The sequence below is a fragment of the Equus przewalskii genome, chromosome 9, assembly GCF_037783145.1.
Source record: "Equus przewalskii isolate Varuska chromosome 9, EquPr2, whole genome shotgun sequence".
Taxonomy (NCBI): Eukaryota; Metazoa; Chordata; class Mammalia; order Perissodactyla; family Equidae; genus Equus; species Equus przewalskii.
The window spans coordinates 11,726,836-11,779,391 of record NC_091839.1 but is presented as its reverse complement, the minus strand read 5'-3'; the positions used below and the strand labels follow the sequence as shown (position 1 = coordinate 11,779,391).

Genomic DNA, 52,556 nt, shown 5'->3' with positions numbered 1-52,556 from the left:
TACACCAATGGATAGATCATCCAAACAGAAGATCAATAAGGAAACATTTGCCTTAATGACTCATTAGACCAGTTGGCTTAGCAGACATATACAGAAGATTCCACACAAAATCCACAGAATACACATTCTTTTCAAATGCACATGGAGCACCCTCAAGGATAGATCACATATTAGGCCACAAAACAAGCCTCAATAAATTTAAGAAGATTGAAATACTATCAAGCATCTTTCCTGACCACGATGGTATGAAGCTAGAAATCAACTACAGGAAGAAAATCGGAAAAGCCACAAAAACGTGCAGATTATACAAAGTGCTCTGAAAAACGTTTCAATGAAGAAATAAAAAAAATACCTGGAAACAATTGAAAATGAAAATACAACATGCCAAAATTTATTGGCGATAGCAAAAGTGGTTCTAAGAGAGAAGTTTATAGCAATGTAGTGCTACCTCAACAAATAAGAAAAATCTCAAATAAACAATCAACCATGCAACTAAAAGAACTGGAAAAAGAAGAACAAGAAAGGTGAAAAATCAATAGAAGGAAAGAAATAATAAAATTCAGAGCAGAAATAAATGAAATACACACTAAAATAACAACAGACAAAAATCATTGAAACTAAATGCTGTTTCTTTGGAAAGATAAAACAATTGACAAGTCTTTAGCTAGACTAAGCAAAAGCAAAAGAGAGGAGGCTCAAATAAATAAAATCAGAAGTGAAAGAGGAGAAATTACACCGAATACCTCAGATATACAAAAGATTATAACAGAATTCTATGAACAACTATATAACAACAAACTTCATAATCTAGAAGATATGGAAAAAGTCTTAGAATCACACAATCTTCCAAAGCAGAATAAAGATGAAATAGACAATTAGAATAGAATAATTACCTGTAAGGAGACCAACACAAATCAAAAACCTCCCCATGGATCTTGTCAAGATAGCAGCAGAAGCAGACTCTGAACTCATCTCCTCCCACAGACACAACCAGGTTACAACTATTCTTGGAAAAATTACCCCAGATAGAAAACTGAAAACTAGATTAAAAGAACGCCCACAACAAGGGACAGTGCTGACTAAGGCAGAAGAGGCAGAAATTCCTTCTGAAGAGAAAATAAAACCACCTTCAGGAGCAGTGGAGTTTCTCAGCTGGTCAGGCAGGAGCCACCCTAAGGTACACAGTCATCCCTGGAGAAGTGGGGACCTGAGCAGGGGTACCGTACTGCTATAAGCATCCTTCATACTCAGCACAACTGAGACGACGGTCTTACTATCTGGCTTCCCTGACTATTAACTGCAGCAGGGATACTCCCAGAAAAGCAATCAGGTGAAAGCCAAAAAGACCCAGGTCTTACAGGGCCCACACATGAACTCGCCCATCTCAGCAATCTAAAATCACCAGAGAGAAGGCTGACAGTCCTTTGGTGAAAAGACACTCCCCTGGTGGGCTCTGGGTGAATCTTGGTGAGAGGAGGGACCTCTCCAGTGACAGAGACATGGGTGGTCATTGTTCTGACCTGGTCCAGGCGTGTTGACACAGACCCTGGCATATGCAATTGAGGTTCTTCCCCTGGCCTGTTAGCCCAGGGGTCTGCCACACCCGCTACAGACAGATTTAATTCAATTCAGCCAGGGTAGGCAGCCTACCCTAGGGACCAGCCCCGACCAACAGCAATCCCTCAGGCTACTTTTTCGCCTGCATTGACTGGGTGCCTTAATCCTCTACAGGCAGGTGAGTGTGTTCACCTCTGTGGGGCAGGGCCTGTGTGAGGACCAGGTGAACTGTGGGGGTGTGTTAGTAGAGAGGTGGGGGCCTCTGCAGTGGGGTATCAGAGTACGCTCCAGGGGGTTGGGATGTGTGCACAGAAAAAGACTGTGTTGACAGTGTGTGTGGTCCTGTGGGGCAGTGAGGCTTATCAGTGGCAGAAGACTGTGCTTCACAAATTGCCATAAAAAGGATCAGCCTCACCTTTCAAAACCTGAAACAATTGAGTGCTCCCATGCCTAGGGCCAGCCCCACTCAGCTGCACTCCTAGGAGAACTGACAACAGCATTGTAGGCCTGAAGCCTATAGCAATTGTAAGCCCCTGAGCCTAGCAACCAGCTACATGGGTACCTACCCAATTAACAGGAAAACTGCAACAGGAGTGTGCTGTTAGACATTGTAGCCAATGGTGCTGAGCATCCCCAAGCCAGATTTACAAACAGCTGGCCAGGGAAGGAAAGACTAAACTCCCCGGATACCCGCATTAAGAGCAACCCTGCCACAGCAGAAGGACACAAGTAGCCCACACAGGGCTCAATCCTGGATCATTTGGACTGTGAATGAGAGGGAAGCACACTGCTGGCCCTCAAAACCGTCTCTTACATAAGGCCACTTCTCCAAGATTAGGAGACACAGTCGACTCACCTAATACATAGAAATAAGCATACAGAAAGAGGCATAATGAGGAGACAAAGGAATATATTCCAAGCAAGGGAACAGGACAAAACCCCAGAAATAGGACTAAATGAAACAGAAATAAGCAACCAACAAGACAAGGAGTTCAAACAAAAACTTATAAGGATGCTCAGAGATATTGGGAGAAGACTGGATGAGCACAGTGAGTGCATCAGTAAAGAACTACAAAAATATAAAAAATAACAAACGAGAAATGAAGACTACAACACTGGAAATTAAAAATTCACTACAGGCACTCAATAGCAGTGTAAAGGATGCAGAAGAACAGATTAGTGAGCTAGACGAAAGACTTGAGGAAATCACCCAAGCTGAACACATAAAAGAAAAAAGAATTAGACAGAATGGGAACAGTCTAAGGGAACTCTGGGACAGCATCAAGTGTACTAACAGTCGTATTATACATGTCCCAGAAGGAGAAGAGAGAGATAAAGGGCATAAGGGCAGAAGATTTATTCGATGAAATAATGCATGAAATTTTTCCTTACCTAAGGAAGGAAACAGACATCCAAGTACAGGAAGCATAGAGCGGTCCAAACAAGATAAGCCCAAAGAGGCCCACACCAGGACACATTATAATTAAAATGTCCAAACCTAAAGATAATGAGAGAATACTAAAAGCAGCAAGAGAAATGCAACAAGTGGTATGCAAAGGAAAGCCCATAAGGCTATCAGCAGACTTCTCAGCCGAAATCCTATAGGCGAGAAGAGAATGGTATGACATATTTAAAGTGCTAAAAGGAAATAACCTACAGCCAAGAATACTCTATCCATCAAGGTTGTCATTCAGAGTGGAAGGAGAGATAAAGAGCTTCCCAGACAAGCAAAAGTTAAAGCACTTTATCACCAAGAAACCAGTTATACAAGAAATGTTGAAGGGACTTATTCAAGTGGGAAAGCAATGGCCACAAATAGGAGTAAAAAATTATTAAAAAAAAAAAACGCCCCCAAAAAAACCAGGCAATGAAATCATCAGTACAGGTGAAAATTAGTAAAGGTAGCAGATCAATCGCCTGTGAAGATAATATGAAGGTTAAAAGACAAAAGTACGAAAATTACCTATTTCAATGATAAGAGGGCAATGGCTGGACAAACACAAAACAAGAGATTAGATATGATTTCAAAAACATAAAATGTGGGAGAAGGGGAGTATAAAAGTAGAGCTTTTAGAAAGAGGTCAAACTCAAAAGTCTATCAACTTAATATAGACTATTATATACATAGAATATTATATAGGATCATCATGGTAATCACTCATCAAAAACCTATAATAAGGAGGCAAATAAGGAAGACAAAAGAAATGAAACTTATTACTAAAGAAAACCATTAAACTACAAGGGAAGCTAGCAAGAGAAAAAGAAAGGAACAGAGAACTACTAAAACTCCCCCCAAAAAGTAACAAAATGTCAATAAATTCATATTTATCAATACCTACTTTAAATGTCAATGGACTAAACGCTGCCATCTAAAGGGATAGGGTGTCCATTTCGATAAAAACAAGAGCCTTATATATGCTGCATACAAGAGACACGCTTCAGACCTAAAGACACTCACAAACTGAAAGTGAAAGGATGGAAAAAGATATTCCATTCAAATGGCAAAGAAAAGAAAGCGGAGGAAGAAATACTTATATCAGACAAAATAGACTTTAAAACAAAAACTGGAACAAGAGACAAAGAAGGGCACTACAAAATGATAAAGAGAACAATCCAACAAGAAGATATAACACTTGTAAATATCTATGCACCCAACATAGGAACAGCTAAATATATAAAGCAACTATTAAAAGACTTAATAGGAGAAATAGTAACACAATAATAGTACGTAACTTTAACACCCCACTTACACCAATGGACAGATCCTCCAAATAGATCAATAAGGAAACATTGGCCTTAAATGACACATTTGACCAGATGGACTTCGTAGATATATATAGAACATTCCATCCAAAAACCACAGAATATACATTCTTTTCAAATGCACATGGAACATTCTCCAGGATTGATCACATATTAGGCCACAAAACAAGTCTCAATAAATTTAAGAAGATTGAAATAATACGATGCATCTTTTCTGTCTACAAAAGTATGAAAGTAGAAGTAAACTACAGGAACAAAACCAGAAAATCCGTAAAAATGTGGAGATTAAAGAAAATGCCACTGAACAACGTTTGGGTCAAGGAGGAAATCAATGGAGAAATGAAAAAATTCCTGGAGACAAATTAACATGAAAATACCATGTGCCAAAATTATGGGATATGGCGAAAGCAGTTCTAAGAGGGAAGTTTGTAGCAATTCAGGTCTACCTCAACGAAGAAGAAAAATCCCAAATAAACAATCTAACAGTGCATCTAATCGTACTGGAAAAGGAAGAACAAACAAAGCCTCAAATCAGCAGAAGGAAGGAAATAATAAAAATCAGAGCAGAAATAAACAAAATAGAGATAAAAAAACAGCAGAGAAAATTACTGAAACCAAGAGCTGGTGCTTTGAAAAGATAAACAAAGTTGACAAACCCTTCCTAGACGCACCAAGAAAAAAAGAGAGAAGGCTCAAATAAATAAAATCAGAAATGAAGGAGGAGTAATTACAACGGACACCTCAGAATACAGAAGATAATAAGAGAATACTATGAAAAGCTATACCCCAACAAATTTGATAATGTAGAAGAAATGGATAAATTCTTAGAAACATACTACCTTCCAAAACTGGACCCAGAAGGAGTAGAGAATTTGAATAAACCAATCACCAGTAAGGAGATTGAAACAGCAATCATAAACCTCCCAAAAAATAAAAGTCCAGGACCAGACGGCTTCCCTGGTGAATTCTACCAAACATTCAATGAAGACTTAATACATATCCTTCTGAAACTCTTCCAAAAAACTGAAGACGAGGGGAAGCCTCCTAACTCATTCTACAAAGCCAAACTTACCCTGATACCAAAACCAGAGAAGGACAACACAAAAAAAGAAAATTACAGGCCACTATCACTGATGAACTTCAATTAAAAAAATCCTCAACATTGTACTAGCAAACAGAATACAACAAATTAAAAACATCATACACCATGATCAACTGGTATTTATTCCAGAGATGCAGGGATGGTTCAACATCTGCACATCAATCAATGTGATAGACCACATTAGCAAAATGAAGAACAAAAATCACATGATCATCTCAATAGATGTAGAGAATGCATTTGACAAGCTACAGCATCTATTTATGATAAAAACCCTGAATAAAATGGGTATAGATGGAACGTACTGGAACATAACAAAGGCCATGTATGACAAACCCACAGCTAGTATCATTCTCAATGGAGAAAAACTGAAAGCTATCCCTCTAAGAAGAGGAACCAGACAAGGATGCCCACTGTCACCACTCATTTAACAAAGTATTGGAAGTCCTAGCCCGAGCAATCAGGCCAGAAAAAGAAATAAAAGGGATCCAAATTGGAAAGGAAGAAATGAGACTGTCACTATTTGCAGATGACATGCTTTTATAAATAGAAAACCTTAAAGAATCCACGAAAAGAACTTTTCAAAATAACGAATGAATACGGTAAAGTTGCAGGATACAAAATCAACATAGAGAAATCACTTGCGTTTCTATACACTAACAAGGAAGTAGCAGAAAGAGATATTAAGAATACAATCCCATTTACAATTGCAACAAAAAATTAAAATACTTAGGAATAAACTTAACCAAAGAGGTGAAAGATCTGTACACTGGATTGGAAGAATTATGATAGCTAAAATGCCCATACTCCCTAAAGCAATCTACAGAATAGATACAATTCCTACCAAAGTTCCAATGACGTTTTTCACAGAAATAGTAAAAAGAATCCTAAAATTCTTATGGAACAATAAAAGACGCCAAATAGTCAAAGGAATCCTGAGAAAAAAGAGCAAAGCTGGAGGTATCACACTCCCTGACTTCAAAATATGCTAAAAACCTATCATGATCAAAGCAGCATGGTACTGGCACTAAAACAGACAGAGATCAGTGGAACAGAATCAGGAACCCAGAAATAAGCCTACACATCTATGGACAGCTAATTTTTTTTACAAAGGAGCCAAGAACATACAATGGAGAAAGGAAAGAGTCTTCAAAAATTGTTTTGGGAAAACTGGACAGCCACATACCAAAGAATTAAAGTAGACTGTTATCTTATACAATACACAAAAATTAACTCAAAATGGATTAAACACTTGAATGTAAGGCATGAAACCATGAAAACTCCAGAGGAAAATCCAAGCAGTATTGTCTTTGACATTGGTCTTAGCAGCATATATTCAAGTACCATGTCTGACCAGGGAAGGGAAAAAATACAAAAACATACGGGACTACATCAAAGTAAAAAGCTTCTGCACACTAAAGGAAACCATCAACAAAATGAAACGACAACATTACAATTGGCAGAAGATATTTACAAATCATATACCTCATAAGGGGTTAATATCCAAAATATACAAAGATCTCATACATCTCAACAACAACCAGATAACAACGTAATTAAAAAATGGGCCAAAGATCTGAATAGATATTTCTCCAAAGAAGACAGACAGATGGCCAACAGGCACACGAAAAGATGTTCAACATCATTAATTATCTGGGAAATGCAAAAAAAGTATAATGTGATATCACCTCACTCATATCAGAATGGCTCTAATTAACAAGATAGGAAATAATAAGTGTTGGAGTGGATGTAGAGAAAGTGGAACTCTCATACTCTGCTTGTGGGAGTGCTATCTTTTGCAGTCACTGTGGAAAACAGTATGGAGATTCCTCAAAAAATTAAGAGTTGAACTACCATAAGATCCAGCTGTTCCACTGCTGAGTGTTTATCCAAAGAATGTGAAAAACACGAATGCATAAGCATGCATGCACCCCTACGCTCATTGCAGCATTATTCACAATAGCTAAGACTTGGAAGCAACCTAGTTGCACATCAAAGGATGAATGCATAAAGAGGATATGGTATATATACACAAAGGGATACTACTCAACCATAAAAAAAGGACGAGATCTGGCCATTTGTGACAACGTGGAAGGACCTTGAGGGTATTATGCTAAGCGAAGTCAGTCAAATACCGTATGATCTCACTCATAAATAGAAGATAAAAACAGCAACAAACAAACACACAGCAACAAAGATTGGGTTGGTGGTTACTGGAGGGGAAGTGGAGAGGGGAAGGTTCTTAGGCAAATGTATGTGGTGATGGATGGTAATTATTCTTTGGCTGGTGAGCATGATGTTATTTACAGAGAAATCAAAATAGACTGATGTATACACAAAATGCATATGATGTTATAAACCAATAGTACCACAATAAATTAAAAAATTTAAAAAAATAAATTTAATTTCATGCTAATGAAAGTTTCCATCCCAGGCCATCACAGTCCTGTAGAGATGGGGACTTTCAGAGACTCTATCCTGACACAGGCAGAAACAGGGTAAACAGTGTGGTAGACATCAATTTAACGCTCACGTCATTGGCCAAAGCAAGTGTCTCCCAAGTTCAATGTGGCAGAGATGTTTAAGCACCCAGGGACTTTTGAACAACATTTGTGAACAATAATGGACTTTACCACACTCAGTGGGGCAGCTCTCTGGGCCCCTCCCTTTCCCACTGAGGCTGCAGGTCCACACTATGGCCCAGCTCAGGGACATGTTTGCTGCCCATCCTTAGTTATGCCAGTGACACGAGCCTGTGCTGAAGGCAACAGTGGATCCTGAGGTCTCCATCTAGATGGCACACTTTTGTGATGGTGGATCCCGTTTTGCAGGAAGATATGAGTGGGGCATATGAGAGGAAGAAACTTAAGGTCGAAGGTGGGAGGGTGGTGCTATTCAAAATGCTTATCAGCTGTGATGGGGCCACTGACCAAGGAGAACTGCCCCTGGTGGCTTACCCATTAGCTGCTGATTGTAGGCACGTCTGGGGTCCCGAGGGAGGGCCAAGTTGATCAGACAATTGGGGCACTCAGAAGCTTAGAGAAGTGGCTGTGCATCATCCATGCAGAAGTAGTTCAATATTTTAACAGCCAGTGCAGATACTGGTGCCCACCTACTGCATATGAATCCAGGATGGGGGCCCCTGAGGTTTCAGCTCCCCTCTACCTCTCTCTCATGGCTTCTCATACCCAGGGAACACCAGCAGGGACTTTTCCAGTCTTTTCACACTGTCTCATAAATTGGCTTAGTTGAGAATATACTTAACTAGAGAGACAAAGGAAATAGAAATTGTGAGACAGGCAAAGACACGGACCAAGAGAGACAGAGAGCATGGTATGGGATAGGCTGAGAAGAGGTGCGAGAGACACAAACACACACACACACACACTTGAGTTGTTGGTATCGAGGACAAGAATAGGAGCAGAGACAGCTCACATGTAAATCTACATAAATGAGCACGCAAATGTTATGGGAGAGAGGGTGTGGGGCAACCAAATTCTTTCCTAGGGCTCCCCTCAATGATCCCCTCCCCACCACTTATGCTTGCAGGAAAACTTATCTGTCTGGGGGAGAGCTTGGCCTACTTAGGGATCCTCCTCTTCTTGAACTCAATGCTGCAGAACTTCTCCTTGGGCTCTCCCAAGGCCCCAGAAGACATTGACCTCACACCAAGGATAAACGGGTTGGCAAAACCACCCCATGTGTTCCAACTGTGCTTCCTGCCGTGCCGGGGAGGGGTACAAGGGACGCAGATCCCCACAGAGTCTTTGCATCCAGCAGCCGCCTCTGCCCACGGTGAATCTGTGGAGGTCTCCTGACTCCTCGCTGCTCACTCACCCTTGTGGAAAGTACTTTCTCTAGTTTTTCCTTCATCCGGATTGTTGTAGTCACCATTTATCCCAGATGGCCTGCACTGTTGATGGAGAGTAAAATCTCAGGGTTTCAGGGCCAAGAAATACTCAATAACTTAGTGTTACCACCAGCCCTCGCAGAGTTAGGAAAACTGAAGCCCCAAAGAGGGAAAGATTTAGATCCAAGTTTACCCAAGACAGCAGCAGCAGGTGCCCTGCTCCTGTCCCTTGTCCCCATTTACACTCCCACCCTCACCCTCCTGTTAACTCCTTGAGTTGAAAGGGCCAGTTCAGCCCTCGACTTCTGTGCTGTGTCACTCAAAAACATCTCCCTTATCTCTCTGGTTTCATCCTCTAAAACCAGTGAGATCAAAATAAAGTTCTACTATTTCTGGGCAAAATGACTATCTGTGCTGTCTTGCTATTATTATACATTTTTTGGAGGTAAAATTCACAGAACATAAAATTAACCATTAACAATTTTAAACTGTCCCATTCAATGGCATTTAGTGCAGAGTGGTGTGCAACCATCGTTTCTACGTATTCCCAAACATTTTCATCACTCCAAAAGGAAACTCTGTACCCATTAAGAAGTTGGCTCCCATTCCTCTCTCCCTCCAGGCCCTCGCCACCACTAACATGCTTCTGTCTCTGTGACCTTATCTATTCTGGAAGTTTCATATGAATGTGATCAGACAGTAAGTGACCTGTGTCTGGCTTCTTTCATTTAGCGTGTTTTCAAGGTTCATGCACATGGTAGCACGCATCAGTACTTCATTCCATTTATGGCCAAATAATATTCCATTGTCTGGAAATACCACATTTGTTTATCCCTGAAGCAGTTGATTGGCATGTGGGTCATTTCCACCACTGTCTCTTGTGAATAGTGCTGCTGTGAACATTTGTGCACAGGGTGGCCCTGCATTTGTTTTACTCTTCACGGGGAAAATGGGAGGAAGGTGATCTTCAGTCTCTGCCTTCAGACCTGGGCTCTGGAAGGATAGGGCCAGACCTCTCCTCTCAGATGGTTTTGAAGACTAAATGAGGCATTACTGATAAGGTGGCTAGAACAGTGCTTGCCAGCAAATAAGCATTATTTAAGTGACTGATCAGTGAACAAATCCTCATCTTTGAGTTGAAGCTGAGAGAAGTGAAGTCACTGGACTGAGATCATAGCCTGAACAACACCCTAGCCTGATGACTGCCGTGAGTGAGCCTTAAATATGGATGACATTAGAGGATCAGGTGGGAAAGTTGGGTGCCATGGAGAGAGGTGGCCTTCCCATCAGCCCTGTGCCTGGGTTTTCCTCCTGTCCCATCATAAGGGGCCCAGTCAAGGCCTGTCTGGAGTGAGGCTGTTTCATGGAGAAGGGTGAGAGGGATAGCTGCTCCCTATATTGGGGAGGATGGATGTAGGTATGGGAATCACAACCGGCCAAAGTAAGCCCCTCCCCTCCCTTGTTCCATGTTTCTCTGCCTCAACCTCAGGCAGGCACAGTACAAGCTAGGGCCCAGCGCTGTGGGGGAAAGAGGCTGGGGGATGTGGTGGGGTGAGGGGCTTACTACATCTCAGATTACAGGTCCTTAGACAGCCTAAGATACATCTTAACAGCTGAGGGAATGAGATGTGCTTGAGGTCACACGTGGAGCCAAAGAATATTCCTCTCTTAGTTCGGACCACAAACAGTAGGCTTCAGGCTCAACTGGAGGTAGTGGCCAGAAAGAGAGTTGTGCAAGTTACTCTATAACTTCAGGAGGAAAACTTGGCACTGGTTCTTCTGCCAAGTGCTCTGGCTCATAGTTGTGCTGTGCGGAATTGAGGTTGTTCAGGAGATGGTGATGGAATAATACAGCATTCTCCAGCGGGAGTGAGATTAGGTTGCTGGAACCGGTCCCATGGGGAATCAACAAGTGGAGGGCAGAGGGAAATGTCCGGAGAGAAAGCCAGGTGGAAACTACTACCTTTTATGACCTTGCATTGGAAGTCATGCGGCAGCACTCCCACTGCATTTCTTGGTCAAAGCTGTTATAAATTACCCCCAGATTCAAGTGAGGGGGAAAAGAGGACATCTTTGAGGCATGTCAGTGTCACATTGGAAGAAGAGTGCAGAGGACTGAAGGTATATATCTATATAGATATATATATAGTGGAAACTAATAAAAGAAACCTAAACTAAATTGGATTCGCGTAGGCCTGTAGGGGGAGCTCTCATATCCTATCACATATCGTCAATTGCACCAAACAGGAAGAGACAGATAAATGCTTGCATCTCTGACAGGAAGTCAAACTACTTTACGACTGAACACAGATTTCTCTCCTCACTCAGCAACCACTCAGCCAATGAGATACCCTCCAGATCAGCCAATGAGAAGCCATTACTCTCCTGAACTGTTACTTTCCTCGAATGGACTTTTGGTTTAGAACAGTCCCTCCATATTCTCACTTTTTCTCTATAAAAGCAGCTCCCCTCCTTTGTTTTCTGCATTTGCCTGTGGTTTGCCAAAGCATGCACATTCCAAATTGAAATTATTTTGGCTATTCGTGAATAAACTCATTATGACATAAAATAGCAGATGAATTTTCCTTTTTAGTTGCCATATATGGTGTCAGAAAAGTGGATCCAAAGAGGCAATCTCCTAGAGACAGCGACCTCCAGTATGGAGTGAGGTACCCACATGAAACCACGTGTGCTCACCGCTTATGTGTGTTGCCACCTGCTTTTGGTTTAGAGAGTCTCCTCTCAGACAATGAACTCTGCTCTCCTTGTGTTTTAAGCTCTTGGACGTTATTCAGAAATGAGGCTTTGTCCTCTCAGGGGAGGGAATTTATCCTCCTGGTTCAAGACATCATCTTTGGTGAGTACTTAGTTGTTTTCTGAAGGCATCATAATTCCTTTGGGGGCTCAGACTTGCTGACAATCCAGGAGTTTTCCCTTTGTTTTCAGATTCCTTTTGGAATCAGGGCTAGGAATCGAGCAACTTTTCTTTTCTTTCTAGATTCCTTGGGAGATATGGCTAGGTCTTTTGCGACTTTCTTGCACTTTCAGAGGAAATTTCAGAAATGAGATCCTAGTCACCTAAATGTTCTGAGGGAAACCTTCCTTCAGGGACCCCGGCCTGGTTTATGTTTAAGAACTTTGGGATACCTACATGTGCATTTTCAAGTAAGTGGGCTAAACAGATCATAAGCAGCACAGAATTTCAATGGCCATTACAGGGAATTTTTTTTTTTTTTTTGGTGAGGAGGATTGTTGCTGAGCTAATATCTGTGCCAATCTTCCTCCATTTTTGTTCTATGTGTGATGCAGCCGCAGCACAGCTTTGTGAGCATTGTGTGGGTTCATGCCCAGGATCCTAATCTATGAGCCCTTGGCTGCTGACGTGGAGTGTACAAACTTTATCACTATGCCACTGGGCCAGCCCTTTCATGAGGGACTATTGATCTTCCCAAACTAGTTTTTCTTAAAACCAAATTGGAAGAGTGAGGTTCTAAAATTGAGCAAAACAAATGGTCTATTTTCATTGGTACCGGTAGGCTTCTGGATACACACTGTTGATGCAAATAATCAATAACAAACCTATAAGTTAGGAATATATTTAAACAGCTGGTGTGAGGACTAGCCCAGAAGTGCTCTCTTCCCCAGAGAAGAAATAACTCTGGGGAAGTGTGGTTTACAGCATGTTTATATACTGTTTCAGAACAAAGAAGATAGAGCAAGTATGACAGAAATATAATATTTTCCACAAAGTCACAAGGAGATGTTTTCCCACAGTTTAGCACATAATCAGCAGGTCAATTTGACCTTAGTTCTCCGGGAAGAAAAGCTTACCTTCAAAGAAACACTGGTATCAGGGTCAGATAAAGGGAGATACTCGCCCCTATCTTTAAAGACTGCATTCTTTGCTTTGGGAAAATGTTTGAAGCAGAGGTACAATGCATGTTTGGTGGACCATAAGTCAGGCTGCTCTTGGATAAACAAGATTTAGGCTGAATCAGATTTAAACCAGAATGGCTTCCCTCTATATCTTGATATGTGAGAATTTCTTATTATTTTCATTTTCCCCCTTGTGATAGATAATATTTCCATAGACAGTATTGATGATGAAGTTATTGTCCCTTGGTGCCTGGGTGGTTGCTGCCTGCTCTGGGTCCATCATGTCCCTTGGAGCTGGTATTTTATTTTATTAATTTACCCGGTTATCCATGTTGGGGGGAAAAGAGCTGAGCTTAGTGAGCAGACATAGAGGTACATGCTGCTAGGGGAAGCATTCCATAGGTCAATAATTTTGGATTGTTGCAGAAATATTGTGCATGCATTTCAACAAGATTTTGTAGTCACTATTTACAACAGAAGTAATGATAATAATGTGTTTAGCTCAGAAGAATAAGTCTTAAGTATAATCCTTATCAGAGAAGGATGCTTATTCAAAATTAGAAGAATGATCGACCATCTCAAGTTGTTGAGCAATCATTACCCTAGCTCACGTATCAATGTTACAACACTGAGTAAAGAAAAATATAAATAGCTTGAATATTAAGATTAATACAAGAATTCCAAGAAGTAAGAAAAATAAATCGTAATCTGAATCGCAGGAGGGAACCAATACCTGCAAGGAGGCAACTAAATCAATCAAGACTGAGTGAGGGGTCGTATAGGGCATTCACCTGTCTTTTCACATGTTTCCACAAAGATGACACATTGGAAGATTCCCCAGGTATAAAGACACAACATTCAGTTTGCATTATAGCACATGTACCACCTTGAGATACAGTTCAAATATCTAAGGCCATTCTATTTTGAAGGACAGCCTTTCTCATTAAGCACATCTCAGTATTCAATAAAGCTATTCCTGTTTGACTATCCTTAAGAGCCTGCTGAGTAAATTTCATCAGGGCTTCTACATGTGGTATGAACTCTTCTAATCCTGTGGAGAACAAATATAACTGTCAGGTGGTAAAACCAATGGAACACTGACTGAGTCCATGTGGCCTTAAGGAGAGGAAGATTGGCAACAGTTGTTAATTTAGGGTGAGTCCTTCGTGACTCTAAGGGAGCCCTAGGGGTCAGTGTCCTAGCCATCCAAAGCCAAGGCCAAAGATTTGTTCCAGAAGATCATTGAGTTCCAATGGGTGCCACCCAATAAGTGTCTGGCCTTCAAGACCAGCCTGTTCCAAACCAATCACTTCTCTTGAAGAATGACAGTACTTTGACATGGCTCCAGGGATATTAATCCCACGTTTCTGGTACAGTTAGGTAAGTTTTGTTTGGAATAGTTTCTCTCTTCCAGAATAAAGGTGCTGATGTACTTAAAGACCCATAACTAGAAGTGAATCAAACAAATCCATGTCAGATTAGGGTGAAACATCCCACAATTCTTGTTGTAGAATCCAATTTCGTTTGTTTAGTGGCAAAGTGTTGGGATAATTGAATAGTTTGAGCAACAGGAAAGAAAGAACCCTGTCCTGTACCACTAATAGCATTGGCTCTTAGCAAGGTTTCAGGGTCATAATTAGTGATATCAGATGAACTGTGAACGTTGGAAGTCGACTTCTCTATCATAATAAATTATTTTAGAGATTTGGAATCTGTAATTTGATAGGGAGAAGCCCACCAAGGTAACCCAGATGTACTAGAAAGGGGAAGTTGGCCACATAGCCTACAATTGGATTGATTAATATGTGAAGCAAAGGAATGAGCCCATTGTAAGAAGATATTGCCATCAGAGGCCCATTCAGATATGGATTGAATAAACAAACATGGTATCAGAAAAACCTTAAATGACATTCTGGTAATCAACTAACAGGTTTTGCACTTCAAACATGCTGAGTGAAAGAGGCCAGACACAAAAGATTGTGTGATTCCATTTATATGAAATATCCAGAATAGGCAAGTCCACAGAGATAGAAAGCAGACTGGTGTTTGCCAGGGACTGAGGGGAAGGAGGGATGAGGAGTGACTGCTAATTGGAATGGGGTTTTATCCTGGGTGATGAAAATGTTTGGAACTAGATAGTGGTGGTGCCTGCACAACATTGTGAATGAACCAAGTGCCACTGAATTATACACTTTAAAATGGTTAATTTTATGCTATGTCAATTTCATTTTAATTTAAAAAAACATATTTAGGGAGAAGGAGCTGTGGGGAAGAGTTTGAATTCTAGAGCCAGGCAGATAGAATGTGAATTGTGCTCCTCCAGTCACTAGCCATGTGACCTGAGAAAGACCTCAGACAACTGATGCCATGTTCCACCCTCTGTTGACTCATCTGTAAAATGGGCATGGTCATTGTACCCACCAAAGGGGCTAAAGGGAAGAGGATTTTAGTGTGGGCAGGTAGGTACGGGTCGTGGAACACAAGGAGTTGATTAGTGGAGGATTAGCTGTCCTGAGGAAGGGAGAAGTCACTGAGCCAGGTTTCCTGAGCCAGGTTTCCCCTTTTAGCTCCCATCTCTATATACACACTACTTCTGGCATTCTATTAAAGAGGAAAGGAAAACATCTCCTTGATTCTTTAGAAGAGGTATGGCATGATGGGAAGAGGTAAGACTAAAGAGGAGAGTTGCCCGTTGAGGTGGCAACTAAGAAGGGGGAAGGATACAGGCTTGCAGTCAGTCTCTCAGAGGGAAGAAGACATGAAGAAAGTCTTGGGCCACTCTCTGCAGAGGTGAGGATACTTCATGACCTTGGAATTCTTCAATCCCCTTCCTTAGCCCCCGTGGCGGGGCAGGAAGCTGATCTGGTATATTGGGGGTATTCTGCCCACACCACTTTCCCGGGGTGTGAGGTCAATGTCTTCAGGGGCAACGGGGCTGGCCACAGAGAAGTTCTGAAGGATGGTGGTGAAGAAGAGGAATAATTCGGTGCGGGCGATGCCTTCACCAAGACAAGTGCGTTTCCCTGTGGGCACAGAGGATCAGCAATGTGGGAACGCAGCAGCTGCAAATTCTTTTCCCTGTCACATCCCAAAGCCCAGAAAACTGTGTCCATTGCTACAGATTAGTATGAGATTAGCCTTTAATCTGCAGTTCAGAATGGATTTTTAGGGAGTTCCCAAACCCTGTGAAGCCAGATGCAAATCTTTGGTGGATGTGCCTTGCACATTTTTCCAGAAGAGAGTTTGTAGCTTCTGTTAGCTTTCCAAAGGGTTCAGTGGCCTTACAGAGCATAGGAACCCACTTCTGGTTGGATATGTGCGTGTGTGTGCCTGTGTTTGTGTGTGCCTGTCTGTGTGCCTCCACACATAGCTGTGTGCATATTTCTGACATAACATTTTTAATGTCCTTCATTTCTAATATGGGGGAGAATGGTACCTATCTCATGGGGCTGCTATGAGGTTAAAGAAGTTAATATTTGTATGAATCCTTAGAATTCTATTCTGGCCCCTATTTGGGATCCTATGAATGTAGTTGGTGCTTTGTGTTTCTTTCTGGGTGTGTCTGGTGGGGAGTGTGTGTGTCTCTGGCACAGCATGAGTTGATCTATCTCTGGGATGTCTTCTTGTCTCAGCCTGAGAACCATGCCCTTCACGAGTTCTGAAAAATCCCCAGAGTGCACATAAAATGGTGAATGAGACTGATGCACTTGAGAGGGGAGTCAATGGCTCCCATCAGACTCTCAGAGGTGTATGGACCACCCTCCCAATAAGTTATAAACCATGGGCTTTTAGAGAAATGAGGACAAAGGGCCCCAAAAACTCAAGCAGAGGCACTGAGAGCCTCCTTCTTGATCTCTGTGGGTCATCATCTGCAAGCTGACAACCTTGGAAGGTCATGTCAATGATGGGTTTCTAGGGGTTTGCTAGACCTTTCAGATAGATAGATGTTGTGCCTATGTGGAACTATCTGAGGAAGCTCCGCATATTTCTGGCGTACCCAGATGTTAGGAGACATGAACTCAGAGATGCTTGGGCCAGGGGTGTGGGCTGGTTCTTCTCCTGTAACAGGTTCTGTAACCCAACTCTTTCCAGAACAGCATGATGCCTGTTATCTCCCTCCCACCCCATCCTCCCCATCCCTGGGGCCGTCCATTTGGACACACATTGGTATCCCTTTGTCTCTAATAGCTTTTTGGCTGAGCTCGTCTCTTTTTCTGGCTATGGCAGTCTGCCTGCTTCTTTTTCTCTCTGTAAACCTCCTGTCAGTTGCTGTTTGTCTGTCTCACTTCTCTTTGTCTCCTCTTTTTCTGCTCTCTTCTGCTTGTTTACCTCTCTGTCTCTGTCTATTTGGGTCTGATTCTGTTTGCAACTCTCTCTGTCTCACTTGTCATCTCCCTCTACAGATCCCTTTCCTCTCCTATTTCTTCTTCTTTGCTTATGTCACTCTTTTTTCTCTCTTCTGTTTTTCTCCCTCTCATTCCCCCTTTCCTTCCTCCTATCTCATCATCCTCCCTCCTTCTTCTCCTTCTCTCTTTCTCCTCTCCTCCCTTTCTTGTCTCATGTTCACTCTTGTCTTTATCCACCACTGTCTCCCCTGTCTCTATATCCCTCTGCAATTCTTTCTGTTCTCACTCACTCTATCCTTCTCCGTCTGTCTCTGTCCTTATTTCTCCACCTCTCTGTCTCTCTCTAAACATAGGGCAGGACTATTAAACGGAGGAATTGACCCTCATCCCAGCACATAGCCCCCATCTCTCACTACAGATGAAATGAAGGGGGAGGCAATTGCACTGGACAGATCCAGGGCCCTGGGTCACTGAAATCACTGATGGAAGTCAAGACTAGGGGCCATTTTCTGGGGTCTTCCTTTCTACTAAATGAAGAGGACTCTGAGACTAGAGGTTTTCTCTGGATGGGGCTAACGTGCGGAGAAAAGGGATGAAGACACTTTAGAGCATGTCTAGATCCTCCCTGGCTCCCCATTGCCAGCAGGATAAATCCAAACTCCCCGAAACACTCAAGTCCTTCCAGCTGAGCTCTTCATCCTTATCCCCTTCTTGAATCTACACCCCAGGCTACTCCGGTTCTTCTAGTTTCTCAATGCAGCATGCTGCCTCCATCTTCAGGCTCTGCCCTTGCTGTTTCCTCTACATGTAACACTCTCCAGTGGGTGGTTGATGCTCACTCATGAAGTCTTCACGTAGAAACCAGTGCTTCAGGTAAACTTTTCCTCACCAGCCTACCGAGAGTCGTCAGGACTCCCTATTTTCTGCTCCCAAAGATGCTTTAGAGCACTTATCACAATTACGATTAATTATAAGAATAGTAATTGCGCCTGTGAGCTCTTACTTTTTGTCAAGCCATTATAATCACATTCCAAGCATCAATTCATTGAGTTAGTTATTATTTTGTGACCACATGATGAATGCCCATCTCCGCAGCTGGACCATAAGTTTCTAGAGGCTGGCACTCTGTCTCTATGTGACTTGTCCAGTGTATTATCTTTGGCCCCCAACAGAGCACTGAGCTCAGAGTAATTCTCAACAGATGTTTTATACCTGAAGATGTGGAGATGTTATCATACTTGCCCAGGGTTCAGCTTGCCAAGATGTGCCTTTGGGACATGATATCACTTCTCAAGCCCCCTCGAGTAGTGAAGATGGAGTGGATTAATGTAGGTAAAGAAACTGGTATATACTCACTGCTCAATAAATAAAGGCTTTTCCTTGATAGTCTCAAAGAGGGGATGGCACCTGTTCTCTGGTGTCTGGGAAAGGAAGTGTGGCTCCAGCTTACCTGTGGAGAAGGGGATAAAAGCTTCATTCTTCTTCAGTGCCCCACTGGCATCCAGAAAGTGGTCAGGGTTGAAGGCGTCTGGTTTCTCAAAGTAACGTGGGTCATGGAGAGCAGAGCTCAGGATGGGATATACTTCAGTGCCCTGAGGGAGGGTCACAAGGTCAAAGATACTGCTGTTCCCTTCCCCACTCCACCCCTAAAGACAAAACAGGAGGGCTCGAGTGATAAAACCAACGGGAGGTCAAGTTTGCAGATCAAGAGAACCCAGGATGCCCACCCAGAACAGATGTGGGGGACACACTGGCCTCACCTTGGGGATGATGTACCCTCGGAAGTGAGTGTCGTTGGTGACAACGTGGGGCACCCCAAGGGGGAGGAGGTCTGAGAATCTCTGAATTTCATGGATGACTGCATCAGTGTATGGCATTTTGGTGCGGTCATCAAGGGCTGGAGGGCGTTGTGAGCCAATCACCAGATCAATCTCCTTGTGGACTCTCTCTGCACAGAAGAGTGGGACCAGTGAACTTCCTTTCAAAGAGGCATTTCCTCAGGGTCACTGCTCTATGGGCCAACGAACCAGGATATGCCTCTAGTAAAGGGTTAGATATTAGATTTTGACACTCATTGGAGCAACCAGCTTATAATGGGAGGAGGGAGGAAGCAACAAGAATTCTCACCTGTTAAGATCTAAGGAATGTTATGCATTCTTTCCCCACATTCTAAGGTAAACACAGACACACACATACCCATGTGGGCCATCTTTTGCATAGAATTTCAGATTAACAACACTAGGCTATGGGCCTATCAACATTCTCCAAGATGAGCAGAAAAATGAACTAATATTTATTTTGTATGTATGATAGCTGAGGCACTGTGCTAGGTCCTCAGGAATTTAACAGCAAAATAGATAAATAGGTTAACCCATGAACAAGTGGATAAATAAATGAATACAGCAATCAATCAATTAGCGAGTGAATCAATTCATCAATGGAAAGATTGAGGAATAGAAGAACATTAACGAATGTAGTATGTATTTACTTATCAATCAACAGATGAATTAGAGAATCCTTAATTAATATATATTCCATAGACAGATAAATCACATGAATGGGTCCATGGCCAGATTTATGGAGGAATAAGTGAATGAATAAATTAGAGAGGTAATGAGTAAATAAAGGAATACATGTATGATGGACTGAATGATAGATGGGTAAGTCAAGGATGAATAAGTGAGTGAATTATTCAGTGGATAAATGAAGGAATAGATGGATGAAGGATGAATTGACCGACTGACTGATGGAAGGATTAGGGAATGAGACCTAGCTCATAGAAGGAGAGATGGATACATGAATGTATCAATGAGCCAATGAATCAAGGAAAAATAGTCCATTCAATTAATCACTGTTCCAGAAGATCACCAGAGGAATCAATTAATCCAAATAAAGAATGGAAGTGTATGCTTTTGGATAAATCATAGATGAAAGAATCTGAGGATACAGGTTAATGAGTAAAAGTGCATACAGATGAATAGATGGATACATGTTGGATGGATGGATGGATGGATGAGTTGATCTTTAAGTGACCAGAGAAATCAGTGGGAGAACAGATTGACAGATTCTTCATTCATCCATACACCAATAGGGCTGGCCTAGTTGGGGCCTCCTTCAAAACCTTCAGTGCTCCAGGTATAAGAGAGGAAAGTGTCCTGTCTCATTCAGGAAGGACCCCTAGCCTCACTTCTGCAGTTCCAAAAGAGGTCCCATTTATTGGCTGTTCCCAGCCCACCCACCTGTGATGTGGGGGTATTTGAGCATGAGCAGGAATCCATAGCGGAGAGTCGTGCTAGTGGTCTCAGTGCCAGCGAAGAAGAGTGAGAGCACAGTGATGATGAGGTTTTGCTGGTGGAACTCGGTGTTGGGGTCAGACTTCTCCTGGGTCCAGAGGAGTAGGGCTCATGTCAGGGAGGCTGGAACCTCATGGCAAAATGTCTCTCGAGGTGCCCTCCACCTGTTTCTGGGTCTCTCACACCCCCTGGCTCATTTTACATTTCTCTATCCTCTGCATGCCAAGCCATATATCTCTATTTCTGTCTCTCTCCATCTCTCTCCACTCTGTCTGGCTCTGTATCAATCTCCCTCTCCATCTCTTTGCTGTGTTTGTCTCTCTTCCTTTCCCAGATTCTTTATGCCTCTGTGGTTCTTTTCACATGTTTCTGTATTTTTGCCTCTTGTTCTGTATTTCCAGTATCTCTCTTTCTCTCTTCTCCCTACTTTCTCTTTCCTTTACTCTCCCACTCCGTTCCTGCTGACAACTCCCTTCCCTATTCCTAATCTCCCCTCTTCATCCTCTGGTCTTCCCTCCCCCTCTTCCCCACTCTTTACCCCTTTCCCCTCCCTTCCTCTTACCCCCAAATTTTCCTCCCTCCCCTCCAACACCCCTCTCCCAAACCGCACTTTGTCCATGCGGAGAAGGTAGGTATCAATGAGGTCTCGGGGATTGCTGGGGTCCAAGGTTTTGCGGTGCTCCTCCACACTGCGGCCAATGAAGGTGTTGATTTCCATCAGGTTTCTGTAGACCTGCCTGTGTGTGCCAGGAAAGTGCTTCAGGAAGTCAGAGAAGAGCTGGAACACCTGAGGAGAGAAGGGGCTGTGAGGTCCTCCCAGGGCTGAGAGAGCTGGTCACTGGGAAGGGCAGACCTGCTGGGCCCTAATACCTCAGAGGGGGAATCTCTGTCTCTGTCTCTCTGTGTTTCTGTCTCTGTCTCATTCTCTCTTCCTCTCTCTTTCTGTATCTGAGTCCCTCGCTCACTGATTCTATGTCTCCTTTGATCTGTTATTCTCACATTTTTCTCTTTCTACCTCTTCCTCTCTCATCCTCACATCTTTTGGTTGGTCTCTGCCCCAACTCTCCATCTCTCCTTTCCATATCTTCGTATGGCTGTGTGCCTCTCCTTCTTATATTTCTGGGCTTCTCTTGCCTACCTCAGCACTGTATCTGTTTTGCCCAAATGTCTATCTGACTCTTTCTACCTTGTGCATTTCCCTTGCTATGTCAGGCATTGATAACATAATGTTTACACAAGGTGAACCTGCTGATGACTTAGACTATTTATTTATCTTGGAGCATATTTGTATTTTTTGTCTCATGATAAATGTAATACCTAACTTGTTGCAAGTAATTTCAAAAAATGCAGAAATGTATGAATGTAAAATTGCTTCTTAATCCCTCCCTCAATAGATAACCACTGTTAACTTTCTGGTGGGTCTCCCTCTAGAATTTTCTCTCTCCACATTTCTCTAAGGGAGTAGAATATTGAAACCACCTGTTGGGCTTGTCACAAATACCTACCCTGGGCCCCATTCCAGATTCATAACAATCCTATCTGTGAATCTGATATACATCTAATGAATAATGATAGCCAGGCATACTGTTCTGCTGTTTCATGTTTTTAACTTAATATAGAATAGGGGTATTTCCAGATTAGTGAAGAAAAGAGACTTTATTATATTGTTTTAAAAGAGAAGCATATATCTTTATAATCTGGGAGAATTTTTAATAAACAGAAAGAAGGGGGAGAAATAGGGAAAATGAAGAAATGCAGTTTCTTATTTTCATGTATTGTTGAGTTTCTTTAAGTGAGGGGCTTTGACAAATACAGAGGCAAAGATTACAGGAAGCAGAGACAGAAGAGTAGAGAGCCTGAATGTCTGATTTGCTCTCTCTCTCTCTCTGTCTCACACACACACACAAACACATACACTCACACTCTCTTTCTATTGTCTCTTCTCAGGATCTCTTAATCTCCACCCTTATTTGCCTTGTTTTCTCTCTGTCTTCTCTCTTCTCTCTTCCAGGATCTGATTCCTTAGTCTCTGTGCTATTTTGACCACACCCAACACTCTCCTTTCTCTTAGTCTCTCAGTCCTCTTGTTACCATCTCTCCCTCCTTCCTGGTCTCAGTGTCTCTGTCTCTCCCTATTGTCTCTGCTCTTCTTCCAGCCTTAAGCTGCATTTCTGGTCCCCAAAGCAGATCACCCCTTAGCCCAGCCTTGCATGCTCCCTTTGTCCCCATTGTCCTTCACTCTCTCCCAGACCTGACTGGAGAACGAGCTGATGAGCGCAAAGGACCGGTAAAACAAGTCCAGGAGCCGCAGGAACTCAGGATCTCTGAAGGAGAAGCGTTTTCCAAAGACAATGGAGCAGATGATGTTGGCAGTGATGGCATGGAAGAAGAAGGTGGGATCCTGGAGAGCTCCTAGTGGGAGGAAGTGTAGGTCATAAGATGGAGACTCAAAGGCCTAGAGGGCATTTGACTGCTGCCCCAGTTCTGTGTGTCTGTCCTTCATTGCTTACTAATGGTGAAGAAAATGGGATCAGAAAGAGCTAACACTCACTAGCCCGTATTATGCCAGCCCCTATTGTAAACGCTTAACATATTGCTTTATTTAATTCTTGCCACAACCATGTGAGGAACGTGCAATTCTCTTATTATCCCCATTACATAGACATGTAACATAGAGGTATGTCATTTGATCAAGGTTACCCAGTCACTCATCACGGTGGCCAGTACTCAGATCCAGGCCGCCCAGCTACAGGGCTGTGTAGTTGGTCCCCATTCAGGCTCCAGCTCTGACTCTGGCAGCAGGTATAAGAGTTCAGTCCCAGGGGCAGGGGTGGTGCAGAGCAAGTGTTCAATCAATCACAGGTACAAATTAAAAAGCTCTGCTCTCCATGTCCCCTATCTGTCATTCCTCCTTCATCTCTTCCCTCTGCCTCTTGGGCTCTGGTCTTCTGGAATCGTTCTGCACTGGTTAGTTGATGTCTGTCAACCCTTGGCTTGGCCCTGTTAGATGGAGGGTGGGCTGCAAGCCCAGGGACATCATGTAGGTGCAGACTCTCCCTCTGGGTCTCACCCATCCATCTTCTCTTATTCCCCTGCAGACCCTTTCCTGACCCTGTCTGTAGCCTCTCTAACTTTCTCTGCCTCAGTTTTTTTCTGCCTCTCCGAGCCTCTTCCACTCTCTTGTCTCTGCATGACTCTCCTGGTCTTGGTCCCTTCATCTCTGCTTCTGTCTCCTTGTCTGTTTCTCTGTGTCACTGTGTTTCTTTCTGTCTTCCTTCTCAGCCTTCTGTCCCTATTCTGCTGTTGCTCCCAGTGACTCTGCCTCTGCCTCTCCCTCCCAACCTCCACATTTATGGAGGTTTATCACACATTTATCGCACATTGTTAAGAAAGGACCCTGTCGCCTGTGTGTCTCATAAACACTTGTTCATGGAAAGTCCAATAACAACCGGAAGTGCTTCTTTCATGCCCATCCAGCTGCCTGAGAGCAGCATACCCCTCTGGCTCTTTGCTCACTGCCAGCTCATCAGCAGTTCAACTACAGAAAGGAAAACTCAGTTTGTCATTTTCAAAATGTCTATACCTTTCCCTTTTCTCTCTCTGCTTTTTTTTTAGGTAAGACTTATTTTTGCCTTTGATAGATACTGTTAATCCATGCGTTGGTTTCCCTGAACACATGTAAATAGCGTGCTAATATCTTAGTCTGTGTCTTTCGATTATTCTTGACACTACAAACCCCGCATCTCTTCTGGCTCCCCATGTCCCTCTCCTGCTCGTCTCTGTCCCTCTCCATGCTCCTTTCTCTGTCCCTGTCCCTCAGTCTTATGGTCTCTCAGGCTTTGTCTTCCTCTATCTCTGCCTCGCCCTCTCTTTCTATGTCTACCCCTCAGTCTTTCTGTTGCTCTCACTCCACACCTCTCCTGATTGCATGTCCTTCTTTCCTGTCCATCCCCTGAAGCTCACCCTTGGTATTCCGCAGCTCCTCCATCAGAAACTGAGCCTCCTCCTGAATCCGCTCCTCCACACTCCGCTTTCCCATCCCGAAGTTCTTCATGGTGGCCAGGGAGAATCGTCGAAGGGTCTTCCAACGTCCTCCATTGGCAAAGACCACACCTGGGGGTGAAGAATTTGGAGGGAGACTCTGTATCCCTCTCCACACCTTACTTTCTCTTCCCTGACTCACCTCCCCAATCCCCATCCTCCATTCTGCCCCCACTCAGTGCTTCTGAGGTCCTTACCATATCCCTGGAAGACTTGGTCAACGACAGCGATTTTCCCCCGGCCAGAGAATGCTTCAGCTTGGTCCACCAGGGCCTCCCGGATGGCTTCTGTCCCACACAGCATGATTGTAGGCCTTGGCCCCAGGTACACCGTGAAGACATCCCCATATTTCTCTTGGAGCTGCCAAGCATACACAGCCCCAGGGTTGCCGTTAGTCAGTGTGTCCCTCTGTGGCCAATCATGTTGTTAAACCATTAAAACACTTACATTTGATTGATAAGTAGCTGCTGCCCCAAGACCCTCCACCCCAGGACCCAGCAACTAAAAGATTAACCCATCACCCACACACGGTCCATGTGATTGGTGCCCTAAGCAGTAGAGATGGTCGAATATTTCTAATATGGCCCTTGCACATACCCTTGAGTTTAGACAGATCTCCCTGGCATTGCAACTAAAGAATCACCCTTCTTGTGACTCAACTTCAACCTGCTCTCTGCCTCCTGACATTTTCCCTAGAGAACTAATCTGAACTCCCTGCTTGGTAGACATGAAGGGAAAGTGATGGCCCTCTGGGGGTGATCACGATATTTGAAAAGTCATCTACCAGTGCACCCCTTGGGAAACTCCTTGGCTGTACTTACTGAGGCTGAACACAAGTATACTCAGTGACTCAGTGACTACACTCTCAATAAAATGCCCAACAAAAATGTGTATGTGGATTCACCAAAAATTGAAGAAGGAGATTCATAGAAGCCTTATAAATGAAATGCTAGCACCATTGATACAGAATAAAGTGTAATGATGTAATTATGCCATGGAATACTATGCAGCAAATGAAAAGGAAGAAACCGCTGCTACACCTAACAACATGAATGAAACTCACAGATATAATGTTGAGTGAAAGCAACTAGACAGAAAAGAGGCCATAAGTCATGATTCTATTTAGATCCAGTTCAGTAAAATAACATGAACCTATGGTGTCAGGATGTTAAGAGGGTAGTGCCTGGAAGGCGACGTGAAGGCGTTTCTGGGGACAGGCTGTGTTGTTGCTTATCTTCTCATCAATTACATGAGGATGCTGGTTTGGGAAAATTCACTGACTGCACACTTATGATTTGTGTTTTTTAGGGTGATGTTCAACTTCAATAAAAAGTTGACTTGAAATCATAAAAAGATTAAATTTACTTTAAACTTACTCTCATTGGTCTCTGCAAAGCCTCCTCATGGGTCTCCCTACTTCCATTCCTGTCCCCTCTACAATCATTTCACCACCAACCAACCCCATCCTAGCCCACCCCAAAGCCAGACTAATCCCGTTAAAATGTAAATTAGTTAATATCCCTAACCTGCTCCAAACCCTCCAGAGCTCCCACTGCACTGAGAAGAAGACCTGAAGTCTCCATTGTGGACCACATGGCCCTACATAACGCTGCCCCGTCGCCCCTCTGACTTCTCCTCCCACTCAACCCTTCCATCACTCACATCCAGCCTCTGTGTTGTCCCCCAAACATGCTGAGCTTGCCCCTGTTTCAGAGTTCTTGCATTGACACCTGTCTCTCTCTTGTGCCTTCCACCTGCACCTTTCAGAGTCTCTGCTGAGAAACAAAGCGAGACGGAGCCTTTCCCTCACCACTCAATCTAAAGTAGCTCCCACCACTTTCTAAAATGTCACTCTGCTTTATTTTAATCATAGCTCTTGTCTGCTTAATATTTCCTTATTTGTTTATTTTGTATGCCCTGTCCAGTGACACATCATCCATGCCTAAAAATATTCCCCAGTAAACAGAATGTGCCAGTAAATTGTGACTGCACAAGTGATTAAATGAGTGGATCAAAGTAGCTGTCATTTAAATTACTATACACCAAGGTCTATGCAATATTTCTTTTAATCCTTACAACAATATTTGGAGGCATGTATTCTTGTGCTCACCATCTCATTTTACAGAAGAGGAAGCCAAGGGTAAGAGTTGAGTAATATTCAGGGGTTGAATCTGGAACACGAACCCATGTTTGTCTGACTCCAGAAGGACTTGGGAGCATATGGGGGAATGGAGGTGGAGCAGTGCCATCTCCCAAACCTGTCTCATAATGACACCCACTAGCCCATGCCCTCTTCCCTCCTCCTCTCTCTCCGTCTCTCTCTTCCTCTCTTTCTCCCTCTCTGTCTTCCCTCTCTCTGTCTTTCTCTCTCTCTCTCCACAAAGATTCAATACTAACGGAAGATCAGGGACAGCTTGAGGATCCTCGAAGGGTCTATGGAAGAGCTTTAGGGGGTCTGCAACTCTCAAAATTTTATGCTAAATGTGTATGGATAATTGTAGGGGAGGGAGCCCACAGCTTTAATCAAATTCCCAAAGGATTTAGTGATCCCGAAATTGTTAGGCAGCTTCAGTCCATGACAGCATTGGAGAAGAAGAGAATTCCATCCTGGACCCAGGTGCCCCTCAGAGAAGTCCCAGCTGGGCGACTGTGGACAAGTGCCCTCCCCAGGGTGAGCTTCACTGTCTATACCTCTAAGATGGAGATAGCTTCTCTCCCAGCCCTCTTCTTGTAACCAAGACCTGATGAAGTCCCATGACAATACAGATAAATGCTGGCCACACAATGCTGAAAGAAAAAACTAAGTCGAGGAATTTACACAAAAGCATGTGAAATAATATGTGAAATATATATATTCATATATATATATATGAAATAATATGTGAAAGTGAAATAATATGTGACTCTTGTGATAGATTGAAGTCAATGAAAGTGAAATAATATGCACTTGGAGCCTCCACATCTGTGATAAAATGTTGTCTATTAAAAGCAAAGCGATGACAAGCCCACGATTCAGGAGTGTGTTTGCCATAGTGAGGGAAAGTGGACAGAGAAGCACAGGGCAGGTGGAAGTGACTGCCAGTGTTCTACTTCTCTGTTGGATAGGGTGTTCATGGCTGTGGATTACATTATTAATAACTAAATAGATCATGAAACCTGAAATCATGCCTGGAAAGCAGGGATACAGAGCCTAGTAAATACTCCACAGTGTCAGCTACTATTACATTGCATTAATGTTCATTATTCTAATCACTCTCTACATGGTCTTCTGTCTTGCTCTCCCTCCTGCCTCCTCCTCGTCCTGGCACTACCATGAGCCAGTCTTTGCTGTCCTTTGTTTGCAGAGGAGAAACCTACTTATTTGTTGTCACTGCCACTTTTTCTGTCTCTTCAAGTGGTGAGCAGGCACCAAGGAACATGACAGAGGGTGGCAGAAGAGGGTGAAATTCCACACGTGTGTCTCACACACAGACATTTCTTCATGCCCAATTGCCTGCTCCAGGGGCAGTGCCCATGCACTTCCAGTGGAGCAAGGACATCTCTGACTGATCAGATCCACCATGCACAGCTCCATGCCCCTTACTCACCAACCTTTATGCATCCCACCCCTGAGCCTGGAAGGATGCCTCACTCCTTCTGGGGAATGATCTCCCCATACAGAGGTAGGGAGCCCCTCTCACACTCCATCCATCTGTATTCTCACCTTTAGGAAGGATTTGAGTAGGCCTCTTCTGTCCATCTGCAGAAGGTTCCCCAAGAAGGGCAGAGGACGGGGTCCTGGTGGGAGGTGGCCGTAGGCTTTTGGGTGGCCCCTGACCAGGAGAAGCAAGAGTCCCATGAGGAGAACAAGGAGGAGGAGCATGCTGAGCTCCATGGTCCCAGTCTGACTGCCTTCCAACCCACTGCAGCCTCGAGCTGGGCCTTTTATCCTGAGCCTGCCTCCCCACCAAGTTACATAAGTTCCTCCATTCTCCACCTCCTCTCTCTTCATTGTCTGGGAGTGTCAACATTAGGGAGAGGAGATAAGGGACCCATAATTCCTGTTCTGGCAGACTGGTGACCTGATCATTCCCTACCTATGCACTCCGTCCTTAGATGTTGGCAGAGAGGCGAAGTTCCACATGAGTGTTTGTGTGTGTGTGCGTGTGTGTGTGTTTATATTTCTCGGTATCGGTGAGCATGCACTGTCGACTTGTTTTGGCCATGTTTGTGTATTTAGGCTTGCATGCATTTATCTGTGCCTGCTTCCATCTGTGTGTGCTTGCATGGTTTTCATATGTGAAAGGGTGTTTGTATTTATGTGAATGAGTTGACGTGTGTCTCTGTATAAGTGTGCATGTGTTTACATTCATATTTTTGCATATATGTGGACTTATATGTATTTATATGTTTCCATACCTGAAGATGTGTTTTTATTTGCATGGTGTTCATGGTATATGTCCCTGTATGTCAGTCTGAGTGTGCTTCTATGTTTGTACATCAACTGGTCCTTGTATTTAAAGAGCCTACAGACCCGCAGGGTCTATCTCTGCAGTCCCCCTTCCTTCATCCTCCCTTTTGTGAGAGCCACCAATGGGAGTGATGGGAGAAACAGAAGGAGCGGGGAGAGACAGAGAAGCAGTGAGACTCAGAGTTGGAGGCAGTCAGGTGGAGAGAGACAGAGAGACACTGAGACCCGGCAGGGGGAGTGTTCAGCTCTTCTGGATGTCTTATTGTTCTGGCCAGTGCGAGGTGGTTCTCTCCCTGCCTCTGGCTCTGTCTTCACAGTGCAGGACTTTTCTCTGACATTCGCTGACAATCTGTTTGTACATGCCTCTCTCTTCTGCTATTTCTTTCTGTCTCAGTGTCTGTTTCCAACTTTAGACTCTGAGCTCCACAGTTCAGACTGTGTCAAGTTTGACTGACGTCTGCTGAGCTTCCATGTATCTCCATCAGGACTCTGAGATTGCCCAAACCCACCCTCTGACAGGCTCAGTCCATATTTACTGAATATGCGAATGAATGTGTGCATGTCCATCTGTCATGGCCTGGGCCTGGCTTTCCCCCATCTCTGTCTCTCTCCTCCAAAAAAGAGTGGAGGGAGATGAGACAGCATCTTTCTTTCAATGTTAGGCAAAACCCTTGCTGGACCCAGGATTCTGTCCCTGGCAGTTGAGTCATATTCCTCCAAACAGGGAGGAATGGAGGAGCAATCCTGACCTCTTGCATTCAGGGATGGAACCTGTACTTTCCTGACCTTGGAGAGCTGACACCATGGAATTTACTGAACCTAGGTACTGGCTCCTGCTGTGCTATGTGATCTGGCACTGAGCCTGGGTCCTCATTCCATCCTGGGAATCACTGCTGTGAATGGATGAAGTGCTTTACACAGAGTAACTCACTTATCCTCACCCTTTGAGGTAGGTATGGTTGCTATCCCCACTTTATAAACAGGGTAAGCGCAGCACAGAGAGGTTGAGATTATCACCCAAGGTCACATTGTTCGTTAGAACTGCATTGTCCAATATGGTAGACTCTCACCACTTGTGGCTATTAAGCTCTGGAAATATGGCTAATAGGCCTAACTAAAACTAAAATTTAATTTAATTGCAAAATTGACACTCAATTCAGTTATTCGAAGACTTCTAAGTACATTAGGAACAATTTTGATATGTAAATCTCCTTTTTCAATTGTAATTTTCATGAAATCTCAATATAGATCAACTGTTTCTGAAAAAAATTTAGGCTCCCAGTTAGGATGTGCTATAACTGCAAAACAGACAACAGATTTAAAAGAATTTAATGAAAAAAGATATGGTGAGAGGCAGAGGCAGAACCAGAAAGAAACCCAGAGACAGGGAGAGGCCAAGAAATGGACAAGTGATGTCACACAGAAATGGAGGCAGACAAAGGGAAGGTGCAAGAGACAGAGAGAGAGAACAGGAGAGCAAGAACAAACCACAGGGACAGGAAACTGCAGGGGGTGAGGATAGGGCTGGCATCTGTGAAAAAGCTTGTTGTTATATGTGAAAGTGTATTTGTATTATTATTATTTTATTTTTAAAAGTTGGCTGAGGTATAATTGACATACAATTAACGGCATATATTTAAAGTGTACAATTGGGTCGATCTGACGCATTGCACACCTGTGAAACCATCACCACAATCAGGATAATGAACATATCGCTCACCCTGAAAGTCTCCTTGTGCCCTTCTGTAACTGGTCCCTTACCCCGTTACCAACCCCCTCCCCAGGCAATCGCTGATCTGCTGCTTGTCCCTACAGATTAGCTTCCATTTTCTAAACTTTATATAAATGGAATCTTACATTATGTTCTCTTTTGCATCTGCCTTCTTCCACCCAGCATAATTATTTTGAAGTCTAATTATTTTGAAGTCTGTGGCAGGCTGAGTGATGGCCTCCCAAATACGTCCACCTCCTAATCCCTATAACCTGTGAATACGACCTTACATGGTAAAAGGAACTTTGTAATTAAATTAAAAGGAACTTTGGGATTAAATTAAGGCTCATCAAATGGTGAGATTGTCCATGTAGACCAAGGATGTAATCACAGGAATCCTTGTAAGAAAGAGGCAAGAAGTTCAAAGTGAACAGTAGGAGAACTGACGATGGAAAGCAAGAGGTTGTAGTGACATGAAGGGGCCCCGAGTAAAGGAATGAAGCTTCCAGATGGAATACAGCCCTGTCGACACCTTGACTTTAGCCCAGTGAGGTTGATTTTGGCCTCTGACCTCCAGAACTATATGAGAATAAATTGTGTTGTTTCATGCCACTAAATTCGTGGTGACTTATTGCAGTACTGCTAAGAGACTAATATAAGTTTCACTCATGTTTTTGCAGATGTACTCTCTCATCTCTTTTCATTGCTGAGAGTACTCCATTGTATGGACACTCCACTGTTTGATTATCTATGGATGTGTTGATGGCCATTTGGGTTGCTTCCAGTTTCGGGCTATTACAACTTTAGCTGCTTATGAATATTTGCATACTAGTGTTTGTATGTACATTTGCTTTCATTTCTCTTGAGTAAATACCTATTTATGGACCAGTTAGGTCATACGATAAGTATACATATTTTATAAGAAACTGCCAACCTGTTTGCCAAAGTGGTTGTAAGATTTTACATTCCCAGCAGCTGCATATGAGAGTTCCAGTTGCTCCACATCCTTATCAACACTCAGGATTGCCAGTCTCTTTAATTTTAGCCTTTCTGATAGGTGTGTAGTGGTATCTTATTGTAATTTTCATTTTAATTTCCATAATGACAAATGGTGCTGAACATCTTTTCGTGTGCCAATTTGTCCTATGTATGTCATCTTTGCTGAAGTGTCTGGTCAAAGCTTTTGTCCATTGTTTAAATTGGGTCGTTTGTTTTCTTACTATTGAGTTTTGAAAATTCTTTATCCATTCTGAACACAAGGCCTTTGTCAGAGAGATGATTTGTAAATATTTTCTCCCAATCCATGGCTTGTCTTCTTGTTCTCTTAACAGTTTCTTTGATAAGCAAATGTTTTCAATTCTGATAAAGTTCAACCTATCCTTGTTTTTATGGATTGCACTTTTAGTGTCATATCTCAAAAACGTTGCCCAAGCCAAGGTCACAAAGATTTGATCCTATGTCTTTTCCTAGAAGATTTTCAGTTTGAGGTTTTCCTTTTAGGTTTATGATAGATTTGTAGTCAATGTTTTGTATGAGGTGACAAGTATGGATCAAAGTTCCATTTCTGGCATACGAATATCTAATTTTTCCAGCACTACTTGTTGAAAGTATTGTTTCTCCACTGAATTGCCTTTGCACCTTTTTCAAAAATCAGATGAACATGTATGTGGGTCAATTTCTGGTCTCTCTATTCTTCTATTCATTATTTTGTTAATCTTGACTACAATACCAAACTGCCTTGATTATTGTAGAGTTACATTTCCTGAGATCAGATGTTATAATCCTTCAACATTGGTGTTCTTTCCCAAAGTCGTATTATTTGAAGTCTTTTGCATCGTATCTGAATTTTAGAATCAGTTTGTCAATTTCTACAAGGAAAAAACAGCCTGCTGGAATTTTGATGGGAATGTGCTGATTCCACAGAGAACTGACATCTTAACCATAAGAGTCTTCTGACCTATGAAGATAGTATATTTCTCCATTGATTTAAATCTTTATGGTAGGCAGAATAATGGCTCCCCAAAGATGTCTACATACTGATAACCAGAACCTGTGGATATTTTAGGTTTGATAGCAAAGGAGAATTATCCTTGCAGATGGATTTAAGGTTACTAATCAATTGAATTTAAGAAATGGATAGTTTCTGGCTTATTCAGGTGGATGCAATGTAATCATGAGGGTCCTTAAAAGTAAGTGGAAAAGGGAGGCAGAAGAGATGGATCAGAGGAGATTTGACTATAGAAGCATGATCAGAGAGGCACATCATTGTTGGCTCTAAAATGGAGAAAGGGACACAAGCCAAGGCATGAAGGTAGCCTGTAGAAGCTGGGAAAAGGCAAGGAAACAGATTCTCCCTTAGAAATTCCTCAAAGGAACCCAGACCTGCTGACACCTTGATTTTGCTCAGTGAGACCTATATTGAACTTCTGACCTACAGAACTAAAGATCATAAGTTAGTGTTTTTTATATCACTTAATTTGCTTTAGTTTGTTATAGATAGCAGAAACAGAAAGCCAATACAATCTTGTTTAATTTTTCTAAGCAATATATGGTAACTTTCAGTGTGCAGGCCTTACACATATGTTGTCAGATTTATTCCTAAATATTTCATATTTTGATGATATAGTAAATTTTCTTTGAAAATTTCTATTTCTGATTAGTCATTGCTAGTGTATAGAAATACACTTGATTTTTTATGTCAATGTTGTATCCTGCAACCTTGCTAAAACCCACGTTACTTCTAGTAGATTTTGTGTGTGTGTAGATTTCATTAGATTTTAACAATCTTGTCATCTGTGAATAAAAGAGTTTTACTTCTTTGTTTCAAATCTAGATGTCTTTTATTCCTTTTACTTTCTTTATTGTACCAGCTAGAACCTCTGATACAATCTTTAATAGAAAGTAGTAAAAACAGACATTCTTGACTTGCTCTCAATCTTAGAAGAAAAGCTTTCATTCTTTCACCGTTAAGTATGATGTTATCTGTAGGATTTTTGCAGATGCCTTTTATCAGGTTGAAGAATTCCCCTTATTCTCAGTTTGCTGATATATTTTAATTGCAAGTGAATATTGGATTTTAGCAAATGCTGTTTTACATGTATATTGCAATGATCATAGATATAATTTTTTGTTTGTTATTATGGTGAATTACATTACTTGATTATGAAATGTTAAAACCAACTTTGCATTCCTGAGTAAACCCACATGGATAATATAGGGAAATCCTGGGGTTTACCCATAATGTATTTCCTTTTTTCATATATTGTTGGTTTTGATTTGCTAAAATCTTATTTAGAATTGTTTATGTTCATGAGGATATTGGTGTGTACCTTTTTCTTTTCTTGGTAATGTCTTTGACTTTCATATTAGGGTAATACTGGCCTCATAGAATGAGTTTGGAAGTATTACATCTTCTTAATTTTCTTGAAGATTTTGCATAGGATAGATAACTTGTCTCTCTTAAATGTTCGGTAAAATTCTCTAGTGAAGCCATATAGTCCTGGAGTTTTTATGGCAACAAAGGTTTTAAAAAATTTTTAATTGCAGTAAAATACACATAACATAAAACTTACCGTCTTAACCAATTTTTAGTGTCCAGTTCAGTAGTGTTAAGTATATATATACATTGTTGTGCAACCAACCTCCAGAATGATTTTGTCTTGCAACACTGAAACTCAGTACCCATTAAACAACAACTACATGCTGTTTCTATGAATTTGACTGCTTTGGATCTCTCATATAGCTGGAATCATGAATATTTGTTTTTTCTGGCTGGCTTATTTCACTTTGCAAAATGTTCTCAAGGTTTCTTCATGTTATAGCATGTTTCAGATTTCCACCTTTTTAAGGCTGAGTTATATTCCATTATGTGTATATACCACATTTTGCTTGTCCATTCATCCTTTGATAGTCACTTGGGTTGCTTCCACCTTTAAGCTATTGTGAATAATGCTGCTATGGTCATGGGTATACAAGTAACTCTGTGACACACTGCTCTCATTGCTTTTGAATATGCACCCAGAAGTGAAATTGCGAGAGTATACAGTAAATCTATTTTTAATTATTTGAGGAACTGCCATACTGTTTCCATAGCGGCTGCACCTTTTACTCTCTCACCAACAGTGCACAAGGGTTCCAATTTCTCCATATCCTCGTCAACATTTGTTACCATATATATATATATATATATACACACACACACACACTATGTATTATTTACATATATATGTGATTTTAATGAATTTGAGGTGATATCTCATTGTGGTTTTGATTTGCATTCCCCTAATGATTAATAATGTGCAGCATTTTTTCATATGACACTTAACCATTTGTAGATCCTCTTTGGAGAAATGTATGTTCCTGTGCTTTGCTCACTTTTCAATCAGGTTGTTTCTTTGTTGTGGAATTGTAGGAGTTCTTTATATATTCTGGATATTAACCCTTTATCAGATATACAAATATTTTCTCCCATTCTATAAGGTGCCATTTCACTTGTTGATTGTGTCCCTTAATGCAGTTTTAAATTTTGATGTGGTCCAATTTATCTATTTTTACTTTTTTTGCCTATGCTTTTTGTGTCATGACTGTAAAAAAATGTAATGACAAATTCAACAACTATAGTGTTATTCTGGTTATGTATTTCTCCTTTAGTGAGCTTTGCTGCCTTGTACCTTTTGAGGAATTTGTCCATTTCATCTAATTTGCCAAATTTATTGGCATAATGTGTTCATAATATGATTTTATTATCCTTTAAATATTTATAGAATGTATAATGATGTCACCTCTCTTACTTGGCATTGTTAAATTGTGTCCTCTTTTTTTTCCCCTGTAGATCTGGCTAGAAGTTTATCAATTTTATTGGTCTTCTCAAAGAACCATATTTTTTTGATGTTATTTTTTTATATTTTATTACAGTAACATTGGATTATAACATTGTATAGCTTTCAGATGTACATCATAACATATTTTGAATTCTGTGTAGATTACATCATGTTCACCACCCCAAAATCCAGTATAGTCCATCACCTCACATGTGAGTCTAATCTGCTCTTTTCACCTCTGCCCTCCCCACTTCCCCTATGGTAACCACCAATCCAATCTCTGTTATGTGTTTGTTTGTTGTTGTTTTTATCTTATACTTAGGAGTGAGATCATACGGTATTTGACTTTCTCCCTCTGACTTATTTCACTTAGCATAATACCCTCAAGGTCTATCCATGTTGTCATAAATGGCTGGATTTCATCATTTCTTATGGCTGAGTAGCATTCCATTGTGTATATATACCACATCGTCTTTATCCATTCGTCCTTTGATGGGTACCTAGGTTGCTTCCAAGTCTTGGTTATTGTGAATAATGCTGCAATGAACATAGGGGTGCGTGTATCTTCATGCATTTGTGTTTTCAAGTTCGAAGAACCATATTTTTAAAATTGATTTTCTTTATTGTTTTTCATTTACTATTTCATTGATTTCTTCTCTGATTTTTATTATTTTATTTCTTTTAATTGCTTTTGGGTTCATTTTCTCTTCTCTTTTCAGAGTCTTAAGTTGGAAGCAAAAGTTGTTGATTTAAGAACTTTCTTCTTGGAGTGATGCGACCATCATGTCGGAATTAGTTGTTCTCTCTGTCTCTCCCTTCTAAATTATAATGAAATATACATCCATTGACCAATAGAGGATTCCCTGCACAGCACAACAAACACCTAAGAGATTCAGGGAGCTAGATATCTGAAGATGGGTGGATGGGACCCTCAGGAAGCAGTGGAATTAGGGGAGCAGCCCCCTTTAACTCCCCCAGTGGCAGAAATCCAGGGCATGGATTCTCACATAATGGCCCACGTCACTGTGAGTTGAAGTAAGGGCAGCTCAACCCCACTTAGATGTGAACACCCAAGGAGAGGCAGTGGCCCTGGATGCTGATAGAAACACCCATGCGGCACTGGTTGCAGCTGGCAGTGGCCTAATACATGGGTGAACACCTGTGGGCGAAGGCTGTCCCGACCTGTGAAGGGCACAAATGTGAGCAGATGTGGGGGAGCACCCAGCCACTGGTAGTGGCGCCCCTGACACCAAGTCTACCAGCAATGGGGGCTGAATACAAGTCCCTGGTTCCTTGGGCCCCCAACAGTGATGGCAACACCCATGAACACAGCACCCCTGGAAGTGATGCAACCAGCGTCCCCAGACCGCTTGGGAACAGCACTGCAGGTGTTACAAGGACAGGAACATCCAAGGTCTTGGAAAGCTAGTGGAGGAACACAAGACCCAAGTGATGAGAACCAAAATAACCAAAGCCATATTCAAAGAATAAAAAGTGATTAGTATCACAAATCTGCCAGCAGAGGATCAATTCATCAAACAGCATGAAGAACTACAGTAACATGGCAGAACAGAAGGAAAATGACAACTCTCCAGAAACCAAACATGAAATCACAGAAGATTACAATCTAACTGACAGAGAATTCAAAACAGCTGTCATAAAGAAACTGAATGAGTTACAAGGAACCTCAGAAAGACAGTTCAATGAACTCAGAAATGAAATTAATCAACAGAGGAATACTTCACCAAAGAGATTGAAACTCTAAAGAAAACCCCCCAAAACAGAAATTCTACATATGAAGAACACACTGAATGAGATTAAAAAAAAATAAATAATGTCAAAAGTATTAAAAATAGAGTAGACCTTATGGAGGAGAGAAATAGTAAGCTCAAAGATACAACCCTAGAAATGCTTCAGGCAGAGAAGGAGAGAGATCCAAGATTTTAAAAATTGAAGAAATTCTTGGTTGGTCAGCTACCCGGTGGAGTGAGCTCACCTAGGACTCTCTCCCCTCCAAACTACAACCAAAGGAACAACTGAATTCCAACCAAAAAAGAATCCTAATAACAGAAATTGTCAGAGACCCACAGCAGCCAAATGACAGAGGGTGGAGCCACCCTCGGAGAAGCTGGAACAGGGTAAGAGAGAACTTCGCCCTCTCCCCTAGAGACTGGGATCATTGCCACGGGTGAGGGAAGGAGCGGGGAAAGGGCCGCACGTCCATGGGATCGTCCAGGACGCCCACCGCCTGTGCAGCAGAAACCCTCTAACGGGGGAAAGCTTTCCCATGGGGGGACCCCATCAAGCCAGGGCCCTGGGAAACCAGAGTGAGAGCTGATCAGAATCCAGGTCTGCACGTGAGAAAAAGTGCCCCTCCTCCCCCAACACGTGCTGTGCCACAACCATCGCGGCTCAGGGCGGAGGGCTCAGAACGCCTGGCTCTCGACCCCCATCTAGTGGCGACAGTCTGTAACAGCAACCGAATAATAGTATTATGCACAAAGACTGCTCCTCTACCATCCAGCAATTTATAAAAGCTCCAGACCAAAAGGAAAACAATAAAAACACAGAATTATGTCCTGAGGACTTGGAAATAGGTAAACTGACAATGAATTCGGAGTAGCTATCATCAAAAAAGTCAATGAGGTAAAGGGAAATATAGAGAAACAAGTCAACGAGTTCAGGAGCTACTTCACAAAAGAGATTGAAACTATAAAGAAGAATCAATTAGAAATACTAGAGATGAAAAATACAATGGATCAGATAAAACAGAATACGGATTCCTTGAATGCACGTGTAGACACCACAGAGGAGCAAATTAGCATAATCGAAGTGAGACAGGCTGAATGGCTTCAGACAGAGGATGAAAGAGAACTAAGAATTAAAAAAAACTGAAGAAAATCTCCGAGAATTAGTGGACTCAATGAGAAAATCCAACTTAAGAATTATCGGAATCCCTGAGGGCGTGGAAAAGGAAAATGGAGGAGAAAGTGTGCTCAAAGAAATAATAGAAGAGAATTTCCCAAATTTCGGGATTGAGGGAGAAATGTGTGTGGAGGAAGCTTTTAGATCTCCTAGATTTGTTGATGTAAAAAGACCTACTGCAAGGCATATGGTAGTAAAAATGGCGAAAATGAATGACAGAGAAAGAATACTCAGGGCAGCAAGGCAGAAGAAAATAACCCACAAAGGAACCCCTATCAGGCTTTCAGTGGATTTCTCTACAGAAACCTTACAAGCTAGGAGAGAATGGAATGACATATTCAAAACGTTAAAGGATAAAAATGTTCAGCCAAGAATACTCTATCCAGCAAAAATATCCTTCAGATATGAGGGAGAAATTAAATCTTTACCAGACAAGCAAAAGCAAAGGGACTTTGTAGCCAAAAGACCTCCACTACAAGATATCCTCAAGAAGGTTCCCATACCTGAAATAAGAAAAAAAAAGGGAGAAAGGGGTCACAAAACACAGAGTAGGGAGACAACTAGATAGAATCAGAATAGGATAGCAAATATTCAACCATAGCACTAGGATAAAGGGAAGGAAACTACCAAAGCAAAGACAATCTTACCACTCTGACCACAAACTCACAACACGAGTTGGAATAAGAGATGAAAATAATAATTTAGGAGGGGAAGAGGAGAGGTACTGAATCAGTCTAGGCTAAGGAAGTAAGAGACCACCAGAAAATGGACTATGTTATACACGAGATTCTGAATACAAACTTCAGGGTAGCCACCAGACTGAAAAACAGAACAGAGACACAAAACATAAGTAAGGAAAAATCTAAGAAACCCAGCATAAGAAATTGCAGAAGTCAATAGGTAGGCTAAAACACACAGGACGAGAAACAAAGGTAACACAGGAAAACAGGATAATGAGTGACAGAATGACAGCATTAAGCCCTCATGTATCAACAATCACCCTCAATGTAAACGGATTGAACTCTCCAATAAAAAGACACAGGTGGCAAAGTGGATTAAAGAACAAGATCCAACAATTTGTTTCCTCCAGGAAACACACCCCAGCCCCAAGGACAAACACAGGCTCAGAGTAAAGGGGTGGAAGACAATACTCCAAGCTAATGGCAAACAAAAGAAAACAGGTGCTGCAATACTTATATCAGACAAAACAGATTTCAAAATAAGGCAGGTAAAGAGAGACATAGAGGGCCAATATATAATGATCAAATGGACACTTCATCAAGAAGAAATAATGCTTATAAATATCTATGCACCCAAAACAGGAGCACCAAAGTTCATAAAGCAACTATTAACAAACCTAAAAGAAGATATCAAAAATAACACAATAATAGTAGGGGACCTCAACACCCCACTCACATCGATGGACAGATCATCCAGACAGAAAATCAACAATGAAACAGTGGAGCTAAACAAAAAGATAAAACAGCTGGACTTAATAGACATATATAGAACGCTGCATCCAAAAGCAGCAGAATACACATTCTTCTCAAGTGCGCATGGAACATTCTCAATGATAGAACATATGTTGGGAAACAAGGCAAGCCGCTACAAATTTAAAAAAATTAAAATAATAACAAGCATCTTCTGCAATCATAATGCTATAAAGCTAGAAATTAATTGCAAAAAAAAAGCTGAGAAAGGCACAAGGATGTGGAAACTAAACAATATGCTATTGAACAAGCAATGGATCATTGAAGAAATTAAAGAAGAAATCAAAAAATACCTGGAGACAAACGAAAATGATAACATGTCATATCAACTCATATGGGATACAGCAAAAGCTGTATTAAGAGGAAAATTCATCGCAATACAGGCACATCTTAACAAACAAGAAAAATCGCAAACCAGTAGTCTTAAACTACACCTAACTGAATTAGAGAAAGAAGAACAAACAAAGCCCAAAGTCAGCAGGAGAGAAATAATAAAAATCAGAGCAGAAATAAGTGCTATGGAAAGAAAAAAGGCAGTAGAAAGGATCAATGAAACAAAGAACCGGTTCTTTGAGAAGATAAATAAAATTGACAAACCCCTAGCCAGACTTACAAAGAAAAAAAGGGAGAAAGCTCAAATAAACAAAATCAGAAATGAAAGAGGAGAAATAACAACAGACTCCGCAGAAATGTGATGGATTATAAGAGAATATTACAAAAAACTATATGCAGACAAAATGGATAACCTAGAGGAAATGGATACATTCTTGGACTCCTAGAATCTCCCAAGGCTTAGTCAAGAAGAAGCAGACAATTTGAACAGACCAATCACAAGGAAAGAGATTGAAACAGCAATCAACAGCATCCCAAAGAATAAAACCCCAGGACCAGACGGCTTTCCTGGGGAATTCTACCAAACTTTCAGAGAGGATTTAATACCTATCCTTTTCAAGCTATTGCAAAAAATTAGGGAGGATGGAACACTTACTAACACATTCTACGAGGCCAACATCACGCTGATACGAAAGCCTGACAAGGACAGCACGAAAAAAGAGAACTACAGGCCAATATCACTGATGAACATAGATGCAAAAATTCTCAACAAAACTTTGGCAACCATAATTCAGCAATGCATCAAAAGGACCATACATCACGATCAAGTGGGGTTCACACCAGGGACACAGGGATGGTTCAACATCCGAAAACAATCAACGTGATACACCACATCAACAAACTGAGGAATAAAAACGGCGTGATCATCTCAATAGATGCAGAGAAAGCATTTGACAAGCTCCAACAGCCATTTAAGATAAAAACTCTGAACAAAATGGGGATAGAAGGGACCTACCTCAACATAATAAAGGCCATATATGACAAACCCACAGTCAACATCATACTCAATGGGCAAAAACTGAGCGCCATCCCCCTGAAAACAGGAATGATACAAGGATGCCCTCTATCACCACGCTTATTTAACACAGTACTGAAGGTTTTGGCCAGAGCAATTAGGCAAGAGAAAGGAATAAAATGAGTCCAAATAGGGAGGGAAGAAGTGAAACTCTCGCTGTTTGCAGACGACATGATCTTATATATATAGAAAACCCAAAAGAACCCATTGGAAAACTTTTAGAAATAATCAACAACTACAGAAAAGTTGCAGGGTATAAAATCAATTTACACAAATCAGTAGCATTTCTGTACTCTAATAACAAGCTAACAGAAAAAGAACTCAAGAACACAATACCATTCACAATCACAACAAAAAGAACAAAATACCTCGGGATGAATTTAACTAAGGAAGTGAAAGACTTATACAAGGAAAATTAGAAGGCTTTTCTGAAAGAAATGGATGACGACATAAAGAGATGGAAAGACATTCCATGTACATGGATTGGAAGAACAAACATAGTTAAAATGTCCATTCTACCTAAAGCAATCTACAGATTCAACACCATCCCAATCAGAATCCCGGTGACATTCTTTACAGAATTAGAACAAAGAATCCTAAAATTCATACGGGGCAACAAAAGACCCCGAATTGCTAAAGCAATCCTGAGAAAAAAGAACAAAGCTGGAGGCATCACAATCCCTGACTTCAAAACATCCTACAAAGCTACCGTAATCAAAACGGTACTGGTACAAAAACAGGTGCACAGATCAATGGAACAGAATTGAAAGCCCAGAAATAAAACCACACATGTACGGACAGCTAATCTTTGACAAAGGAGCTGAGGGCATAGAATGGAGAAAAGAAAGTCTTCTCAACAAATGGTGCTGGGAAAACTGGAAAGCCACATGTAAAAGAATGAAAATGGGCCATACTCTCTCACCATTCACCAAAATAAACTCAAAATGGATCAAAGAGCTAAAGGTGAGACCTGAAACCATAAGGCTTCTAGAAGAAAATGTAGGCAGTACACTCTTTGACATCAGTATTAAAAGGATCTTTTCAGAAACCATGCCTTCTCAGAGAAGGGAAACAATAGAAAGAATAAACAAATTGGACTTCATCAGACTAAAGAGCTTCTTCAAGGCAAATGAAAACAGGATTGAAACGAAAAAACAACCCACTAACTGGGAAAAAATATTTGCAAGTCATATATCTGACAAAGGCTTAATATCCACAGTATATAAAGAACTCACACAACTCAACAACAAAAAATCAAATAACCCGATCAAAAAATGGGCAGGAGACACAAACAGACATTTCTTCAAAGAAGATATACGGATGGCCAATAGGCACATGAAAAGATGTTCATCACTGCTGATCATCAGGGAAATGCAAATCAAAACTACACTAAGATATCACCTTACACCCATTAGAATGCGAAAAATAACTAAAACTAATAGTAACAAATGTTGGAGAGGTTGTGGAGAAAAAGGAACCCTCATACAGTGTTGGTGGGAATGCAACCTGGTGCAGCCATTATGGAAAACAGTATGGAGATTCCTCAAAAAATTAAAAATAGAACTACCATACGATCCAGCTATCCCACTACTGGGTATCTATCCAAAGAGCTTGATGTCAGCAATTCCAAAAGTCCCATGCACCCCAATGTTCATTGCAGCATTATTTACAATAGCCAAGACGTGGAAGCAACCTAAATGCCCATCAACAGATGACTGGATAAAGAAGATGTGGTATATATATACAACGGAATACTACTCAGCCATAAAAAAGAACAAAATCGTCCCATTTGCAACAACATGGATGGATCCTGAGGGAATTATGTTAAGTGAAATAAGCCAGATAGAGAAGGACAATCTCTGCATGACTCCACTCATATGAGGAATTTAAAAATGTAGACAAAGAGAACAGATTAGTGGCTACCAGGGGAAAGGTGGGGTGGGGGGTAGCACAAAGGGTGAAGGGGTGCACTTACAAGACGAGTGACAAACAATAGTTTACAACTGAAATTCACAAGATTGTAACCTATCATTAGCTCAATAAAAATTTAAAAAAATTGAAGAAATTCTTTGAGAAATATCTGACTCAATTAGGAAAAGCAACACAAAAATGATAGGTATCCCAGATGGAGAAGAGCAGGAGAAAGGAGCAGAGAACTTATTCAAAGAAAGAATAGTTGAAAACCTCCCAGACATGCAGAAGGAATTGGACATGCAAGGACATGAAGGTAAGAGAAATCCTAATTACATCAATGCAAAACGACCTTCTCCAAGGCATATAATAGTAAAACGGTAAAAATTCAATGACAAAGAAAAAATAATAAGGGCAGCAAGACAGAAGAAAATAAGCTACAAAAGAACCCACATCAGGCTTTCAGTGGCTTTCTCAGCAAAAACCTTACAGGCTAGCACAGAGTGGAATGACGCATTCAAAATACTCAAAAACAAACATTATCAGCCAGGAGTACTCTATCCAGCAAAATTATCCTTCACATATGGTAGAGAAATAAAAGTCTCCCCAGACAAGCAATAGTTGAAGGAGTTCATTGCCACTAGACCTTAATGTTGAAGGGAGCCCTCCTACTTGAAATAAAAGGCAAAGAGTTACAAAGGTTTGAGCAAGGAGATAAATAGACAGACAAAATCAGAAAATTGCAGTTCTATATCAGAACAGATTAACAAACACTTAATTATAACATAACGGATAAAGGGAAAGAAAGCATGAAAAATGCTATAAGCACTTCCATTTAGTCACAAATTCACAACACAATAAAGAATAATTTGTGGGAGAGTGGGCAGAGCAAAATGGCGGGATGAGCTGACCCGGGATTCTCTCCCCTCCAAAATACAACAAAAGATTGGAAGAACTGAATTTCAGAGAATAAACATAATGCCAGCTCGTTAGAGACCTACAATACCAAGAAGGCGGAGATCATAACCTTGCTTACACCCTTGGAGGCGCTGGAACGGTAGGAGAGAACGTCGCTCCCTCCCCTAGAGTCTGCGATCGCTGCCGCGCGGGTCGGGAAGGAGCGGGGGAGGGACCGCACGACTGGGGGATCATCCAGGAATCCTGCCACTGATTCATTGGAGACCCGCTGACGGGGGGAAAGCTTCCATCCGCGGGGACCCTATAAATCAAGGGCCTTGGGAGACCAGAGAACAGAACTGATCTGAACCCAGACCGGCGCCTGTGAGTAACAGCCCCTCCCCCGAGCAAAGCCAGTGGGCGCAGCCATCTTGCCCCAAGGCGGAGAGCTAACACGCCGCTCTCGACCCCCATCTAGTGGCGACAGGCTGTAACTGCAACTGAATTCTACCACCATGAGAAAAAAACCGCTCCTCTACCATCCAGCAATTTATAAAAGCCCCAGACCAGAAGGAAAACAATAAAAACACAGAATTAAGTCCTGAGGACTTGGAATTAGGTAAACTAAGTGATAATGAATTCAGAGCAGCTATAATCAAAAAACTCAATGAGGTAGAGAGAAAGATAGAGAAAGAAGCCGAGTTCTGGAGTTACTTCACAAAAGAGATTGAAATCATAAAGAAGAATCAAACAGAATTACTCGAGATGAAAAGCACAATGGACCAGATAAAACAGAATACGGATTCCCTGAATGCCCGTGTAGACAACATAGAGGAGCAAATCAGCATAATCGAGGACAGACAGGCTGAATGGCGCCAGACAGAGGAAGAAAGAGAACTAAGAATTAAAAAAATGAGGAAAATCTCCGAGAGATAATGGATTCAATGAGGAGTAAGAACATAAGGATCATAGGAATTCCCGAGAATATGGAAAAGGAAAATGGAGCAGAAAGTGTGCTTAACGAAATTATTGAAGAGAACTTCCCAAATATAGGGATCAACGGAGAAATGTGTGTAGAGCAGGGTTTTAGATCTCCTAGATTTGTCAATGTAAAAAGACCCACCGCAAGGCACATAATAGTAAAGTTGGCAAATAGGAATGATAAGGAAAGAATACTCAGGGAAGTAAGAAAAACAAAGAGAATAACCTATAAATGAGCCCCTATCAGACTGTCAGCGGATTTCTCTACAGAAACCCTACAAGCTAGGAGAGAATGGAGTGATATATTCAAAGCTTTAAAGGATAAAAACCTTCAGCCAAGAATACTCTATCCAGCAAGAATTTCCTTCAGATATGAGGGAGAAATTAAATCTTTTCCAGACAAACAAAAGTTAAGGGAATTTGTAACTAAAAGCCCTCCATTACAAGAAATCCTCAAGAAGGTTCTCATACTTGAAAAAAGAAAAAAGGGAGAAAGGGGACACAATCCACAGACTAGGGAGACCGATGGATAGAACCAGAACAGGATAGCAAATATTCAACTATAGCATTAGGGTAAAAATAAGGAAACTACCAAAACAAGGACGATCTTAGCACTCTAACTACAAATTAATAAGACGAGTTGGAATAAAAAATGAAAATAATTATTTAGGAGGGGAAGAGCAAAGGGTCTAAATCAGTATTGGTTGAGTAAGTAAGAGACCACCAGAGAATAGACTATATTATACACGAGATTCTAAATACAAACTTCAAGGTAGACACTAAAATAAAGTACAGAACAGAGTCACAAATCATAGATAAGGAAAAATCTAAGAAACCCAGCATAAGAAATTGCAGTATTAAATGGGTAGTCTAAAGCACACAGGAAAAGAAACACAGGAAAACAAGATAATGAGTGACAGATTGACAGCATTAAGTCCACATGCATCAATAATCACTCTCAATGTGAATGGATTGAACTCTCCAATAAAGAGACACAGAGTGGCAAAATGGATTAAAGAACAAGATCCAACAATTTGTTGCCTCCAGGAAACACACCTCAGCCGCAAGGACAAACACAGACTCAGGGTGAAGGGGTGGAGGACAATACTTCAAGCAAATAGCAAGGAAAAAAAGGCAGGTGTTGCAATTCTCATATCAGACCAAGTGGATTTCAAAATAAGACAGGTAAAGAGAGACACAGAGGGACAATATATAATGATCAAAGGGACACTTCATCAAGAAGAAATAATGCTTATAAATATCTATGCACCCAACACAGGAGCACCAAGATTCATAAAGCAACTATTAACAAACCTAAAGGAAGATGTTAAAAACAACACAATAATAGTAGGGGACCTCAACACCCCACTCACATCGATGGACAGATCATCCAGACAGAAAATCAACAAGGAAACAGTGGAGCTGAATGAAAAACTAAAACAATTGGACTTAATAGACATATATAGATCACTCCACCCTGAAGGAGCTGTATACACATTCTTCTCAAGTGCACATGGAACATTCTCTAGGATAGACCATATGTTGGGAAACAAGGCAAGCCTCTACAAATTTAAAAAAATTGAAATAATCACAAGCATCTTCTCAGATCATAGTGCTATAAGGCTAGAAATTAATTACAAGAAAAAAGCTGAGAAAGGCACAAAGATGTGGAGACTAAATAATACACTACTCAACAAGCAATGGATCATTGAAGAAATTAAAGAAGAAATAAAAAAATACCTGGAAACAAATGAAAATGATAGCATGCCATACCAACTCATATGGGATACAGCAAAAGCTGTATTAAGAGGAAAATTCATCGCAATACAGGCACATCTTAACAAACAAGAAAAATCCCAAATAAGCAACCTTAAAGCACACCTAACTGAACTAGAGAAAAAAGAACAAATGAAGCCCAAAGTCAGCAGAAGGAGAGAAATAATAAAAATCAGAGCAGAAATAAATACTATTGAAACGAAAAAGGCAGTAGAAAGGATCAATGAGACAAAGAGCTGGTTTTTTGAGAAGATAAATAAAATTGACAAACCACTAGCCAGACTTACACAGAAAAAAAGGGAGAAAGCTCAAATAAACAAAATCAGAAATGAGCGAGGAGAAATAACAACAGACTCTGCAGAAATACAACAGATTATAAGAGAATACTACAAAAATCTATATGCCAACACAATGGATAACCTAGAGGAAATGGATAAATTCTTGGACTCCTACAATCTCCCAAAGCTCACTCAAGAAGAGGCAGACAATTTGAACAGACCAATCACAAGGAAAGAGATTGAAACAGCAATCAAAAGCATCCCAAAGAATAAAACCCTAGGACCAGATGGCTTTCCTGGGGAATTCTACCAAACTTTCAGAGAGGATTTAATACCTATCCTTTTCAAGCTATTCCAAAAAATTAGGGAAGATGGAACACTTCCTAATACATTCTATGAGGCCAAGATCACGCTGATACCAAAACCTAACAAGGACAGCACGTAAAAAGAGAACTACAGGCCAATATCACTGATGAACATAGATGCAAAAATTCTAAACAAAATTTTGGCAACCAGAATTCAGCAATTCATCAAAAGAATCATACATCAGGATCAGGTGGGATTCATACCAGGGACACAGGGATGGTTCAACATCCGCAAATCAATCAACTTGATACACCACATCAACAAACTGAGGAATAAAAACCACATGATCATCTCAACAGATGCAGAGAAGGCATTTGACAAGATCCAACAGCCATTTATGATAAAAACTCTGAACAAAATGGTCATAGAAGGAAACTACCTCAACATAATAAAGGCCATATACGACAAACCCAAAGCCAACATCATACTCAATGGGCAAAAACTAAACCCCATCCCCCTGAAAACAGGAACGAGACAAGGATGCCCTCTATCACCACTCTTATTTAACATAGTACTGGAGGTCCTGGCCAGAGCAATCAGGCAAGAAAAAGGAATAAAAGGAATCCAAATAGGGAGGGAAGAAGTGAAACTCTTACTGTTTGCAGATGACATGATCTTATATATAGAAAACCCCAAAGAATCCATTGGAAAACTGTTAGAAGTAATCAACAACTACAGCAAAGTTGCAGGGTATAAAATCAATTTACACAAATCAGTAGCATTTCTATACTCCAGTAATGAACCAACAGAAATAGAACTCAAGAATACAATACCATTCACAATCGCAACAAAAAGAATAAAATACCTTGGGGTACATTTAACTAAGGAAGTGAAGGACCTATATAATGAAAATTACAAGGCCTTTCTGAGAGAATTGGATGACGACATAAGGAGATGGAAAGACATTCCATGTACATGGATTGGAAGAATAAACATAGTTAAAATGTCCATTCTACCTAAAGCAATCTACAGATTCAACACCATCCCAATCAGAATCCCAATGACATTCTTTACAGAATTAGAACAAAGAATCCTAAAATTCATATGGGGCAAGAAAAGACCCCGAATTTCTAAAGCAATCCTGAGAAAAAAGAACAAAACGGGAGGCATCACAATCCCTGACTTCAAAACATACTACAAAGCTACAGTAATCAAAACAGCATGGTACTGGTACAAAAACAGGTGCACAGATCAATGGAACAGAATTGAAAGCCCAGAAATAAAACCACACATCTATGGACAGCTTATCTTTGACAAAGGAGCTGAGGGCATACAATGGAGAAAAGAAAGTCTTCTCAACAAATGGTGCTGGGAAAACTGGAAAGCCACATGTAAAAGAATGAAAATGGGCCATACTCTCTCACCATTCACCAAAATAAACTCAAAATGGATCAAAGAGCTAAAGGTGAGACCTGAAACCATAAGGCTTCTAGAAGAAAATGTAGGCAGTACACTCTTTGACATCAGTATTAAAAGGATCTTTTCAGAAACCATGCCTTCTCAGAGAAGGGAAACAATAGAAAGAATAAACAAATGGGACTTCATCAGGTTAAAGAGCTTCTTCAAGGCAAATGAAAACAGGATTGAAACGAAAAAACAACCCACTAACTGGGAAAAAATATTTGCAAGTCATATATCTGACAAAGGCTTAATATCCTTAATATATAAAGAACTCTCGCAACTCAACCACAAAACATCAAACCACCCAATCAAAAAATGGGCTGGAGACATGAACAGACATTTCTCCAAAGAAGATATACTGATGGCCAATAGGCACATGAAAAGTTGCTCATCATCGCTGATCATCAGGGAAATGCAAATCAAAACTACACTAAGATATCACCTTACACCTGTTAGAATGACAAAAATATCTAAAACTAATAGCAACAAATGTTGGAGAGGTTGCGGAGAAAAAGGAACCCTCATACAGTGTTGGTGGGAATGCAACCTGGTGCAGCCACTATGGAAAACAGTATGGAGATTCCTCAAAAAACTAAAAATAGAACTACCATACGATCCAGCCATCCCACTACTGGGTATTCATCGAAAGAGCCTGAAGTCAGCAATCCCAAAAGTCCCATGCACCCCAATGTTTATTGCAGCACTGTTTACAATAGGCAAGACGTGGAAGCAACCTAAGTGCCCATCAACAGACGAATGGATAAAGAAGATGTGGAACATATATACAATGGAATACTACTCAGCTGCAAAACAGAACAAAATCATTCCATTTGCAATAACATGGATGGACCTTGAGAGAATTATGTTAAGTGAAATAAGCCAGCGAGAGAAAGATAATCTGTGTATGACTCCACTCATATGAGGCATTTAAAACTATGGACCAAGAACAGTTTAGTGGATACCAGGGGAAAGGTGGGGTGGGGGGTGTCACAAAGGATGAAGTAGTGCACCTACAACATGACTGACAAACATTAATGTACAATTGAAATTTCACAAGATTGTAACCTATCAATAACTCAATAAAAAAATAATAATAATAAAAAAGAATAATTTGTGACAACAAAAACATACAAGGGGAAGAGGAAAGAGATGGAACCTGTATAGGCTAATGGAGATAAGAGGCTATCAGAAAGAGGACTATCTGATCTATAAGATCTTTTATACAAACTTCATGGTGACTACTAAACAAAAAATCAGAGCAGAGTCACAAATCACGTTGAGAGAAAACTGAGAATACCATCTCAGAAAAACACCAAACTGAAATGGGAGACAAAAATACAAAGAAAAATAAACAATGGAAATATACAAAGAGTACAAACAGAAGATAAAATGGCAGTACTAAGCCCTCATATACCAACAATCACTCTAAATGTAAATGGATTGAATCCACCAATCAAAAGACACAGAATGGCTGACTGGATTAAAAGAAAAGACCCAACATTATGCTGCCTCCAGGAAACACATCTCAGCTAAAGACAAACATAGGCTCAGAGTGAAAGTATGGAAGATGATACTCCAAGGAAATGGCAAGCAAAAGAAAGTAGGTTTAGCCATAAATATATCAGACACAGCAGACTTCAAGATAAAAAGATAATGAGAGACAGACAAAGATGGGCATTACATGATGATAAAAGGGGCATTCCACCGAGAAGACATAACACTTATTAACAAATATGCATCTAACACAGGAACACCAAATTACATAAAGCAACTCTTAACAGGTGGAAAGGGAGAAATTGACAGCAACACAATAATAGTAGGGTACCTAAATACCCCACTCAAGTCACGAATACATCATCTAGACAAAAAGTCAATAAGGAAATGCAGACCTTAAACGAAACACTAGACCAGAAGGACTTAATAGGTATACAGAGAACATTTCATCTAGAAACAGCAGAATACACGTTCTTCTCAAGTGCACATGGATCATTCCAAAGGCAGACCCTATGTTGGGAAACAAAGCAAGTCTCAATAAGTTTAAAAAGATAGGAATCATATCAAATCTCTTTTTTGACCACAATGCTATGAAACTAGAAATTAACTACTATAAAAAATCTGGAAAAGTCACAAATACGTGGAGACTAAACAAGAGGTTACTGAACAACTATTGGATCAAGGAAGGAATCAAAGGTGAAATAAAAAAATACCCGGAAAGAAATGAAAATGGAAACAGCATACCAAAACCAATAGGATGCAGCAAATGTGGTCCTAAGAGGGAAATTTACATCAATACAGGCCTACCTCAAAAAAAGAGAAAAACATCAAATAACCTTACCTTATACCCAAAAGAAGTAAAAAAAGAAAAACAAAGTCCAAAGTCAGTATATGGAAGGAAATAACAAAAATCAGAGCAGAAATCAATGAAATAGAGACTGAAGACAGAATAGGAAGCATCAGGGAAACTAAGAGCTGGTTCTTTGAAAAGATAAACAAAACTGACAAACCTCTAGTGAGACTCACTGAGAAAAAAAGAGAGAAGAATCAAATAAAATCAGAAATGAAAGAGCCATTACAGTAGAGACCACAGAAATACAAAGGATTAAAGGAGAATACTATGAAAAGATATATGCCAACAAACTTGAGAACCTAGACGAAATGGATAAATTTTTAGAATTGCGCAACCTCTGAAACAGAATCAAGAAGAAATAGAGAATCTAAATAGACCAATCACAAGTAAAGAGATTGGAAAAGGAATCAAAAACCTCCCCCAAACTAAAGTCCAGGACCCGATGGTTTCCCTGGTGAATTTCCCTAAACATTCAAAAGAGATTTAATTCTTATCCTTCTCAATTTATTCTGAAAAATTGAAGTGGATATGATGCTTGCTATCTCACTTTACGAGGCCAACATTATCTTGATACCCAAACCAGACAAAGAAAATACAAAAAAAGAAACTTAGAGGCCAATATCACTGATGAACATTGATGCAAAAATCAACAACATATTAGGAAATCAAATACAACGATACATTAAAATGGTCATACACCATGATCAAGTGAGAATCATTATAAGGATGCAGGGATGGTTCAACATCCACAAATCAATCAATGTGACACACCACATTAACAAAACAAGGAATAGAAATCACGTGACCATCTCAGTATATACAGAGAAAGTATATGACAAGATCCAACAACGTTTATCCTAAAAATTCTCAATAAAATGGGTATAGAAGGGAAATACCTCAACATAATAGAGGCCACATATGACAAAGTCAGAATCACCATTAAACTCAAAGGAGAAAAATTGAAAGCCAT

The 52,556-nt window shown here is 41.0% G+C and overlaps 1 protein-coding gene across 1 annotated transcript; it reads right to left on the bottom strand.

The window, feature by feature from the left end:
* Nucleotides 1–15,122: 15,122 nt before the first annotated feature.
* Nucleotides 15,123–28,956, bottom strand: LOC103567950 (cytochrome P450 2B4-like). Its single transcript, XM_070557862.1, has 9 exons — nt 28,529–28,956; nt 25,023–25,185; nt 24,748–24,897; nt 23,036–23,196; nt 21,395–21,571; nt 20,731–20,872; nt 19,252–19,439; nt 18,942–19,083; nt 15,123–16,168 (listed from the first exon to the last, which is right to left on the bottom strand). The coding sequence occupies exons 1-9, from the start codon at nt 28,814–28,816 to the stop codon at nt 15,978–15,980; spliced, it is 1,602 nt and encodes a 533-aa protein (XP_070413963.1). The 5' UTR covers nt 28,817–28,956; the 3' UTR covers nt 15,123–15,977.
* Between the last annotated feature and the right edge of the window lie 23,600 nt (nt 28,957–52,556).

Coding starts and splice junctions, on each gene's coding strand:
- LOC103567950 (XM_070557862.1), bottom strand. CDS start 28,816: ATGAAGAGAGAGGAGGTGGAGAATGGAGGAACTTATGTAACTTGGTGG. Junction 21,572..23,035: donor TCAGCTCGTTCTCCAGTCAG/GTCTGGGAGAGA, acceptor TTCTCTCCTCAG/GTGTTCCAGCTCTTCTCTGA. Junction 16,169..18,941: donor TTTTATCCCCTTCTCCACAG/GTAAGCTGGAGC, acceptor CTGTGCCCACAG/GGAAACGCACTTGTCTTGGT.